Source organism: Parasteatoda tepidariorum, chromosome 6 (genome assembly GCF_982258835.1).
Source record: "Parasteatoda tepidariorum strain Cologne lab strain chromosome 6, Ptep-v5.0, whole genome shotgun sequence".
Lineage (NCBI taxonomy): Eukaryota > Metazoa > Arthropoda > Arachnida > Araneae > Theridiidae > Parasteatoda > Parasteatoda tepidariorum.
In genome coordinates this window covers 96,896,316-96,954,904 of record NC_141760.1, presented here as the reverse complement: position 1 = coordinate 96,954,904, position 58,589 = coordinate 96,896,316, and the positions used below count along the sequence as shown (strand labels likewise).

At 29.3% G+C, this 58,589-nt stretch overlaps 1 protein-coding gene across 1 annotated transcript; it reads right to left on the bottom strand.

The window, feature by feature from the left end:
* Positions 1 to 11,411: 11,411 nt before the first annotated feature.
* LOC107436452 (uncharacterized) lies at positions 11,412 to 54,414 on the bottom strand. The gene is made up of 6 exons (XM_043044472.3): positions 54,095 to 54,414; positions 36,611 to 36,707; positions 34,983 to 35,035; positions 17,224 to 18,093; positions 15,417 to 16,396; positions 11,412 to 14,344 (listed from the first exon to the last, which is right to left on the bottom strand). The coding sequence occupies exons 2-6, from the start codon at positions 36,645 to 36,647 to the stop codon at positions 11,962 to 11,964; spliced, it is 4,323 nt and encodes a 1,440-aa protein (XP_042900406.2). The 5' UTR covers positions 36,648 to 36,707; positions 54,095 to 54,414; the 3' UTR covers positions 11,412 to 11,961.
* Between the last annotated feature and the right edge of the window lie 4,175 nt (positions 54,415 to 58,589).

Here is a 58,589-nt window from a genome sequence, read left to right as displayed (position 1 = left end):
TATTTATGAATTTTGATCTTGATAGAAAATAATTTTATAATTTTGAAAAAAATTTTTTTTTTCTCTTTCAAATTAATGAAAAAAAGCGTATTTACGTAATTAATTTATCTAATTTGTTTTGTAACTCAACATATTTTGTTTTCTTTTTTAATTTGTTTTTGTTTTTAAAAAACAGCTCAAAAGAAAAGCTTAAAATTTATATTGAACTAATTTTAAAGCATTTTCAATGTATATGAAGTAATTTTCTGTGCCTTTTATGAATGCACAAAAAAAGAAACTGTAGTCACTTGAAAAAAAAGATTCTGTTGAAGATAACTGCTATATTTAACACAAATTTTTTTTTAAAGTAAAGGAAAGAGAGCATAGGAGAATGTTAGAAACAATGTTATCGAGATTTAATTATACCTAAAATATTTCCAAAATTATGGTGGAAATATTAAAAATAAATTAAATCCATACGCGATTTAAAATGAAATTAATTATACGAATCAAGCTTTTGCACATTTACATGAAACGTTGTTTCCACATTGAGTAATTAAATAAAAGCATTATTAACATCTCTAAAGATAATTGTTGGTTAGCGTTAATGTTGTTTTTTAAAATAGATCTTAATTTGTCCTTAAAATATGCATCATTTCAAAATGTATATTTATAAAAAATTATTGCTGTACTCATTGTAAATGGGTTGACATAGTTGTAGGAAAAAAGCAACTTAGTTTGTTTTTCCTATAGTTATGTAGATGGCAGCACTAAGAAATAATGAAATTAAATTTAAACAGATCGTCGGTCGGTAATTTTTGTATGCCAAGAGACTTCTTTAGATTGAAAAGAAAATTAAGAAATGCCCTAAACAAGTAACGGCTGAGTCATTTTTATTAAACAAAACTAAAAATATTGTAAACGGGCAAATAATACGCTAAATAAAAATCAATTCGATTTGTTGAAAGCAGGTTAAAAATTTGATTAATCATTGTTGGGTCCTTTTCAAGCATTCAAATTAATTTACAACATATTTTTGTAGATACGTAATAAATTAATATTCTAAAAATATGCCTGTGCCAATCAGTTGCAACTAAAGTGCTATGTTCTATCTTTATTTGCCTTTTACTTAATTGCAAATTGGGTTCTTGCAACTCTAGAAGATGGTCACTGATAAACAAACACGTGACCTATACCTATAGTTTAATATTACCTCAGCGCCAGCTTATTGTTTATAAACAATTTGGCGTGTTAAAGACGAGTGAAGTTTCTCGAGCTAGCTCTCTCCTAAGTTAGAATGTAATTAGCGTGAAGTTAATTAAATACCACACAGTATCGCACAATGAATTTGTTATTTGCGTTGCACTAGAGTTGCACAATACGTTATTGGTTACGGTCTGAGAAACATCCCTAAGGATGATCCGGAGACAGTATACATTCCGTTTCACAGGAAGGACACATTGACAGATCATCCATCTATCCGTAGAACGTGATTTTGACCAGAACTAGAGCACTATCTATCACCGATCCAGTACCCCCAGAGGTATTGATTTGCAATGAAAACTTTGAGGAATTTGTGATCATGATAAATTTTGCTTGCACCAATCACCATTTCGTACACGGGGAGTGTTCGACAGATGGAGATCGAACTTACGACCTCTCGGACATGGGCTCAACGCCTTTCAGTCAGGCTATCCTGGCTTCTTCTTGTTTATGAGTCCCGCAGTGAACTGATCGTTAAAACTCGGTTCCCAGCAGATCATCGAAGTCAAGCATCACTGGCTGCGGTCAGTGTGCGAGTGGGTGACCACTTGGATCAGTCTGTGTAGGGACCGAGGGTGTGCAGTATTGGTCCTCGTTAAACTGTTCTACCGTAAAGTACTCGACTTCGCGTGCAGGTCGTCGGGCTACCGAAGCGGGGGTGCCATCCCCTCTGCAGAGGAGCAAAATTGTGATGGCATGTCTTCGGATCATCCTCAGGGATATTTCCCAGACCGTCGCCAATAGCCCATTGTGCAGCTCTGGTGCGACGTAAATGAACAAATCAAATAATCTTGTTTACGAATTTCATTGCAACCGAGCTATATTTTTGTTTTGTGAACCAGGCAACTTCAATGCATAGTTAGTTTGTTTATGTTCTGCATGACTTCGTGTCTGTCTTTGTGATAAGTAAGAAATATATAATGAAATAATTCAAATCTTTGTCAACGTATATAGAATGTGTCACTTGAGAGAATTGATATTTGACGCACTCGTTTTACTCGAAATAAAATGGAAATAAACAGTTGATAAAGTAAACAAATGCCACGTTTTAACAACCGAACTTGATCGAGACATCCACACAACGTCACTTGCAGGTATTCCTCTGAAATTTTAATTTATTTGGTTATTAAAATTGTGTTAGATGTAAGATCCAGCGTAGCTAATTTAATTCAGTTGTTTTCTAAAAATATTTGTTTTGCGAAAACTCAATAATTTGCAATGCTAGAACTTTTAAAATTTTGCTGTATTTCCTGTGTTTCCTCTCTGTTACCGACCATTAATTAAGCTTTATTTCAAAATATAATCTAATAAAAAGAAATTTTAGTGATTTACAGAGTAAATTTGATTACTGTATGTAATATTTGCTATGTAACATTTTTTAAATTATTTACTTGAAATTTAAAATAGTAGATTTAATAAAAACTTTCAACTTTTCTATAAATATTAACATTATGTTATATAATATATTGTTATATTATATAATATATAAATACATTTTATCTTTTATAGTAGTAAAAATAATGATGAAGAAAAATATTTGATATTACATTTTAGTAACAATAATGTAAGTGCTAAAACTGAGATGTTTAATGTTTTATTTGAATATTTGTAAAGATCAAAAACAGATCGGAAGATAATGCAGATTCAAGTTAATGATTTATTTTTGTATTTTGTGTTTCAAACCAAGAAATGCATCGTTATTTTAAGTTTTATGGACAAGAAACATTTTAACTCCGCTGCTGAAATTTTCATAGGTAGTAAATATACTATTTAAATTTGGAATTTTTTTTTATGAATTCCAATAGATTTTGAAAATTATCCTGCTGCAGTTGTATAAGTCATATTATTTCCTGTGGGTATATTAATTTAAAAATGAACATTGCACTAAATCCATTTTAAAAATAAAAATATTTATTTTTTAAGTATATCTTAAGCTAATTAGGTATTTTTTCTACTTCCTGGCACATTAGTTCTAAGAAATTTTTAGTTGCGTGATAACATATCCAAATATGCGTTTGAATCAGGGTTCGCCAAGTGGGCCTACTTTGAAAAAATCAGACCGGGTTCAATAAAACCCAGGCGGGGTGGGTTTTCTCTAAAATACCCGGGTTTTTCAAGCCCTGGTTTAAATTTGATTATGTACTTTGTGATGGATAAATATCATTAAGTAAATATTTTTCTACCATTGTTACATTTTAACTGTTGCATTTTTTTGTGCAAAACTGGTATAATATTAAAAAATTCGTCCTGGTCTTAAAAGATTGATGAGTTAAACCCGTTGATACAAAATTTTTAGTTCATTCATTTTTCTTACTTTTTCAATATTTTGTATTAATTTATATCAAAATAAGCGATAAATATCATATTTATCATTTTAATAATTTCTGGTAATGAAATACAGCAAGCAACATCGGTGTATTTGTCTACGCTAAAGGTGAAATCTTCCAAAGACGGCTCACCTCTGTCAGTCGTAACCTTTTACAAAAGAAATAACGCAAAATTCTACAAAACTAATTCACCATTTTTTTATTCTTTTTCATCCATCGTTTTTAAAAAACCAAAACAAAAAATGATCATATCTCTAATATCAAGCTTTTAGCTCGCAACATCAGAAAATGCGTGTTATTACATCACGTGACCATGACACCTTCCCCCCAGAGTCATATTAGATCCAAAGATCGAATATGGCAAATAATTTAAGGGTCACACTTTACACATAAACAAACTATGTTTCACATTCACCCAAATATTCACTGAATCTTAGGTTTAACTTAACACTAGGTATTTACTTTAATCACCTAATAATAATAATAGGAAAAAATGTTCAGAGTCTTATTTTAGTTTATATTTACAGTCTGGACAATGCATCTGCATTACTAAGTTTCGATCCTTTGATGTGACTTGCCTCAATATCATGGCGTTGAATGGCTAACGCCCATCTCTGCAACCTCGGGCTTTGGGGTGTCGCACTCGTCAGAAATACTAGGGGATTATGATCAGTTAATAAAATAATCTTAGCACCACAGAGTAAGGTTTCAAATCTCTGCAAAGCCCAAATAATAGCATAAGCTTCCCTTTCAATTGTAGACCATTTCTGTTGAGTTGAATTCAGCTTCTGGCTACCGAAAGCTATGGGACGAATATTTCCTTCTTCATCTAACTGACCTAAACAACATCCGACCGCATTTTGAGATGCATCCGTATGCAAGTAGTATGGTTTCTCTATGTCTGGGACTTGTAACTCTGCGATCTTACATAGCGACGTCTTCAATTCCTTGAATGCCTTCTCAGCTTCTTCGCTCCAAGGAATCTCATTAGGAACTTTCTTTTTAGTAAGCTCTGTTAGTGGAAGAGCAATCTTTGCGAAGTTTGGAATATACTGCCTGTAAAAGTTGCATAATCCCAAAGCACTTCTCAGTTGTTTTTTGGTTTTGGGTGCCTCTAATTTCTGTATTACTCTTATTCGTTCTTTGTCAGGAGCATGTTTACCTGAACCAATAATATGTCCTAAGTATTTAACCTTTTGTCTAGCAAATTCGCACTTTCTCAAGTTCACGGAGAAATTAAAATATTCCAATCTCTTAAAAACTTCTTCAAGATGAATCAAATGTTCCTCCCACGTATCAGAAAATACTGCTAAATCATCGATATAAGCACAAGTGAAATCAGACATGGACTGAACCACTTTAGACATAGCTCTTTGGTAGGTTGCAGCAGCATTTCTTAATCCAAAGGGTAATACATTCCATTGGTACTGGCCTCGGTGAGTTCGGAATGCTGTGAGGTGTTTGCTGCCGTTCTCCATCGGTATAGCCCAATATCCCTTCAACATATCTAGCACAGTAATGAATTTCTTCTTTCCTACTAAGAAATTCAACTCCATCATATTTTGCATTGGATATGCATCCGGAACGGTAAGAGCATTCAAACTTCTGAAATCAATGCATAACCTGATTGTTCCGTCTTTCTTATGAACACATACTACCGGGTGTGCTATCTCACTTACCACCGGTTCAATCAGTCCTAACGCTAGCAATTCATTGATCTGTGCATCCACTTTCCCCTTTAAGTTTTCTGGTATCTTATACGTTTTTGGTTTCATCGTATCCTCCTCAGCTTTCAGCTTTATCGCATGTTTCCCAACTTTAGCTATCCTTATCTTCCCCGAAAACAACGTTTTGCGTCTATGTAAAAGATCTTTCAATTGATTTTGTTGCATTTTGGGTAAGTAATCCAAATTTAATCCTTTCAATGCTTCATAGCTTTCCACATCTGTAGGAAGAGTTGGTGTTTCGTATATTTCACCAAATTCATCATCAATATCATAGACAACTCCAACTGTTTGAATTCTCGCTTTGTATTCTCTCATTTTGTTAACATGCAATAATCTTAAATTTCCTTCAGGCATTTGCAAATAATACGAATTCGGTTTCACTCTTCTAATTACCTTTACTGGACCTATCCATCTGGCATATAATGAATTGGATGAATCATGCATTAGCACAAGTACTTGATCTCCTGGCGCAAATTCCCGGTATTTTTTCCTTCTATTGTAATATTTGGCATAATTACTTTGTTGCACATCACTTGTTAACCTTGCCTTTTCGGTTGCTATTTCTAATTTTCCTTTTAACTCTTTTAAATATTCCTCCGCTGATCCTTTCATATTCAAAGGTAAAAACATATCTCCGGCCCAAATTGACTTCAATATAGATAACGGGCCTTTCGGTTCTCTCCCGTACATTAGCAGAAAAGGTGGTACTCCTGTAGTTGCATTTGGAACTTCTCGATAAGCCCATAGTACAAATGGTATGTGTCGATGCCAATTTCTTCCTACTTCTCTAATAATGTGATGTAGCATATTTTTGAAAGTTTGGTTCCATCTTTCAATCAATCCGTTCCCTTCCGGATGGTATGGCGTTGGAAATCGCGGACAAGCTCCTAAAACCTTCAAAAACTCTTGCGTTAAACTTGCCGTAAAATTTGTCGCATTATCCACCACGATTACTTCTGGAATTCCTGTCCTACAGAATATTTCGAGCAGTGCTTCACATGTATTCCTTGCCGTTAACGATTTGAGCGGGACTGCTTCAGGCCATCTTGAATGTTGGTCCATCAAACAAAGGATATATTTATGTCCTTGTGCTGATACTGGATCTAGAGGACCAATTAGATCTACGTTCACCACTTGGAATGGAAGTTCAGGACGTGACACAGGTGTTATCGGAATTTTGTCTACTGAACGAACAACTCTTCTACCTTGGCACCCATGACATGAGCTACAATAAGCTTTAATTTCCTTGACCATCCCTGGCCAATAAAAGGAAAATTTAATTCTTTGAATTGTTTTACGAGCTCCTAGATGTGCTCCGAATACTGACTCGTGGGCAATTTCTAGTATTTTACCTTTTCTAATTTCGGGAATTACTAATTGTTGTATTCTATTCCCGTCCAACAGCTCTTCATGGCATAGTATATTATTTTGTATCACATACCCTCCTTTATTTTGCTTCCCCAATTTCCATGCTTCTTGGAGAGTATCGCAACTTTGTTGTTGTATCTTGAATCGTTCGGTTTCATTTCCATTCTTTTTATCACCGCATTCACCTACTGATGGCTCCTGCTGCTCTTCTCCGTCACTTGCACTCATATATAACTGCTCCTTTCGGGAATCTGATCTTAGCTTCATAGCAGCAGTAAAACTGGGATTGTATACTCTTTTTTGTTCTAATAATGCCTCATAAGTTTCAGCATCCAACAAAATGTCAGCATTTAACCCATTGACGGCTGCTATCATCGTTTTAATTATAGGCGTAATATATCCTTCCGTTACCAAAGCGATTTCCACTTCTTTTAATTCAGCTTTTAGACTTTCGCCAAACGCAGGTTGTAATATTATATGCCCTTTGTAATCCACTTCCTTACCCACTATATCGTTTTTAAATACACTTATTTGTGCACCAGAATCTACTACAGCTTCGTATTCATTTCCATTATATGAAATTCTAACTTTCTTAAGGGCAGCTATTTTTGGTTGAACGCCTTTACATTTTTTGTTTCCTATCATGACTTCACCGTTAAATCTTGCAGTGACTACTTTGCTTTCGATATTTCCATTTCTGAGTACCTTAACTTCGGATACTTGCCCTTCCGATACTTGAACCTCGGCCACTTTGCCTTCAATGTTTCTTCTCCTCTCTTTATTATCTCGACAAAATCGTGCCAAGTGTCCTACTCGTCCACAATTAAAACATGTGACTGGATTTTGGGAAGAACTCCGCTTATCAATTCTGCCATGGTTGTTATGCTCATGTTTATATCCTTCACCAAATGTATGATATCTTCTACTAACCATGTTTGGTTTTTCCCGGTATAAGTTCCTATATGGTTGAGAAGCAATGAATTTAGTAGTTTGGTTATATTTCCTTGCATTCTCGTACTCATCTAGCTTCTCAGCAAGTGTGTCAACTGAGCAAATTCTACTCCACTCATCAATAAAATGATTTTGTATGTCTCCAGGTACTCGTTCTTTTATCTGTTCGACAATGACAAGTTGTTTCAGGCTGTCGAAATCATTAATTTTTAGTCCCGAAACCCATTCGTTAAAATAGTTCGCCAATTCAAATCCAAAATCTCGCCAAGTGCTCTCAGCCGCTTTACAATGTCTCTTAAACTTTATTTTAAATGCTTCTGGGCTCAATTTAAACCTTTTCAATAACATACATTTTACATGTTTATAATCATTTGCTTTTTCTTCAGGCTCCCTTGCAATTAAATTCGCCATTTCTAGAGGCAATAATCCAACAAGATGCGTTACCCAATCTTCTTCTTTTATATGGACTCTTCGTGCTTGTCTTTCAAACAATATTAGATAAAAACTTATATCACCTTCTTTTGGATCAAAAGTACGCATTAATTTTTGCAATCCACCAGGTACATGTTCTCTTGTTTCTTCATTTCGAGAGCTGCTCGTCTCTCCTATAGTACCAGTATGTACCAATGAAGCTTCTATCTTCAACCTCTCCAATTCATATTCCTTTTCTTGCCGCTTTAATTCATCTTCCCTTTCCTGTTCTCGCCGCTTTAATTCACCTTCCCTTTCCTGTTCTCGCCTCTTTAATTCATCTTCCCTTTCCTGTTCTCGCCGCTTTAATTCGTCTTCCCTTTCCTGTTGCTTAATTTCATATTCTTGTCGCCTAATTTCATCTTCTTTTTGTTGGCGCTTTATTTCTTCTCTTCCACTAACTATTCTTTTTAATAATTCCTTCACAAACTCCTCTTCGTACTCCGTACTTGCCAATATAATCTTCTTTAATTCGGTAACTCTCATGTCTTCCGTTGCCGTTTCTCCTAACTCTTCCGCCAAACACTTCAAATCTACTTTTAAAGCTCTTCCTAAAAATGCCATTTTTCACCTACTACTTTCTAAACTGCACCTTCTTACAAAAAAAAAATGCCACTTCCTAAACCAATTTCAAGACAATCTAAATAACTCACTATCTTCCATCAAACAACTTGAAATTCATAGAACAAACAACTACCAATCTTTTATTCGAAATCCATTGGGATCTTCCCGCACATTTGTCAGTCGTAACCTTTTACAAAAGAAATAACGCAAAATTCTACAAAACTAATTCACCATTTTTTTATTCTTTTTCATCCATCGTTTTTAAAAAACCAAAACAAAAAATGATCATATCTCTAATATCAAGCTTTTAGCTCGCAACATCAGAAAATGCGTGTTATTACATCACGTGACCCTGACAACCTCCAAACATTTATTTTTCATATTTTCACTTATTTACTATTATTAATTAGATATTTATATAAGAAATAATTATTCACCATTGAAATTTCTTTAATTTACAAAATCAATTATTGATAAATATTTGAGTATGAATGAACAAAAAATGTCGCGAAATACTTTTTCCGAATTTTATATTTTAGTGCAAACATAATTCGATAATCCAGCAGATTTTTTTTGTAACTGTTTTTATATAATTGAAAAATGCCGAAATATATTTTTCTTGTAGTTAGAGAGTCAGAAAAAATACATAAAAGGACACCGGTATACCATCTGTCCCAAAATGTTATCTATTGTACTAGTTTATAGTTATCTATTCCGGTATACCATCTGTCTAAAATGTTATCTATTGTACTAGTATCTAGTTTAACATCCTTTTCTAAATTCAGAAGAAAGATAAGAGGGAAAAATGTCTATACATTTCTTATAATTTTTTTTCATAACATGCGAATTTTTGTAAATCAGGTTTATTGATTTATTTTGCCAGTGTTACATAAAAAAAATTTAGTCTTACCCTTTTTTATTTTAATTCCGACACATCACTGATATTACATTTACTCAACTTAAAAAACATGCATACGACTTATTTATATTCTTGTTAGTGATTCGAAAAATTTCAAGCAGTAAATAAATTTACTTTCTCTCTTAAATTATTTTCATCATGTAACAAAAAGATAAAAAAAGTTATGCCTTAGTATTCAATTTGTATGAAAAATCACGAGACGAAAAATATTGAGCAGAGAGTTGTTCATTGTTACCTTTGCCAATATAAAATTTTTTTTGACATGCAATGATAAAAAAAATACATCAATAAAAAAAATACATCAACTGCAGAAAAAATCCCAAACAGTTATTTTTTAAATATTTGCTTATTTAACTCTTTGTTAAGTGAATTATTTTTGATATGGTAAAAAAGATATATTTTTTTTCACTTTTACTACTTTATTTGCATCAAAAAACAAAGGCAGAATTCATTATTTGAAAAAAATGTTTGAACTTCCACTTTCTTTGTTAAATTAACTCAATTTTGAATAATTTTCTCCCTTTTGCCGTATATATATATATAGATATATAAAAAACGAAAAAAAAAAAACCTTCGAACGAAAACAAGGGAATTTTTTCTTATCGCAACTGGAGAAATACTAGTACTAATAGTTAGTTCGCAAGAAAAAGTTTAAAATGAAAAAAGTGAGAAGCTCTGGTAGAACAATTTTTTATTTCTGTTTTTGGTCCCTTTTTAATATGCACCGAGGAAGTAAGAATTGCTTATATTAAAATTACTTGTTATATAGTCATGAAGTTAAAATTACATTTGGAGTTTCATAAAAAAAAAATTTAATTTTTTGTTGTTGAATTCTCTCTACCCTTTGTACTAAAAGCTTTATGGAATTTCTAAAAGTAAATTTGAACACCAGTTTATTTTAAATATTTTAAACTCAAAAATTACTATTTTATTATTAAATTTCGGTACAAATTATATCACCATAAGTATTCTTAAAAACCTAATTCATGATCTGGTCTCTATCTCCTTCTATTACTCACAAACGGTGAAACTTGTGTTTTGTTTACAATTTTTCTTGCATAGCAAACACACCTTTCCCATGTTGTTAGATGGTGAAATCGCTTATAGTAGAATTGATAGATTTTTCATGAAAGACTGCTGAAGAGTTAATAGGTATTTGAAACAAATACACCAAATTTTAAGTAAAGTGATCGGAAAAAATATCTAAGTGAGAAAATTTCTTAAAAGCTACAAGAAAAGTTAATTTTTTCGGAAACAATATTTTTTAAATTGGCTCTAAAATGTTGGGATTGCAAAATTCTGCTTTAGAAAAAGCTAATTTATTCTCACAAAATCTCAAATTAGTTACAATGTTCTTCAAAAAATGCTTCTTGTTAAACCATTCCAAATAATTCATTTGTGCCCACTTCCGTTAAATACTTCTTTATATTGCAGGGCGTTGTTATTGAAAATAGTGGTTGTTTTGAAAATATTGTTTTACTGTTTTTTATCTAATAGAGTTATATGCTAGCAAACTTAATAACTAGTTTTGAAACGAGGTAAGAATAAATTCCTTGTTTCTTTAGTAGAACGCAATAAACTGGACATTTCTATTTCTTTCTTTCCTTCTGTGATTTTTCACATCTTAATTTTTTTTCTCTGGCAATTTTGGTAAAAGGGGTGTAGTTATGTTCATTCATGCTCAAGTTTAAAAATGTTTCTAATCCGATTTTCGAAAAATGTAATTATTATTATTTTTTTAAATATCGTTTTTTCCATATGAGGAATTTTAGCAATTTTCAATTGTACTAAAATTGAAGAAACGAAATCTTACGGTTTAACTTAAAATCAAGACAGATTACATTTCTCAGAAAAAAATTTTTATTTTAAAAATGATAAACATATAAATAGTTAGTTTTTGATTCCACTTGCATACATAACAGTAACATATAACACCATTTTAAATCTAACACTCGATTTTTTTCCTTAAAAAAATATGCAGTTCGAGTAATTAGATAGCTTGGCACTTGCAACAGTTTCATATTAAACCGAATAGGATTTCTACAAAATCCAATCAAAGGACAAAGTTCATCGAGAACGCTGCTCTTTTTTGGATTTAACACAAAGTAAAATAGATCTTTAATCACTTATTTTCAAAAGTATGATAGTTGAACGCGCACGGAAGTAACACTTATTATCATAGGTGTGTTTGGCAAATAACATGATTACGTTTTTCGGAGGATGCTAAGGAATCTAGGCGATGTGTTTGCTTAAGATTCAAAATAAATAACGTTTCTAAAAGTGTTCTTTTATTACTTCTGATCTGAATACTTTTCAAAGATAATCAATGCCCGAAAATTGAAGTCATCAATTCGTCTTAAAAACAATTTCCCATCTTCTATAATCCATAATTTTAAGCAGTTCGACTATCTGCTTCATTCAGCTCTATAGGGGAAATCGTCGTTCTTAACTTAGGTTTTCCAAACTTCAGAATTCGTGGTCGATTTTGGAATTTTTTATTAACTGATCGCCTACTTTCGAAGTCAGACATCTTGCTTTCTCCTTCCAAATTCGTCTCTGTTACACCATCTTCTCCTTCCAAAAATGATGGATATTCTGTGGTCTGGACTAGATCGTTATAAGATTCCGTTTCTGCTTGAGTTTCGGTTATGATTTCTACCGGCGCTAAAGTAGTTGTTTCACTTTGGGGCGATTCTTTAGAGTTAACGGTTGTTTCTTCTCGCTGGTAATTAAGCATGCCCTCATTTTCATCACTTCTATTTATGCTTTCGACAGTGTCTGGATTTTCAGTGCTTGTTGTAGTGGTTGTCTTTACACGAACCCGCTTTGCGTATGGTTTCCTTGATCTTAGTACTGTAGGAGTCTTGGTCACTCGCTGAGATTCTTCTCTCAATAATGGCTGCGATTGAGTCGTTGGGGAACTTCTTGCCTGTAAAACAGTTGGTCTCCTACTCCTATTGCGTCCAAAGAGATTTATTCGACTTCCATACTCTTCAGATTTTGTGGAAACTGTGGTTGTATCTGTTTCAGGGTATGATGTGGTGGTGCGCCTGCGTGGTTGATTTGTAGAGTTCTGGCGCCATTTGTTGTTTGAACGGCTTGAAGCTGATCGAGTTGAGATTTCAGTTTCTATTGTAGGTTCTGTAATGGTTTCTCGAATGTAAAGACCGTCTTCAGTTAAAGCTTCGGATGGTTTTGGCTTCCTAGGACGAGGTCTTCGTTTTCTAGTTCGTCTTCTTGTAGTAACTTCAGGTGTTTCAGTTGAATAAAAGTTAGCTTCGACATTATCTTGACTCCTTGATCTTTCCGATTCAGTGTATGCTTCTGATGGATGAGTATCGCCAAAAGATGATAAAACTGACTTTTCAGAGTCTTCAGTAGGGTCACCAGCTTCCTTATAGAGTGGCTCTTCTGGAGTTTCGGCTCGAGGGGTGGTTATTGGTCTTCTGGGAGGGGGAGGGAACGTTGGGAATGCTGGGAATGTAGGCTTTGGTGGAGGTGGCCTTCGTTTCGGAGCACGGGTAGTAGTTACCTGTTTAGTGGTATGGTATTCATCATCAAGGTATTGATAGCGATTGCTTTCAATATTTTCTGGGTGTCTATAAACTTCAACAACCTCGATGTTTGGCAATCGTGTGTTTGAATGGGTCTCTCTTGGTGGTTTATCTGTGTATGGGTTGAATTCTACGATAGACTCAGGAGTGTAACTAATGACTGGGTTTCCTTGGTTGTGATGTTCTCTGTGATTATAAGGGTGATTTATTTGTGATTCCGGTTGTCTTTGCCTATTTTGTGTCTCGCCATTGTAAGATATAATATCAACAACATCATTACTTGGTGGGGGATTTATGTAGTCACGAGGTGGTTCAAAAGTGTCAGGAAGGCTGTTGGCCGGTACATAATTTTGCGGAGGTCTTTCAATTTGATCTCTGGTACTTCCACGTGTTCTTGGAACAGACATTTCCTGGTATCGCGTGACTTGAGAAGTTGAAGGTCTACGTGCATTTTCGGAATCATTTGGAAATCGATTCCTCGGAGAATGCTGATCTCTATGTCTTCTTGAATCTGGTATATTTTGTATAGGTGTTCTCGTTCGAGTATACTCAACAGGCGAAGATGGAATATGTTGGTGTCGTTCTGCACGTTGGTCTTCAACAACTATATCATGCTCTATATCCTCTTTAACGGGATATGGTCTTCTATTGTCTTCATTAGATGGTTTTCTTGTTTGACTCCTAATTCTCGAAGAAGGTGGTGGTGGTGTAGGTGAGCGATAAAAAGGAGTTTGTATATTTACAGGTGGTGGTGTATTGCGTTGTGATTCGGGACGTCTAGAATGCTCGTGATTACTTCGTACTGGTAGAGATTCTTCTCTATGCCCGTAAGCGTTTCTGTTTGCTCCATCAATATTTTGGGGTTGTAAAAAGTTGGGATTTCGGTTTCGTACTGAAATTGTGTTTGGATCAGGAACTGGTTCCCTATTTCTTAATGGTTTTGGAGGAATAGGCTCTGGTCTTTCCAAAATGATGTCTGGATGGTATGATTGATGATGACTAACAGGTGGTGTCGGTCTTCTTAAATTTCTTTCAGGCGCATCTCTATTATGTGTTGGTTGTCTTGGAGATTGGTTATAGGGTATTTCTCTGTTTAGATTAGGCTGATATATAGGTGGAGGTGGTGGAGGCGGTTGTTCTGGCATGTACTGCCTTGGTCTGTATGGTCTCTGAATCGGTTGTGGAGATATCACTTGGTCAGGTATGAATCCATTTGGTTGTCTGCGAAAAAAATATTTAAATTAATTAATTTTATGTAAATATGGCTTATAGCATTTTGCAAATAATTTTTTTATAAAAAAATATTAATTGTTAATATATCGTTTTTCATTTCAAAGGAAAAATGTTTTAATCATGCAATAAGATGCACGTTGCTTCATAAAGAAAAAGCCCTGAATCCTCAAAATTGTAAAGATTTGTCTTATTTCTCTCACAAAAAGTGGTCATTCAACTTTGAAAGGCTATGAGGCATTTATTTATAAGGCATTTGATGCATTTACTTATTTATAATTAAATGCAATTTATTAGAAATTCTTGTAATATATGCTTTAAAAATAACTATACGACTTTAAATGACAGTTATCTTGTTGAAAAAAAATTGATTTATTCAATTATTAATATTCAGTCGCTAATGCTTAGAATTTTCATTTGGTAGAAAATATTTTAATTTAAATGGATTTTAATGGAAAAGTTTTATTTTCTTTCTCAGTTCCAAGCTCATGTCTGTTTTTTTTTCTAGCACCTTTTTTAAACTTTGGAATTTAAAACTTTAAAATATCGATTTAAAATATTTAAAATATTATATTAAAATATTTTTATGCCTGCATCCGCTTGTGAGAATATTAATTGTTCTCATCATGCATTTCCGTTTTGATGTTTAATTTTTAATCTAGTATAGTTATAGATGTTCAACAATTAAGTTTCGCCTCAAAAGATATTAACGATTTAGGACATTACATAAATAAAAATTGAAAATATTTTAAATCATTATGGTTTGAAAATAGTATGGTGAGAAAATTAATTTGAATTTGATGCACAAGTGTACTTTTTTGAAAGATATGGGTGGTTTAATTTGATCATTAGCCGTCCTAAAATGTTCAATGATTATTATTATAAATTTTTTTTGCCTTGAATAATCTGGAAAATTCTTATATAAAATTGTATTCACCTTATGAATTTAAATAAATAACATTATAGGCTCTTCCATTTTACATAATTAGTTTCATGATATTGTGAACTTACTACTAAATGAACTAGTTGCTACTATTGAGGACTAAAACTTAAAATAACCAACCTTTCTGGATTTCTTAGTTCTTGACTTTGAAAATTAGGTTTTCTTGTAGGGTTTTGACCTCCAGATTCACCATTATTTGGTCTAATATGAACTTGAGGTCTCTCCGTGATTGGCTGCCGCGGTCTTTCTGGAACACTATGTTGAGGGGGCTCTCTTGGTACCAGCTGTTGTGGTGGAAACTGGGGTGGAAGAACTTGCCCATGTGGTGGTGAAAAACCACCATGTGGTGCAACATCTGGTTGAGAATAAAGTCCATTGTAATGCACATAGCCAGGAAAATTACTGAAAAATGGGTTTTGAAATCCTTGGAAATTTTGCATTGGCCCTTCGATTTGAGGTAAAGCACTTCTTTCGGAAGTCTGTTGTTCTTCGTGTCCTCCATGTGGTCTAGGTTGTCTAGCTTCTGGTGTTGGAATCGGTCTTCTATTTTCCAGTGGTGGCGATTCGGGAGACTGTGGCTGCCGCAGGTATTGGCTTGGTCTATTTATCTGTGGTCCAAATGAAGGCACTGACTCTTCTTGCACTCCAGGGGAAGGGTAAAAGAATGATGTTTGTCTGATATCATTTAAAAATGGTTGAGGCTGGAATGGGAAATTCGGCAAATTCAGTGGATTAGATACTTGGGGAGCGTATAAGAGCATTCTATCTTGGCCTGGAGAGTTTTGTCGAGTGTTGCTTTGGGAATTCGTCAACCTTTCTCCTTGTCGATGCTCTATTTCACCTGGTCTTAGAGACTGTGGTCGAGCAGAACCTCTAGGGTTGACATTACGGTTGTCTTCAACATGAGATTCGTCAGGACTATAATAGTACACATTTCGTTGTTCTGCAGCAATTTGTCCACGGGTTCGAGGTTCTTTTAGCTGTTGTTGGTAATTATTTTGGGTTCTATCTTTTTTTCTTTGGCGAACTTCTAAGGTCACGGGTACGACAGGAACATCAGATGGTACAAGGGCTGGAGCAAATGGAATAGCATTTTCTTTCTGAAATGTTTTAAAATACTAAAATGGCTTATGACTAGAAAGTTTTTGAACAATTAGTAAAATTATCAAATGTTTAATTAGATATATAAGAAATATTCGCGTGCACAGTTTTATATTTTCAAAATTCAAGTTAATAATTTATCTTTTCAATTTTTTTGAACAATTAATAGAACTTATAAGTTGTTTAGAAATTTAGAGAATAAGAAAATAAGAATACAAGAATTTAGAAAATAAGAAAATAGTTTTATGAAATTTGACCGTGATTAAAAATGACTTTTAATAAGCTTGTTGAGCCTACAAGCCTTATTGATCCGTTTGTTGTGGAAAGTATTATTAGTAATTTTCGTAGTAATATTAAATTTAATAAATAGAGCATTGCAGAACTATAAATTAAAAATTAAACCTAACTGCTATTTTTTCGTACACTTACAATGTATATTTAACATAAAACTGTTTTCATTCCACATTATTTAGCTATACATTATCTAGAAAATAGTATTTTTTGTGAAGAACATTTCCTATGTAAGTATATTCTTTTATGTAATTTTATTTCATTGTGGAAGTTTATATTTTGTGTGTTGAACAGGAATAAAACTACTCCAATAAAATATAATTTTTTAAAATGCACTGAATTTAAATTATATTAATTTTTATTTGCTAAAAAAGCAGAAAGATTGCATTTAATAGTGATTCTTAAAAAAATCTATACGGCTCCAAGAAAATCTATAACGCTAAGTTTAATGATAAATAACTAAATAAAGGTTAAAGGGAACTATACATAAAGGAAATAATTTGAATTTAGAAAATTTCTAAATATAGCTAATTACCTGATGACGGTTTTGTGCATTTCTTTGGAAAATGTCAGAAGAACTTGCTAAAGTAGTATCCGGAACTTTGGCATAGACAATAGCGTACGGTTGAGTTGCCTTAAATTGTGATGGAACTGATCGTTTTCTTCGAGGAAGTTTAAAAGAAGACTTCTTTGAATCAGAAAATTGAAACTTTTTAGCTTTTCTTTGATATGGGCGATAATCCGATCCATCGCCATAATCCCTGTCGTTATAAACTTCGACCAAAACAGCACCGTTGGCATCCGATCGTCTGTTCTCATTGGTCAAAGGATCCAATTCCAAAGAATAAGGCACGTGAGATCTCCTGCTGAAAGTTGATGGCTTCAGCCTGAAAGAGGCATTTTCAGTCTTCGTCTTGTCATCTGGCAGATTTGAGGCTTCGATCTCTTTCAAAAAGCTGTTGAACACTTCATAAACGCCTCCGACTTCTTTAACTTTTGAGGGTTTTCCGATTTCAGTCGGCAGAGGGGTCGTCTTGCTTTCCGACGAGAGCGTCGGCTCTGCTAAAATGTGAGGTAGTTTGAATTCGGTCGCTGAGTTCAGAGCTGAGGCTGTGGTGTCCTTGGAGGATTTGAAGGTCAAATCCTCTGGAAGAGATATGAAAAGTTCGGAGCCGTCACAAGCTCTTTTAACTATGTCTTTCAGAAGACATATTCTGTGTTTTTGGTTTTCTAGGAAACATGGGATGGATACTCTGGTTCCATCTGAGTGACAAAAATGGAAAAGTTCGCAGCTGAACCTTGGGTCAGCATAATAACCTGGAGCTCTGTTATTGCAAGAAAATAGAAGCTCTGACACTGAAATGTCTTGATTGGAGCTCGATGCTAGGAGCACATTTTTCTCAACCTACGATAAAAGAAATATATTAATTGTTTTTATTCTGAATGAGTTCAAATAATGATTGATCGATTCACACTTTTTATTCCACCAACAATAAATTAATGTCCTATCTATGTTATTTTAATTATCAAACTAGTTTTAAACTCATATTTAGTGAGATTAGGTGATAATTCGTTTGATATAATTTCCCCATAAGAATTCGAGTGTTTAAGAATAGAAATGCTTTAGTTCGATACAGTTTTAACTACCCAGAACGAAATTCAAAAAAAATGTTTTCATCTCCATGTAGCATAAATGCGGGTTAGTTCCATCAGAAAAGTCTTCCACGAAGGTAAGCTATTTTATTATATATACAGCGGCCTAGGCCAATAGGCCCATGCGCCAAATACAATGGATCATTTAAAAGGTCAACAGACCCTTATATAAATAAAATACAAAAATTATATGTATATATAAAACACAAAACTTATTAACCCTTATATAAATAAAATACAAAAATTATATGTACATAAAATACAAAAATTATGAACCCTGAGACAACCAGTAAAAACTGAGTGAGCTGTGAGCCAGAGCTGGTGGACCCCTCAATACAAGACAAAAAATCTAACAATTCACCAAAAACAGCCGTAAATACAACTCATAAAACCGTCAAAAGGTGAAAGGATAAAATGACATAAATGAATATAGTGCTAAAATTGAAAAGTTAAAACTGAGACAAAATCACAGATGTATACACTTGCCAAGTACAATTTACACGAAGTACAATTAATTCCACGAACGTAAATTTCTCCCAATACTTGATCGAGGTTCCCTTGTCCTCTGGATTTTGTTGAAAATTACAAGGAAACGAAGTTGAACACTGAGAGTCGTAATTCAAAAAATTGGGTCTGCTGTCCAATGATGGTTATAAAATATAATAGTTTATTTATTATACTTGCCCACTGAATTTTGAACCATATTAAATTCGAATTTTTTAATATGTACTCTGTTTACCACCGTAGTTACATAAAAAGTTTTAAATAAAAAAGTAAAATTTGGTTCAGTTAAACTCGAGAACATAATCTGTTTTAGTTTAGAGAAATTCGCCTTTATAAATGTATTTCAATACCCGCCAAATGATGCAGAGGTTTGTCCGGTCATTGGGAGAGGTTTTTATGGACTCTCCTAAAGGTTTTCTTCAACACAAAGTCTATGGAAAAAATTCCGTGCCTCCCAAAAGTGGCCGTAAATAGAGGAGGTCGCTATACAGAGGTGGTTTTTCCTGGAGGTTTCACTGTAGTAGAAAAATATTACACCACCATTTTATATTACATCGAATAAAGAGATAGTTTGAATTCAAACGCTTAGGAGCATTTTTTTAACGATCCTTTTTTCTGATTATGCAATTAAAAAATTTTTTATTATTGTTTTTTTTTTTTTTTTTGACCCGGAAAAAATTTTAAGTTCTTGTGAGAATTAACCAACTTAAAACAAACTGTACTTAATCTTTTGCCAATATCTGGTAATTCTTTTTCTTATTGCATCATTTACTTACACAACTCGGGACATACAAAACATGCCTGTACAAAAAATCCCCAAAAAATAAAACTTTTTTTGTGCACTTTGGTTCCAGATTCCTAATTGGATATGAGAGACCCATATTGATTAAAAAGATTAATTGATGCACGAGGAACGGATTGAAAGAGAAATCTAGCTCAACGAAACGTTAAAGGAGGCCAACGAATTCGCCAACGCCTCTTAGGCAAAGATGCTCATTAACTCTCATTCCAGGTATGTTGTTTTTTTCTTAGGAAACATACCAGAAAAAAATCAGAACAGGGTCACTTTTGATTTGTTAAGATAAATCTGGATTGTAAGGTTCTTCGAAGTTCTTACAACGGACTGCCTACAAGGAACATTCCACGCTACGAGCAGTGTCCTTGAACTTGAAGAGTTAAAATCTTCTCTAGTTCGTGTATTGGGTCACTTTTGCTACCGGCGAAACGTGTTGTGAAGATAAAGATGCATTGATAATACATCTTTTTGTTATCAATTTATTGGCATTTAATCTTTTAAATGTTTCCCAATTTCACTTACGCTGCGATAATGGTATGTTAGATAACATGTTAATGACACGATCGATTAATAAGTTAACGACTTATAAGAACGTGGCATCATCCCGTGTTCGCGAAAGAAAGCACAAAATAGGTTGATGCATTATTTCTATTGATTTAATTTGTTTGGACAGAAATACACTACCGTGTATTTTACTAATTTTTAATTGTTTTAAAAACCTTATAAAATGCACTGAATTTTAATAATTGTTGCTTATTTTTAAAATTTTTCATTAATACGTTTTGCTAGCTGATTGTAGAGAAAACGTAAAAAAAGAATGCTTCTTGATTTCATTAAAAACATATTAAATATAATGATAAATATTATATTCTAACACTAAATTTTAAGTATTTTGAGAAAAACCTCAGTGGCTGACTACACTCTGTTGGATCATCTTCTTCTTGGAATATTACGTAAATAAATCATTTATGAAGTTTCACGAATTTGGTGATCCGTCGCTGATTCGAATTATAAACAGATTAAAGTATGTACTACATATATGTACACAGATATTGATTAAAAGAATCTTAATCAATGTATATCGATTAAGATTCTTTTTGATCTTATGTGGATTTTAGACATGAATTTTCGATACTTTTATATGAATTTATTAGTGTCATACTTTTTTTTTTATTGAAATTCAAAAGCCTTTTTTACGAATTTATGCAAAGATGAAAAGCGTGTTGTATCCTTGCCATTAGTAGGAATGTCTGCATGCGTTTTTTTAAAAGTGTCAACTCTTCGGGATGAAGAGCTAATTTTTGATGTATGTGACCTAGGTTCGAATCTTCGTCTTACACGCACCAACCGCAGTGTTGACTTAATAAAATCCGTATTATTTTGAATAAAAGAGAAATGAGGAATGTTATGTTTCCAAGGGCGCTTCCCTATTATGACCTGTTATATAGCATTCAAAGAAACAGTCTTTAATAGGGAAGAGCCCCTAGCGGTCTATTACAACATTTCTAAGAATGGGTTCCAATGCAGTTTTAATCTTGATGATGTGCCCTAATTTCTCTAGAAGTTTGTCTCAACATGTATCTGACCGACTGTTACATATAACGTTTCTATACTTGCATATTACGACGAAAAATTGTCAAAATATGTCAATAAGAAACCGTAGCTTGGAAAGAGAATTCGATTGTACATCGGAAAATACTGACGATTCGTTAAAAAATCTCATTAATAGAAAAAAATTGCTCCCTAGTGTAATGAGTGTCTAAACAAAAACTAACATTCAAGTAATATCTGTTTTATATTTAGTATTATTATATTTATTTTAAAATATATTACAAGTGATTTTGGTTAAATTAAATAATATCAAAGTGTTTTCGTTTGGCAAGATTTAGATAAATAGACTTAGTGTCTTTTTTTCCCAATTGGCTACAAATAAAACAGTTGAATTCCTAATTGAAAAACAAATATGCATTTGTTATTTTTTGGGTCATCAAACTGATAAAATTAAACTGCAATATAAAAACAATGATGCTTTTTACTTTCCAGTCCGTTAAAACACTTAGACTTGTAGTATAAAAACAGATAAATATATAAAACCTTTGTGGGTTAATTTGGTTGAGTTAAATTTCGTATATTATTATGTATTGGCTACATTAAATTTGTAGGACAAATAAACGAAAGCAGTTCACTTGGTTTAATTTTCATAGAGCTCGGGAAGTTGAAAAAGTGCATCTCACTGGTTGCATTGTTCAAAACAAGAAAATATGTTTTAAAATAACTCACGTTTGAACTATTACAAGTCTAATTTAGCAACGCACATGCTCGAAAAACTGTTAAATGCTTCGTCATATAGATCACTATCGAAAACAAAAAAAAGCGTTTTGTTTTTAGCACATAAATATGCAGAATCAAATTCCTCAATGCAACTATTATCTACGAACTTCATTTTGAGACATTTCTAATCGAACCATTGTTTCTTAACACCTTTGTTCGAAACTGCTCTAAATGTTTAATATAGGCCAATTATGGTTCTTTTTTTTTCCCTGTTGGTATGTTTGAAATCTAAATAAATTGCATTAGGATGTGAGTGAAAGTTCGCTTGTTCATTGGTTTTATTGGTATGTATTCGTAGACGCAGTAACTGAAATAATTGAAATTTATGAAATAGGGCTAATCAGTTCAATACATTTCGCTCAAACAAAGACAGGAAATCAGGTTACCCAGGTGATAAGTTGTATTTATGTTTACAATTCGAATGGCGTTAACTATTTTGCTCTAGTAAATAAAAATAATTGACAAACTTAAGGTTCTACATTGGCGTTCTTAAGAAAGAACTCAATAAATGAATTGGGATAAATGATAAAGTTTAACTGAGCTATAGAGAGCAAGCTGTATTATGAAATAATTATAGTTTTCTGCAAAATAATAATTATCCAAATGTTCAGCTGCTTGCATTCTTAAAAATTTTTTAGATATTACTTCATATATAAATCAAAATGACAATCAATCCTGTGAGCATTTACGTAAATAACGTGAGAAAACCTGTATCAAGCTCCACATACCCCATGTACTGTAAAAAATGTGGAATCAATTACGGTGAAAAATACTGGCACTCCTGATGCATTATAAATAAAATGATTTTCACTGTAAAATCCTTTTTACCGTAAAACTTTATATTATAATTTTTACTGTAATATTACTTTCATTCAGGAATTTTACAGTAAACACTATAAAAAGGTTAACTTTCACTGTAAAAATTACGGCATATCAGATGTTTTGTTCCGTGAATAGGTGTGGTAAAAATGAATATTACGGTACTTTTCACCGTAATTTGATTCGAGATATTTGCAGTGTACTTGTCACCAGCTATTTTTCCATGCTGAAACTTGTTGATAATTTTCTGTAGCTTGTTGCTGTAAGTTGCTGCAATTACGCATCTTCTAACTGCGTTCTGCGCAAAAATTGAATATATTGTTTTACGACTTGCCAAACATCATATTAGTATATAGATATGTACTAATGTAATGTTTATATTATATTACTAGTTAGATATGTACTAAAATAATGCTTCAAATATATTAGTACATAGATTAGTACACCTCCGGAAGAGCTACACTAGTATCGCTCATTACACGCCAATTGCACGCCAATTACAATAATTAAGTGTTATTGTAATTAATCATAGAGGACATCAATTAATTGCCATCAATTAATCACGATCGCAAGTAATTACAAACGGTTATTGTTACTTGCAATCACAACAAGAAACGATTACAGGTAATCACGATTGTCAGTAATCATAATTAACGATTGATTACGAGTAGTTATAATTTACGATTACAGCCCAATTAAATGTAATCAAGATTTCAAGTGATCAACCGTGATGACTTGATTTCAAGTGATCAGTGCAATTAGGATTTCAAGCAATAATTACTTTTTATCACAGTGCATAAATTGTGTTTCTAAATTGCAAATCTCTACAATGTCATTACATGTAATTATGATTACTTGTTACCATAGATTTTGATCACTTGTAACCATGATTGCAAATAATCGATCATATTTTTGCTCTACTCTAATATCGCTGATGCAACTATGTGGAAATGAGTGCAAAGGAATGTTCGCTTTTAAAATGATTGCTGCAGCTTTGTTGCTCAGCCGCTATTGTTGCTCAGGTAGCTAATTTCTGGGAAAAGTAAAGAAAATTAATAAAAAACAAATGAATTAGAACAAAAATGGCAACAAAAAAAAACTTTGAAGAAGAAGTATTTTTGTTTTTCTAGTACTTATACGCTTCGATTCACAAAGTTATCTGTTCGAATCTTAAAACGAGTAACTAATCTAGCAACTGAAAAACTAATTCACACATGTTTTAAAACCTTAGTTACGCGATGCATAAATGAGTGTAAAAAAATTATCGATAGTCAGCTATAGAGTGCAAAAGATTAGTAAAATAGAGAGGAAAAAAAAATGTTCTTAATCACCGTTGTTGGCGGTAATTGGTTTCATGAAAGAAACCCAAAAGACGCTTTGTACCATGGTGCTGAAAACCCATTAGTGGCAACTTGTCGCTTTAATGCGCGCTTCGTTACATGCACGCTCTATTTAATACTATTGTTTTGAGTTAATAAGACAGATAGTTTCTTTTCACTATCATCGCGTGTTCTCATACCAATTGTCATTGCATCATGTCCGTTTAGAATTGCAAACTGATGGAGATGGAAAAATGAGATTGCTGTAATCTAGCAATCCCACGACTCAATTCTTCATTAGAGCTTCGATTCCTTTTAAAATTATTTCATAATTATAATGGTATTCAAACAATGTATATTTTCTCCATTTATTATTTCACTTTGTTTTATTTACGCAAAAAATAACAAGAATTTTTTAAAAAAAGAAATTTTTTAGATTTTTTTTTAAAAATTCCATTCTCCTTCTTATTTTTTCATTCCATTCTATTTTTATCGTATGAAGAAATTCGATACGATTCCCTTGTATTTTAAATGAACAGAAAAAAATAACAAAAAAATAAGACAATAGTAATCTAACAGTCCCATGATTCAATTTATCCTTCGATTCCTTTTTAAATTATTTCATAATTAAAAAGTGTATGGTATCTTCAAAATTTATATTTTTTAACTTATTATTTTAATTTCTTGTTTTATTTAGGTAAAAAATAACAAAAAAAATTTAATGAAATATAATTAATAAATATAATATAATTTAATAAATATAATATAATTTAATAAAATAAGTTTAAAAAAAAATCTTTCTGATTACAATTTTAGTATTATTTTTTTTAAATTCCGCTCTCCTTCTAATTTTTTCATTCCATTCTATTTTTATCAAATAAAGAAATTCGATACGATTCTCTTGTATTTTTAAATGAATAGAAAAAAAAAACCAAAACAAAAACAAAAACATAAGCAAAAACATTTAATTTCAATAACTAATCGTCCTCTAAACCAGGGATTCCCATCCCCCGGTCTGCCCAAGAAAAATTAAATTATTTTTATTTTATTTGTTGTGGAAAATTTCTCTCGGGTTTTTCATTTTTCCATGGATAAGAGGTTAACCGGGAGCTGAGAGACTTCATTCAAAGCCGCCCTAATGCAATGCATGCAGATGTATTTTATTTTGAAGGCAGGTTTAAATACAATAAATTTTAAATTATTGAATTAAAACAATCTAAAATTCCAAACAATCAAGTTCTATCCTTCCTTCTCAGCTGGCCGGGGTAAAAATATTAAACGTTGACCGGTCTGCGGCGATAGAAAAGTTGGAAAGCATAGCTCTAAAATGATCATTTTTTTGATAATAAAAGATTTGGTTATTTGCAAATGAGAGTAAAAAAAATGAGAAATGTAGTTAACAGTTAGTGATGCTAAGTTGATAACCCTTAATATACCAACGGGACTTTTAAGTCTCACTAATTACTTCCTTTAAGCATTGAAACGGAACAAAATATCCAATCGGAACTTGTCTGTCACTGTAATATGATTATCCGTTTTATTTTATTTTATTTTATTTTATTTTAAACTTGACTGACTAAACCTATATAAAAACCTATATACTTATACAAAAAATACATATAAATATCTAAATATATAATAAATATATATTATATATATAAACATATATAAAAACCTATCTAAGAGCTACTAAAAAATCTTAGATAATCGGAATCACATTTGTACTAAAAAATATAAATTCTAAAAAAAGTCATTTGAAAGATATTTATTCCTATTTTATTTTATTTTATAACCGTCGTTGAACTGCCGACCAATTTTAGGGGTTTACGTATACTAATGCTCAACTCCGTAGCCTTGTAATTTTGAATCCAATCCAGAAGACAAGGGAACCCCTGGATCGAGTATTGGGAGAAATTCTCCTACGTGAAGGACTTTTTGATGGAGCTAAATCGCATTTGATGGAGTGGAAGTTTTTATTCATATTCAAAAATTTATCAATAATTGATTCTGCAAATTAAAAAAAATTGTAGAATCAATAAATAACTGTTTTTCTGAAATCATTTTTTAATGCCCATGTAATTGGAACTTGTCATTCAGGCATCAGTAGGGTACACCTCTTGCATCTAAATAACAGCAGATTTAAAAAAAAATTTTGTTTGAAAGTGAGCCGTCTTTCAATGTTATTGTTTGGAAGTGAGGCGCGTTTTATTGTTATTGTTTGGAAGTGAAGATTGTATCTTTAATACCAAAAAAGATGCCAGTGTTTCATATGCATAAATTATTAAAACGCTAAATATAATATTTTTCATTTATATTGAATCAATTAATACAAAATAATGGAAAAATTATGTAAATATGTTTAAGAAAAATTCTGCATATAAGTGTTAAGCGATATATTAAAATATTTTCTACAGTATTAGTGCAATAACTTTTTTTAAAATGTACCTTTGCAGTATAATGGGAATTTGATAATAAAACCAAACAATTGTAAAATGTGAATATGTGTTTCTTTTTAAAAGAAATCAGCGCTCCGTAATTTAGTTAAAGTCTTCAAAGCTTCTTTTAGGTAAAACTTTAATTTTTTATGAAAAAAGGAAACTACAATTTAATATATTGAAGTAAAATAAAATCAAAATTAATCGGAAGATAAAATTTAATTAAAATTTATTTTGAAGCATTGCGAAAAATTGTATTGAATAACTGCAACAAAACTTATTGTTCCTTTTCGACTAAGTTATCAGATGAAGCTTACTATATTAATTTAGCTATTGCAGCAAATAAAATAATTAAAAATTTTATTGAATGAAATATAAAATATTTATTTATAAAATTCAATGACTTTGCTATCAACACTCACCAATTTATTAATATGCTTAGTTTTTTAAAAAATGAGTTGCGTTCACATTTGTTTTTAAAATTAAATTTTTGGGTAAGACGAAAAAGTACGTTGATACAAATAAAAGTAACTAATTTTAGTATCTGGGATGTTTGTGAAAAAAGCTATTTTAAGAAGAATGATATGAATTTAATACGTCGTATCACTTCCAAAAGGGAAGTATCAAAATCATTAGGCTATTGTAATCTTATAAGAACTGGATTTATGACAACACTAATCCGATTATTTGATATTGGCGATTAGTTTTCCTTTATCCGCCAAATATAAACAACATATAAAGTTAGCTGTTTTGTTTAAGGAAATAACATATGCTTAGAAATAATGTATTGTTGGTCAACTGCAGAAGTTGTGTTAGGCGGAAGAGTTGTGTAATTAACGAAATTATTTTAAGAATAAAAGTAGTTTATTTTATCAAAATACATTGTTACAGTGGATATACGTCAAATTAGAAAGAAGTAAACTCAAATTGATACATTTATTGTTGAGTTTAAAAGTTTTTTAAAACTGATTTCACATTTATATATTACACGCTCGCTTTCATATCATTTATCGTTGAGTTCAAAAGACTTCCTATAAATAATCAACTCTCTGAGAGTGCAGCGAGCAGGGGATTGAACTCTTTAGTTGTACTTTTAATTCTTGTACAATGCAAAAAAATATAAAAATAGTCAAATGAAAATCTAAAAATTTCTTTTATTTTTCTTATCTAGTAATTTTATATTTTTTTCTTTCTAAACTACTAAATTTTCTAGTTCTTTTTTAATAATTTTTTTTGGTATTGATAGATACTTAGTATGGAACATTTTTGGATACAGATTAAACGGAACAAAGTTATAAATATACATATATACATACGAGGACTCTTAAATGGAAAAAAGAAACATTGTTTTCGTATTGTCTATTAAAAATTGAACATTAAACATTATCTATTACAAATTGAAAGAAATCCTTTTTCTTAAAAATAAAATGTATTAAAAATATTTTTTAAAATATAATAAAAATAAAATATAATAAAAATGAAATATAATAAAAATAAAATATAATAAAAATAAAATATAATAAAAATAAAATATAATAAAAATAAAATATAGTAAAAATATTTACATTAAATAAAACTGAAAATAAAATAAACCTATTACTTAAATTTATAATTAAATATATTACATATTCAGGAAGATTTTTAATATGCTACAAAGAAAAACATTATGTCATAGTAAGCATAGATTTCTATTTATAAAATAAACCTGCTTTCTGACTGACCTAGTTATTAGGAAATGTTTTGTACTAAATAAGCGAACGTAATTTCCTACTTTATTGCATACAAACTTATCACAATAAATACGATTCATTAAAACAAAATCAAAAACATAATTATAGTTTTTGAAATGTTATTAAAGTTAATTATCTTACTGTTAAGCAACTATTAGATATTTATTTAATTGTCTACTCAACTAACAATTTTTAGTATGTAATTATTCTCGTTAAATTAAGTATATCGTCACTGTTACTACCATTAGTTTAACGTTTATATTCTGTTTGATTGTTCAATATAAATAGGCACCTTTCGATTAATTTATGAAAGCGTGACTTTTAATTGTCTAGTGATGATCGCTGATAGTTTGTTCATAATTTTCTTTTTATCTTTATTCTTTTATGTATTTTATTATACTTAAATCACGCAAGTATAAGGAAATGGCAAAAGCTAAACCTATACTCAATAAATCAAATCTATTTGAATATTATTTTTGTAACTCACTGAGATAATTTGCAATAGCGTTAAAAATTGTTTAAATTTAGTGATAAGTGTCTTAAACATTTTTTTAAATAAAATTAATAATGCAAAGACAACTGAGAAGAAAGGTAGAAAGGTTCGGTCATTATTTATCACCGAAAGAAAAATAATAAAGTCTGGAACTAAATGAGAATTAAGAGGAATAATTTGTAGCACTGAAAAAAGAGGCATCTGTTAATTATAAAATTAAAAATGTAAAGCCACCAGGAAAACAAATAATGAAAAATTGAAATAACAACAATTGAAAACAAAATACGACAATTAATAATTTATGTACTAAGTGTCATATCAACGGCATAATTGTGGCAGGGTTAAAAACAACAATGAAAAGTTTTTGTTGTAATTGTCCCTCTAAACTGTATTTTTATAAACCTAGTAGTAAGTAAGCGACAAAAGGAATAGTTATTAGATAGAACAAAAGAGAGAAAATGAAGTAAACTTGTTATGTACTAGAAGCTTATATTGAGGGCAGAGTTAAAAAACAGTTTCTGAGAACCGTATTTCTCACACATTCCACTTAATGATGCATATATATAAATAAAAAAAAATTGTGCTTGTTACGAAACAAAAAATATGATATACCGTAAATTTTACAGTAATATATATATTTTTTTAATAACGGCAGGCACTGAACTTTCGTTCTTCGCCTTAGAAGATGCCGGAAGTGTTGCTCATTTATCGTTACCCAGTGGACACCTGTGAACCAAAGTTACGGAGGCGAGAAACATTACCCACTCCACACTGCCACAAATATCTGTTCATAGGGTGGGCCACATTCATACATTCACACATCAGAAGACAACAGAGAGAGAGAGAGAGAGAGAGAGAGAGAGAGAGAGAGAGAGAGAGAGAGAGACATCCATGCCCAGAGCGGGATTCGAACCCGCAGCCATTGACTTCGCAGTCAGGCAAGCTAACCACTCGGCCACCTGAGTAATATTTACTGAAAAATTACTGAATACTGTGATTAAATAAATTTTACTCTAAAAATTGTGATATAAAATTTCATGGCAGAAAAGGATATTATGGACACTGCACTCAGGAATACAGTACTTTTTTAAAGTGATTTGAATCAGAAATTTTTACAGTAAATTATTATAAATGAACAAAGCAAAGAACACAAAAAAAACCTATTAAGTATAACTGTAGAAGAAAATTAATACAATAAACAATAAAAATAAAAACTTATTGAACTATAAATCTAAACATTGGTTCTGAATTAAATATGGACACTTAATATGTAACGTTTTAAAATGTAACTGTTCCATTTCAAAACGCATAAATTTTTTTTTATGTGTTTTCTAGTGAATATTTTCCATTTTTTTTGAATGAATGCAATTTTGTTTTTCATTGTTTCTTTTATTTAAAAACGGTGGTTAGAGGTTAGTTTTTCACTTTCCAAAATTTTCTCTTAGTAAGTTATAAATCATCCACAAATGATTCTCGGCAAGACAAGAAATAGGTTATAATGTCGCATTGAGTACAAACAATTAAGAGATTATTACTCTAGACAAAAAGATATAAAATTAACTATAATAACTATTTAAACTGCAAAATAAAAAAAAGTTAAAAACAGAATATAAAAACGAATACTTAACTAAGAACATAAATATTAATTTGCAGAAATATGAACACAGATTATCTAACGTAATAAAATCTAACTTTTCCAATTAAATCCATTTCTACGTTTTCTCAGAAGGTACTTTTTTTCTGAAACGATGATTACTTTTTCACTTTCTAAAATTATCTTTCCCATAAAAGTTGTAAATCATCAACAAACGATTTTTAGCAAGGCAAGAAATAGGGCAATTATGTCATCGTCTCATTCTTAAGTACCTTTCATAAAGAAGACTTGTCTCATCAAAAGAAACAACTTGTAACCAGGTAATTATTTTGGTATTAGTGGCACTCTGTTATTGTTCAAGCCTAACATGATAGCGAATCAAGACTTCCATTTTTAAATTCTTTGCACATTCTTCCAGTTTTTTTAGTTCTTGTTTTTATTGAAGTAAATAACGGTTTGCAGACTTTATGAACTGATTTTGAAGTTCGTTGCCTTACTTCTTGCTCGGAAGATAATACCCGGTGTTGTAATAAGTATTTTCGTGACTCAGTTTTAGCGCACGCGTGATACAGATTTTCCTTCAATATAATTTCCTCCTACGCTAGAAAATGATAAGTTCTACTGGCTTATATCTTTTAATGTTAATATCTTTATAGCTCAAGATAATATGAGCTTGCTTTAAAAATTAAGGTGCACGTGCATTTTTTAAATGTGTTAGTTTGTTTTTTACTTGTGTTAGACATCAAACTTATTAATTTAAAAAAAAAAATTCAATTTTTTTTAAAATTTTAGTTTTTTAAAACGTGTTTTTTTTATAAAAGATGTTAAAGGCTAGTTTATAAATAAAACAGTTCGCGTAAGTAGTTAAATATCCTTATTTTTTTAAAATTCGTATAAGACTAAAATACAATTAAGGCTAGAATATTTAGTATAGAATGCAATCCGAAGATAAAATTCACTATTATACCAAACAAAGTCAATCTTTAGCAAACTATTCAATTTTTAAGTCAAATTACTGTATTTTTTCCGAGACAAGTGGAATTTTTCTACACTGTAAGAAATTCCGGATCAAATGCCGCTAAAAGTTTTTATCGGAACATATTGCAGAATAAAAAATCTAATATACCTTCATTTCTGCAGTTATAATTACTGTAAAAATACTGAATCATTCTAATTATATAAATATTACTGTAATAATTAAGGTATAATATTTTTCAATAAAACTTGATTTTACGGTAAAATGGACTTAACGAATGATGCACTTAAAGTGTCTGTACTTTATGACGTATTTTGATTCGTAATTATTTTCAGTATACTTCCATTAAACACTCATTTAAGTACTTGTTAGTATTCTACTTGTTTGCTACTTTACAAGTAACAAAAATTAATTTTTGAAACAAATTCAAGTTTTTTTTAGTTTTAGTTTTTTATGAATACATTTATTTAAAATCTAGTTCGTTTAACTATTATATTATGTATTAATAGGAAAAATATATTCTAATAATTCTTTAAAAAATATTTAAATTATTTTTAAAATTCTCCTAATTATTTTTGAAAAATATTCTCCTTTTTATTAATTAAATTACGAATTTGTACTATTTAATTCATTTGTAGAGCAATTACGTTTAACTAACTTCACGTTTGAATTAAAGGATTTTGCATACAATATGGTCGGAAAATTTATTAGATTTTTTTTTCTCTATTTATTTGTAAGAAAAACGCTAGAACTTGAGAATATAGAATTATTATGGTTTTTAACACATATTTATAAGTGTTTAATTATAAGGTATACTATAAAGTAAATATAGATGAATTACTATAAAGTAAATATAGATGAATTTCGATTTCTATTTGTGCATTTACTCAATCATTTCATGTCACAGAATTTTCATGTTCACTTATTTCATGTCACAAAAGAAATCACAAGGTATAATTTCGCTAAAGTCTTTTTGATTATGTACAAAAAATTTAGATTTATTCTCGCTTGGTACTGAGATAACTCCTTCATATTTACAAAATATTTTTTAAAAAATATGTTAATTAATTTCATGCTACAATGCAGGACAAAACCGTAAAATTACCGTGAACTGCGTTATTAAATTTGAAATTTCATAATAAAAGTTTTTTTTTCTTTAATTTTAAGGTATTTATTTGAAATAAATTTATTTTAAATATAAGTTCAATAAATGTAAAAGTAGTAATAGAATTGAAACTTTACTAGTGATCATAAAAGTTAAGAAATATTTTTAAGTCCAACACAGATGTGAAATATTTTCTTTAATTTCTTTTAGGTCGAAACTTAAATAATTTATAAATTTTACCTTGTTAGCGCATTTGTTCGAATTATGAATTTATTTTCCATTTTGTTCGAATTGTTGCGCATTTATTCGAATTATAAATTGTTGGTAAATCTAAACGCAGTAACAGATTCAAAAATTCTCACGTGATTGACAAAAAAAAAAAAAAAAAAAAAAAAAAAACATTTGAATCCAATGCATTTACACTGAAAGTATTTTCATTGAATTGATTTTAGTCAAAATTTAATTGATAGAGTTGCGCTAGATATGTAACTTTAAAATTGCTGTATTCATTCAGTTTGAATGCTGTGATTGGTTCCGGGTTCACTGTTCTAAAATCACATCAATCACGGTGTGCAGAGTAAACGATGTAATAATAAGATCTAATAAAATAACCGAAAGGACAGACAATTGGTAGACAATCATGACAAGAAATTCATCTCATTTTCTATATCAATTGTTTGTGTATTCATTTCGGATACTTACCTGAGCTTCAGGTGTTAATGATCCTTAGTATTGCCATAACCGATTGTATTAAAAGAAAATACTTCCTTGAATAAGATATGCATAATTTATTCCTATTATCTACTGTGTGCATATGATTACAGTGAGAATAGAGCTTAAAATATTTGAACGATATTTTAGATATAAGCTCAGTCAAGTCAACTCAATTCCATCTCATCAATAAAACTAGATCAATTATTTTACAGAAGTTTAATGGGAGGGAAAGAATAACATGTTTTTCCTTATTGCGTTTTGCCTTGGATGATTGTTTTGTTTTTTCTTTTAATACAAAAATTAATGTTTCCGATTATTTTAATATAGTATATATGTTTAAAATCATTATATAAGATTATCTTAATTGAATATTATGAATATTCAATTAAAATATCTAAATTGAATATTTGGTAATAAAAAGTGTTACTTTTTTAATTAAAGTAAATTACAAAATGCATCGCTTAACTTATTTCAGTTAAACCCAATCCCATGCATGAATGACTATGATTTCATCTTTCTTTATGAAAACACAAGTAGATTGTTATAAACATTCAAATTATGCAATCATATGTTACTGTTCATTATCCGATAGCTATACAGATTATTAAATTTGATTATTGATATTAATGACTGATGATTTTTAAACTCATTCACCATTTTGCTGCACATATTATGAGTACTTCATAATCAGTTTATTGGCATCTCGTTTAAAATTTCTTTTTGCCATAATTAATTTAAATACTTTGATGTAGATATTTATGTAAATGATCTAATGACTACATTTAATGCTATTGTGTAATGGTTGATATGATTGTGCTTAATTGTTGAAATACATTTTTGACCCAATAACAGATTAAGTTTGACTCAGTAAAAATTGTACTAAAGTATCATCAATCATAGTATCATGTCCAACTTGACGATGTTAAAATACTTTCAATCATGAAAAACCGCTAATTAAATAATCTACGGAAATGTTAAAAGATACATTCATATGTTGCATTTTTTAAAATAATAAACATATTATTATTTTGAAAACTCTCTTTGTTTCTATCAAAAAATTTAAATAGTCTTTCATCATTTCTTAATTTGTTTAAATTATGTAAAACAACAAATATGTCAACGAGATAATCAATAAACTAATAAATCAATGATAATCAATTTTTAACATAATCAACGGATTGTTTACGTTTGGTCGTTTTCTCATTTCCTACGCTTTCCTACTTTAATATTGAAGGAAAACACTTTATTCTGAATGCTTAATTTTTCTGAATGTTATCATTGTAATAAGTGCTGAATGTTATCATTGTATAAAGGGATCTATCGTATGATATTCCGAATGTTATCATTGTATAAAGTGATCTATCGTATGATCTTCTGAATGTTATCATTGTATGAAGTGATCAAGTGAATGAATCTTTGAGCTACTTTTCACAGTTTCTGTTAAAATTTATTAAATACAGATATAATTAACTATTTTATAGTTACTTCTTATATATAAATTTTCTAAAACCTTAAAATGCAAGATGAAAATGAAAATTGCAGTTAGTTTTTAAATTATTAATTAAGAACAAATTAATAGTTCCCATGAGCGTATTGCTTAGGTTAAACAATTGCAATAATATCGTAAAAATAAATAAATTGAATGTGGTTTTAGAAACCTTAAGAAATAAACTTAATTTATTAATTTATATAATAATTATAATATAATAATTATAAAATTGAATAATTATGCATCAATGAAGGCATTTGCCTCATTTTTGAACAGAAATTGTTTTCATACAGTTTAGTCAATAGTTAGTTTAGGAATCATAAAATATAACGCTACCTGTACATGGTTTCTTTTTGTCAAAGACGCTGTTACTTCAGATTTCGTCGCACCTATTGGAAATATTTATTGAGTTTAGAGAAAAATGAAAATTTCAATATTTATAATATTTTAATATTAAAATATTTAAATAATACAGTAATAATAATTTTATTATTATATTATTATATGAAATATTAATATGTTTTAAATATAAAAAAATATTTAGAAACTCAAAGGAAGTTTATAAGTCAAAACTTTCTAACCCGTAAAAAAGCGAGATTTAAGCTGTTTGCCCACCGTGTCAATAATTAAATTGGTTTTAAGTTAGTTAAGGACAAACAAATCAAGGAAAAATAAATAAATTTTTAAAATGTAGAAAACATTTAAAAAATAATGCGAAATATAATTTAATTTGTCTAAATCACTAAAAAAAAAACGTTTTTGTTAAAGTTGATTTTAACAGTAAGCATAAAAAATTTTAGAAATACTTGCAATAAAAATGCTTTGTTTTCCTGCTGTCGTGCTAAAATTAAAATTAATCTTTTAAAATTATATTTCTGCTGTATTTGATTTATAAGAATAATATTTCGTAGCTGAATAATTTTCGTATAAATTTTTTACTAGTTCCTTATTGGTTTTATATGGTATTTTTTACATAAAGTTTAAATAAGAACTGAATTAAATTAATAGTTTTAAACTAAAAAAATTAACATTGATAAATTGCGATTTTTAATTTCATCAACAAAATTGTTTTCGAATTAAAAATACGTGAATCAAAGTCAATGATGAATAACACAGGGGGAAAATATTGTTTCGACAAATGGTAAGGTATACAACAAATGGTCTTCCAAATAAATAAGAGATTTATCTTCTTCGATGCCTTTTTCAAAATATTAATGAAATGATTTGTTTATATCACATAGATTTTTTCAAGATATTAGTTTCATTTTTGCTAAATGTGAATGAATAGATAATAAGCATGGTTGGTTAAATTAAGTGTAAACTAAAGGAAAAAAACCCAAATAAAATGCATGTTTTTAAATTATAAATTATTTTATAATTTAAATTAAAAAAGTATTTTGTTTAAAGAGGCTTATAACAAATTAAATACTAAGCGTAATATAAGAAGAGAAAATATTCAAAATTTATCAATATAATTTTGTTTAGGCCTAAATATTAAAAAAAAGTAGATTTTTAACACTAATATGGAAGATGTTGCACAATAATATTATTCAAATTTGTGACAAACTTAATGTGGTGCTAAGTTGAATCAGATTATTTTGAACTAGATGATGACATCTAATCTTACACTTATAACTCATGGATTGGTTCAACTCGAGAGGAAATTAAAATTCAATTTAGTACCTTATTTAAATTGCAGTTCCTTTGCACCGTTTAAGGAACCATATAATTCACTTATAAAACAATTTCTTTAAAAACATTTTATATATTTTTTTTAAAAATTGATTTAATAAATATTGAGTTTTTTTATATTTATAAAATGTGTGAATAGAATATAAATTTGAATAATTAGAATTTTGACGAAAATTTTCTGTGCTGGATTTTTACATTACATTTAAATACATTATAATTAAATACATTAATTAATAAATGTTTGCATTATAATTAAATTATAATCTACATACCTAAGTAAAATACAGCGTATAAGACTAGTTTCCACATTTTAATAATGTTTCGTTGAAGGATACTTCACATATCTATTCACATACTTCTGCTGTATATCTGTAAATACAATAAAATTTAATGCACACATTTATCACATAATATAAGACAATGTTTTACTGTTAATTTTACCAAAATCATTACCATAGCGCTTCAGTAAAAATTACAGAGCTTTTTGGTGTTCCCACAGAGCTGGAAATACCATTTTGCCGTATTCTGGTAGTTTTTACCATATTTTTTTGTTGTCAGTTCTGAAGGTTGATTGAGAGTTGATCATAAACTTCATATAGGAAAAATGTTGTCTAATTAGACTCATTACGTTTGCAATAAATTTTGGTTATTTCTCTTAATTAGTTTCTGCATCTTTTTATAGTAATTTTCCAAATAATACTTTTGAAGTTCTAAACACAGAAAAAATAGGTCGCTCCAGTGTTTTGACTAATTTTATTCTCCTTATATTCAAACAATATCTAAAAATAGCCCAATGCAATTCAAAAACAATTTTAAAATGCATTTGTAAGAAAAAATGCCAGTTTCCTTTACGGTAGATATACATTAGAATTTCATGGAGCTTCCATTACTATTCACCTTCAAACACAAAACAGTCACCCATGAAAAATAGTTTTGACGGATCGCACTTAGATATTTAAATGATACCAAAAAACCATTTTTGAAACGAAGTCGAAGTAACAATTCAATTGCAAATTTCTTTCAATTTCTGTTTGGTTTCTAGACCAGCCATTGTATTTGACCTATCTTATTCGGTGGAATATCCCTTACAGACCTTCAACCTGTGACAGTATTTGGAAAAAAGAAGATTGCCACGCTCGGATGAGTTATGGCCAAACGAAACGTGCCAATTGCGGCAAATTGAACGTGAGGTAGCCATTCGCAAACTATTCAGTGCCGCGGAAAATAAATCATTTCATTTAAATAATTTCGGGTAATTTATTTTATTTGTTTCCATTAAAAAATTTTTATCCCGATGCATCCACTGGAAAAACTTCCACATGAAATTGCGGTAAAAAGTGCCATTTTCCGGATATGCCCATTTTTATTGGATCACGTTACGGAATAAAATATTTGATATACAGTAATTTTTACAGTAATAATAATCGCAAAATCACTGAATCACTGTAATTAAATTATTATTGTAAAAATTACGGTATAATATTTTACGGTAAAAATGGATTTTATGGAGGATGCATCCTTAGTGCTGGTAGTTTAAACCGTAATTTGATCCGGAATTGACCCGGAAAAATCTGATACACAGTAATTTTTACAGTAATAATTACCGTAAAATCACTGAATCACTGTAATTAAATTGATATCACTGTAAAAATAATTGCATGATATTTTACGGTAAAAATGGATTTTATGGATGATGCACCCTTACTGCTAGTAGTTTAAACCGTAGTTTGATTCGAAATTTTTTACAATGTACCTGTGCTTTCTTGGTAATTTTTTTCTAAAAATTGTATATTTCAACACAAACGGAATATTCTTTTTCAATAAATGCATAATTTTGCTGCTTATGGTCTTTATATTATTCAGATGAATTTAATGAGAGATTTTACTTATTATTGATTAAAAAATTATTAATGAAATCAAGATAATTTTCTATTGTTTTTTTTCCATAAAACATTGTATCATTCCAAACAAATAATTTATTTTTAAATAATTTAAAACTTTTAAAAAACTTCTCAGTATAAAAATAACAGGAATAAAAAATCTGATATACAGTAATTTTTATAGTAATGATAGTAAAACCTCTGATAAAATAGACATTACAGTAAAAACTGCGGTATAATATTTTATAGTAAAAATGGATTTTGCTGTAAAAATATGTTTTACAGTAAAATGGAATTTACGGATATGCACCCAAAGTACCAGTACTGTATACCGTAATTTAATCTAGAATTTTTTACAGTTTGGCTGTAGTGTGCCTCGTCACCTAAAATATTATTTTCGTAAAAACTAAATTTAGATTGCTAAAAATTTTTTTAAGCTATTAAATTTTACGCATCGAGGTTTAAAGGAATAATATGAATTACAATTTTAATTTTTTGACTCAAATGGGTCAACGTTGTCCATTTTCTGTATTTTGTTTTTTGACGCTCTAATTACAAGTTTTAACACAAATTTTGGTATTTTTCTAATACTAAAAAATCTAATAGCTTATCAGAATTACATTTGGACTAAAATATAAAATCCCCTAAAAAGTAGTTTTATTTTTTTTTACTTTCACATTTAAAAAATTATTGATTGGTGATTTTCTAACTTAAAGAATTTTTAATGATAAATAACTGTTTCTCTTAGAAAATTTTAAAAATTATTGTTTTGAAAAGACGTGAGCTGTGTTAGGAAGATTTTACTTTTAACGCAGTAAAAGGCACCGGCGATCATGTTGTATTTCATAACCATAACTTATTAAAATGCTAAATATATTATTTTTCACTTACTTCGACTTAACACTAAACATAACATACTAGCACTTTACAATACAATCCAATAAAACATACACTAACTGGTCTTTTGACAGGTTATGGTATGTATGTATGTTTTGTTTAGTGTTAAAATCAAAACAAAATAATAAAAATATATGAAAAATATGTTTAATAAAATTTTGCGTTAAGAGTTAAAAATATAGCTTGAAAACAGGTAAACGTATTTATATATTTTCAGAATTTTAAAAAAAATTTAATAAAGGATATTTTTATTAAATACCAAGAGTTATTCTTAATATTCAAATGAATTATCTAATAAAGTGTTAATATAATAAATGGTAAGATTTCATTTTAAATGGAAATATTTAATTTTAAGTGGGAAGATTTAATTTTAAATGGAAAGAATTAATTTTAAAATTCAAATTCAAGCTGAATGAATTGGCGCGTGTTTTTCTTTTATTCGTAACGCATTATCTCATGTTTGAAATTCCTTGATTTTCCCTATTTCCATTGAAAACAAACATTGCCTGTAATCAGAAAAGTTTAGACCGAAAACTTTTTTAAATGTAAGAAATTTTCTTTTCAAGTAACATTGTTTTAAAAGGAATAATACTTTTTTTTAAAATAAGCAAAGAATTTTTTTACGTCTAGGGAAATGTTGTTGGAAAAAATTGAGAGAAAAGCAAGATTTCGTGAAAGAAATAATATCTCCAAGCTGCCATTGAGGATCTTTGTTTTTATAATTTAAATTTATACAAGCAGAATTTTCAAATATTGTCATCATTTAAGATAAAATCTTCAGTTTTTATACATGTTTACACATCATATATGTATGAGAGCTAGGAAACAAAATTATATAATAACAGTTTATAAAGTGTTTATTGTTAAATTCGATGCACATTAAATTAAATGCAAAAATGACACACTACCACGCATAATATTTTAAAGTGATAGGGCTTAATACAATATAAAAAATGTGAATATAGGTAATTTTAGTAAAAGTTAAAAAAATTTTTTTCTTAATGGTTATTTTTAAAAAAGTATTTAATTTCAACTTCGAAGTGACAAAGATAGACATAATTAATTTAATTAAATATTCAAATTCATTAAACTAAAATTACTGTAATTTTTTTTAAAAATTGTTTCTTTCCGAAGAAAAAAAAACAATTTCATATTCTAATGGATAGTTTTTTTTTAATCAAGTACAGAAAATTAATGACAAAAAAGGAGATAATTAATGCAGTGAAAAACACCAACTTCCAACTGATAAAACTTGTAACAATTTTTATGTTATTTTAATAAATAAAAAGAAATATAGAAACAAATAAAAAGAAATATAAAAAGAAAAAAAATATTTCAATAATGAGTTCAAGTATCATAATGGCGTGACAAAATATCATTAGTTTAGAATTATTAATGAATTTATACTTAACGATCGAATAAAGTCAAGCCATAAAATAAATGTTTTAAAAAATACGACATCATAATAGCTCCAGTATGATAATTTTGTGAAATAAGTAGGTTTTCAATGAATGGAAAAGGAAATAGGTGTGTGAGAAAAAAAATAATAGACAGGTAAAAATATTTTTGAATCAAAAATTTCCCACCCTCATTTATTTTAAAAAATATTCTTTTCTCTCAATAAAAACAATAAATTTAAACTGCGAGTTTGTCTGTCACTATTATGCCGTCACAGCAATCAAATCGCTGTACCGACTATCAAAACATTATGTTCGGAGATAACGTGGTTACTATTCAGCTGTCTCGAGAACCCCTCCAGACTTGCATGCTTGGGTTACTATGGTTACGAAGAGAAGAAATAGTGGTGTGAAGTTAAGCGTTTCGCAGTGGTCTAATGCTGAGAAAGCCATATTATTTCTTCAATTCTACCCTCATATAAGTGGTTTTACTATTCATTGCATAATAGATAACCTGAGACTTTTAGTCTAGAGGAGTTCTTGTTATATCTAGCCAGTACAACACAGGTATAAATAAGTACATGGGGGAGCTATCGAAGCGTTGAATTCTATAATGTTGTATAACGCATATAAACGGTATCTTTTACCTTCTGTTCGAATATAACATGATTACTGTCCGGCTGTCACAAGAACTCTTGACATCAGACTCCCATGCTGGTGGTTACTGCAGTTGTAAAAAGTTAAGTCCCTTTAAATAGAGGCGTAGAGTTAACCTTTTCGTAGTAGTTTAGGTTGGAAGAGTAATATTCTTTTTTCCTTATTGGAAATGATTTTACAGTTAGACAAACAGACAAGCTCAGCTTTAGAAGAGTTCTCGTAGTTGATAGACAGTAAAAAACAGGTCTAAATTGCGTAGTGAAAGTTTCAAATGGTAGAGTTCCAGAATGTTGTTCATTTGCGTTAAGTGCGCCTTTTTTTAAAAATTGTTATAAGACCTGATTCTTATTTTTAAAGTTGAAAAAAATATTATTGTGGCTAAGAAAATCACAAAAATGCACTATGATAAATCCTACCTGCGGGAACTGAAATCCCTTATTACAAAAAACAGAACTGATGATACAGTATTGTGAGTGTAGAGCTTAAGAATAACATTATCAGTATTTCATTATTGAAGGTAACGACATTTTACACCTTTTGAAAATAATTAAAGAAATCTTTCGAACAGTTATCGAGAATAATTAGTAAAAAATAGCAAATTTTGTTTTTTTTATAAAGTTTAAAAGCGATGCATGAACTGAAGCATTTTTATATTTATTTCAATGTCATTTTTAATTAATATGCACACTGTTTAAAAATAAAACAAATATTATGATTTACATTCTTAACTAATTAGCACGATTTAAAAATAAAGCGGTTTGTAAGATTTTATCACCCAAAATATATGATTAACCTTGCAGTAAAACAAGTAATATATGTTTAAGGTTGATGTAACATATAATTAATTCTAAAATACCAGTATCACGTTGATACCATATTTTGCCAGAACCGTAATTAATCAAATTTCACAAGGCATAAAGTTTTCAAAATAAGTACCATATTGTTGTAACTAATATGCAATAAAAAATTATGTATTTTTTCAAAATTTTAAAGCCGGTAATTGATATCTTTTATTTCATTAGCGCTCATAATTTATTCTATTATTTAACTGTGATAAAAACATATTATTTATGACATAAGTAGAGCATTTTTAGTATGTAGTTATCATTGCCATATAAAAAATGCTAGACTTAAAGTTAGCAAAATTAAAGTTTGAAATACTTTTCAAGGCGAAACAATATTAAAAAACTGCAAAAATAATAAAATTACTCACAGAATAGTAAAAAGTTTTGAATTATAACGGAAAAGGAAAGTAACAGAAACAGTTTTATTTGCATGAATAAAAAAATATAATATAAAATAATTCATATCCTTAAATATAATATTTTCATCATAAAATATAATAATTTATAAAAAACAACACTGTAACCAATAACAAGCAATAGTCGGCAATAAAGTGTAAATTTTTTTTGCTCTGTAATAAAAGTAGAATAACCTATAGGATACCTAATAGAGATATTTTGAAACAAATTTAAAAAGAAAAGTCACAGATACGGCTAACTGGTACGTAAATTAAAATTTACGTAATTTTCTTTCGGCAGATTTAATCTGCATAAGCTATTTTTAGTGTCAACGATCTCTTCCGAATGTGATTATAACCTAGATTTTAAACACTGAATATAAACACTAAAAAGAAATAAAGTGAATAGAAAGTTGACCCTGAATTGTTGATCATGGAGTGAAAAGAGGACGACGCTAAATGCTCTCTTATTTACTTCTTTCTAATTTACGAACGAAACTGAAATTGGCGCATATTTCGCTTACATCCGTATGCGCTCATGAAGTGTGTTAAAAAGAAAAAGAGCTATTATGCTTAATGATTTTATCATACTTGCTCCCGTTACACGCTTTGTTTTGAGAAGATGTTTTAATTAAGCGTGTATTTAAAAAAGAAATTAAATTTTTTTTTAGAAAATTAAATATCATTTACAGAGAGAGAGGAAAGAGCTTGCCTATATTTTTTTTCTTTTTTATAGTTTTAATTCAATTTTAAAACTAGAACACACTTAAAACATAACATAAAATGCAATCTTCATAGAGCAAAGTAGAGCAAATCTTATTTTAGATAACTGTTCAAATATACGCGGCATATTATGCTAGTTTAAATTATGTATGAGTCTGTTGTTCTACAAAAACTAATTTTAATGTGTATAAAAAAGTACTAGCTTCGCTTTGAGGTATAATCAGGAAATTAAATTAATATTTTAATCAAAAACGTTAAGAATGATTATCCCTTTTATCACTGCAATGTCAGAAATTTTGACCATCCTTGATCCTTAATATTGTTAAAATATGCTGCAACCTCATTAAAGTGGTAAGTTGCAATGTATTGGGGTTAAAATTAATCTTGATTACACCAAATGGGGGTTCAAATTGCGGAAATACGGTAAATTTTACCATATTCTTGCTACTTTGACCATATCTTTTTTTCACCGTGCACCTATCGTGGTTAAACTTGAATGGTTCTGAGAAAGTAAAATGTGGGTCTTTTACGCCATTTAAGTCAAAATGAAGTAAAGTGCAGTTTTTGATGCTATAGATAGTGTTTAATGTTAAAAAATGTTTTAAATAGCTTATTTGTTTCAAAATTTTCGAAAATTAGTTGAAGTTTAGTTTCTTAAAGATATTTTAGGTTTGCTGAAAAGAACATTATTTTGACATGAAAAATTTAATTTAATTTAACAAACTGTAGTATATAGGAGGTATGCTACCGTTTGTTTACAAAATTATTTACAAATTATTTACTTTATTGATACGTATGAGAAACGCATAATCTAAACACCTATAAATTTAGAAAGCAATTCTCCAACTTTTTGGGGGAGAGATGAAAAAATGTGTTAGTATAGAAGTGTTTCTAATATTTTCTCCAATCCTGTATAGATGAAAAGATGATGATATTTAGTAATAAGTGATTGATATGTTAAATTGTTTTATTTATAAAATTCAATTTCTAAAATTTTATTAAATACGTTTGTGTGTTAAAAAAAGAAACTATTGTTGACGAATGATTTTCAGTCATCTAAAAATTTTCTGAGATTAGAATATTAGCATTAATTGAACATTTAATAACATTTTTAATTAGCATTTCGTTTAAAAGTTTAAGCTAGTTATTTTGTCCATCGATTATAATTTTGTCTTCAAATACGTTTTTTTTAATAAAGGGAAAGTTTTCACAGAAATTTTTAAAGAAAATTGTTTTGTCTCCTTTTATTATAAATATTGCGTGAAAGAACGAATTGTTGTTAGTAATATTAAAAACGCAAAATATTTTAAACTAAAAAAGTTTTTAAAAATTGTACAAAAATAAATACTTATAAACTAGTACCCTCTTGTGAAACATAGAAAACAAACTTTAAGTAGTAAATTGACCTTTTTGTTTATTATTAGGTCTTAATTTAGACTTTGGAACTGATACCTTTGATTTTCAAGTTTTCAATCTATGAATGTAATCATAATACTTTTTATTTTCATTTTCGCACTCTAAAAACTTTAAATAAAAATTAAAATATTTTGTCTTTTATAAAAATGAACATTTATAAAATAATATGGAAGAATTTACCCCCACCCGCCCTTAATTAGGGCATACGGGTATGTATAATGACTGGTATATGTATAATGACTGTATATATAAAATAATATATGTATAATGACTAGTATAGTGAACAATGAACTAAAATAAACATTTTTGTATAGTTTTATTTTATTTAATTGCTGATCATACGAATATATGCTAGTATAATAATTCTTCATATAAATTACATAGGAAGGTAAGACTGTTAGTTATGCCGAAAGTTTTGAAACATTTTCAGTTATAATAACAAAACACCTTTGAAATCAGTCTCTAAACCGATCGAATGATGAAATTTGATATTTTTTCTTTAAATTCTTATTTCTTCAATTTCTCAATTCTCTTTTTTTTTTTTTAAATTTTTTGTTATGAATATGTTCAAAGTCGTGAGCTATAATAATCTTAGTTTTTAAAGCAGTTCCCAATATTTTAGATTATTTTGTCGCTTTCATTGAATTAATCAACAATAAAACTTTATCGCTTTATGTTAAATACGATATTTCTATTAAATATTTTCGACAAAAAAAGAAAAGTTTCTATAAATTAATCGATTTTTTCCTCTTACATAGGTATTTATAGGGGCCATCAATACCTTTAAAGGAAAGTAATAAAATTATTATTATAGTTTGATTTATTTATGATTCTAACACTTTCACAGCGTCAAAAATAAAACAGTTACAGCTCCACTGACCTACAGAGCAAAACGAAAACTACTTTCTTTGATGAATGTCAAAGACTAAGATAGTAAATAAATAAAAAAAAGAAGAAACTGAGTTAAAAGCTAACGATCTAGTTCTCGGTCGTAGAAAACTTTTTTTCTCTCAACTTGATCTAGTTTCTCTACCAAAGGAGAGTGATTCTCTATTAAACAGGTGCAATTCACAGCTTGACCCGAAGCAAAATTTGCTCCTCTTTTTGGTAATTGAATTTGTCACCCAGGGGAAGAAGTGAAATTAAGAAAAAAGGAAAGGAACTTTCAATTTTAGAAGAACATTCGAAAGTTAAGAATTAAATCAATGTCTCAATTAAGAATCAGTTTTATAGGTTACTTCCTTATTAGATAGTTATTTATTTTTTAGAGTTTAAATGGATAAAACTGATAAATATAAAAAAAATATCCAAGTTTATTTTAGACAAATAGAAGCATTTTGGAGCATTGAGACAAATTGACAAATAGGGGTATTGAGAGTTTAAATCAAGATCTTTAAACCTTATTTTTAAACAGGCCATTAAATAACCAGTCAGGTCAGCTTTGCTACCCTAGAATTAAGTTTTGAAATTAAAAATGACTATTAAAAATATTTGTTACGCCAATTTTGCAGTGAAAAAATTCGTGGATAAATAAAGAGAGTTGCTACTAAAAGGAAGCCACGTGAATAATAAAAGAACTTTTATGCAAAATTGAATTGATGAAATTCATATTTATAGAATTGATAAAATAAATATTAAATGGTTGACAGTATTAGTATGATTCATGATCTAATTAGTAATAGGATTTACAAATTAAATGAAAATAGGAATAATAAATAGAATAAAAATTAATTTATTTCGATTATTAAATAATAATAAAACTAATAAACTGAAAAATATTAGGATTAACAAATTGAATAATTAGAAAATTCGGTAAAATAAATAATAACAGGATCAAATAACAGTGTAATAATGAAATTTTTGAATTAAATAATAGGATTTTTAAATTAAATAATAACTGAATTACTAACTTAAATTGCTATAGAATTAATAAATTAAATAAAAACATATAAATTTTTTAAATTAGTTATTAGCTTGATTGATAAATTGAAAATAAGGATTTTTAAGTTAAATAATAGTTGGATTGACAAATTAAATAATAATGGATTCAATAAATCCTATTACTATTCAATTATTCAACTACTATTTAAACTAGTAATACTTGGGTAAATAACTTATGGGATCTCTTGATCCAAGCCAGGCTATGACTTATAATATTGGTTACATCTAATTAAAATAAACTAACTAGTTATAACATTTGAAGCGTCATATTTTCCTGAAATTAAAATTGTATTATTTTATGAAATGAAATAGAAATATTGATGTTTATTTTAATCACCCTAAATATTCGTACACTGTGAATAGAATAACTGTGTAATTCAGCGACTCATTTTGGAATTTAATTTAATAATAAATTTGAATAAGTCTTTTTTATGTTGAACTTCAATTTTTAGCAATCGAATTTGCTACTGCTCGAGGACAGAAGAAAACAAATTACATCGAAATTACTATTCCAGAAGAAAATTTGATTACTATTTTGATTGAAGTCTTTGAGATTAGTTGCTGAATAACATGCATTGTCCTTACTTATTGGAATAGCCTGCCTACCTTGTTTCGACGAAATCAAATTTAGATTTCAAATAATTGAACAGTTCGAGAAAAATAATTATTGTTAAAAATGATTTGTCAAAGTAAAACAATAAATAAGGATGATTTATTTACATTATGAAAAAAAAACTTTTTGCTTGATAATTTCGTTGACATCGACAGTATTTACTTTTTTGGCAATTGATTTTTGATGACAGTTAAAAAGATAAACTAAAGTTATACGGAAAACTAAAAATTATGTTGCCAAAAAGAATTCAAATCTAATAATAACTATATCATTACAACAGATGGTATAAACATTTTAAAAGCATAATAGTTATTTTTATAAAATATTTTAAAATCAGATTTACTCAATTTTTATTCATTTTAAATTTTTATATAATATATTCTAATCATAAACTATAGTATATTATATTATATAGTATCTAGTAGCAGTTATATAGTATAGTATCTATAGTATATTCTAATTTCATTTGCTAATTTTTTTAAGCTTAATTTTCACTATTTAATAATTCAATACTGCAAAAATAGTATCGTTCTTTTTTATTTCCTCAGGCATGTTTTTTAAATTAAACATGAATAAATTTATTAGCATAGTTTCCTGAAGAAAAAAAAACACTTGTCAGCACTTTTAATCACATCTTGTACTTTTATTATGCATTGTTAGTAATTTTAGATCCTCTTATATTGTTAGTTCTCTTAGATTCTTAGTGCTTTTTGACACATTATTATCATACTTTCAACATAACTTAATATTTTGCCATGCATAATTTTTTAAGATTTTGAACAGGTTCTTCCGTTTTGATTCGCTTTGTTGCAATACTATTACTCATGAACTGTTTATAAAAAAATTTATAGTAATTTTTAAAATGGTAAATCGAATATGCTATAGCTCAACATGGTTTATTAACGCTTTCAATTTTACACTGTTACAGATTATAGTCAAGTGATATAAGAATTGAAAGATTTAGTACCTATTAATACACTTTACAGCATTTTCAATGTCTTCTAGCATTTTAAAACAGTATATAAAGTTAGAAAAAGTATTATCAAAACTACCGGAATATGGTAATATTTACCGTGTTTCTCGCTCTATGGGAGCACCAATATCTCAGAAGTTATAACCGAAGCTTTTTGATAAAATTAGCAACAAAATATGGTTTTACAGTAAGTGATAAAAATTTAGAAAATGTGGTAAAATTTAGTAATTTTATATAATACTTAAGAACATGGCATAAAAACTATTTATTCGGTTAAGTTTACTTTTTAGTTTTCTAATTTTTACTAAGTGCGTCGATTATTTAATGAATGTGTTTTACTGAAAATTAATAAGAACAATAATTTTAAAGACCAAAATTTCAGATAAACGGTTTCCATAAAAACGAAAAAATTATCGAATGAGTGATTTAAGTAGTGTATATGTTGGTTTTATTTACCAGAATTACATATTTTTGTCTACGTATTTATAGGTTATGTAATTTCTCATACTTATCATTAAAGTTCAAGCCCCTTTCAAAGTTTGAGGCACCGACAATAAATTACTAATTGAAAATAGTGTTTTTGAACACCATATTTCAAGAAATGTAGCAATGAATTTGTAACTGAAAACTATCATTTCGTTTATTATATATTCAGAAATCTCATTTCCATGTAAATTTCTCTGATATTTTTTCTCTGTCAAGAGCTAATAAATATTTTTTTGTCTAATTATAGACTTTGAAAATAGTACAAAAGTCATGCGATGCTTCTTAGAACTAACCAGGATGTAGAAAATAGAATTATGCAAATATCAGGCCTTTTGTGACACCTATTTAATCTTAATGGGTTACACTTTCCTTGCAACACCTTTACCCTGAATACACGACAGTTTCTATTTTCGTAGGTTTTACATCTATTGATAGTCATCACTTTCAAAACGTATGTTTTTGTTTTATTTACATGAGTAAATTGAAATTGGATGATTAACTATTAGATATTATAATTAATTACCCCAAAATTTGGTGTTCAACAAATGCCAAAATAATAACTACTCACATTTTAACTAATAAAAAATTCTAAAAATCAATTTCCCATTATAATTTTTACCATCACGCTCTGAGAAATAAAACTCTCAACTTAAAATTAAAAATTCTTGTTATTTGGTCAATTTTTTACTATCATTTCGCCTGAGTCGTGGTTGCTCAGGGAGTAGAGCTCGCCTCCCGATGAGGTGTTCGAATCCCAGAATTCGAATCCATACGAATTCTGCACCCGGCTTGTACTGACGACAGTATTGACGTCAAATATTCTCAGTGGTAGACGGATCATGGATTAGAGCTTCCTTGAGGTCAGACTAACCGTGGGTAGTTTTCATCTCCATGTAACGCAAATACGGGTTATGTCCATCAAAATGTCTTCCACGAGGGCAAATTTCTTCAAATACTTGATCCAGGAGTTCCCTTGTCTTCTTTATTGGGTTAAAAATTACAAGGCTACAGAGTTGGACATTGGTAGCCATTAATTCAAAATTGAGTCGGCTGTTCAATGACGGGTATAATATTAAAACTAAATCATTCCGTCACGAAATTTTGTGATTTTTGACGAAACGCGAATACTCAATTATTTAACGAAACTGACTTCTCAATTGTGTGTTATTTCAGTACACTCAGGGAATGATAAATCATATTTTTTAAACATTCAGTTTTAAAACTGTTTGCATCGTATGACAGGATGGTGCAGAGGTTAGTGCGTTTGCTTGACTAGCAAGTTCACCAAGTTCAATTCGTGTCTATAATTGAGTACTCATTATTTTTTCTATATTTTAATACTTTGTCAATTGAGATAATTCAGATTTAACATTAAGCCTAATTCTTCATACGAAATTTGTATTCTTTAAAAATTGAAGATAGTAATTTTCTTAATTCAATTAAATTTTTACTTATTGTATTACGTAAGTATATAGTCAATTTCGTTAATTTCGACTATTTATTCTTCAAAGTGCACATAAAAGCATCGGTATATGTACTTAAATTTTTAGGATTAGATATATACTAGTAGTCTCTAAAAATATGTATTCGTTAACCAGTATAATTGTTTCAAACACGAATAATTAAAAAAGTCAAGAGTGTTTTTAATAAAATCATATCCATTTCTAAAATTCTATAGTTTCTTAGTATTTCTTTTCATCGTTTTATTTCATTTCAACATAACTGCTATTAGTATTGTAAAAAATTCTCTGTAATTTTCATTTTCAAGAATCCTTCTGTTTTTCAAACAAGAATCCGCCTACAATGTTTCAAAGGTGGATTAAAAATTGTATGACCCTTGGGCGGAAAAATGGTAGTTTAAGAAAAGAAACCATTTTGACTCATAATAGTTCTTTGAAAAAGTCCCTGACACGCCAGCTTTGATTCAAATTTTCTCAACTGTAAAAGTATCACAAAAGATAAGTGCGAAATTCTTTAACCTTTGTTTTGACTAATAGTTGCTTCCTGTTTCAAAGAAAAACAGTCGGAAACATTTTAAACGTTTACGTTTGTAAGTTTATTCAAAATACTACGCTATTCGAGGTTTAGAATAAATCCTAGTAGCTTAGAAAGAAAGAAAAAACTAATTTTATCTTTGAGTTAGATTTAATTCTCTTCATCTTTCATACTATCTTATGGAAATTTAAATGAATACCAATTCCGTAGGAATTAAGTTAATAGTCAATATTTGTTCAATATTCAGTTAATATTTAGCTCATCAACGTATACTTTGTAGAATACAATTGCAAAATTTTTATTTGTTAGTTTTAAATATTCATGAATGAGGTGACTATAATTTTAATGAATAAAATGAAAATACTTTTAAAGTTTTTAAGCATTTTCTAAACTTCATTAAACTGTATCAAAGTTCTTTGAAGAAAAAGTAAAAGTTATTAAAATTAGTTTTTGGTAACTAGCTTACATAAAATAAGTTTAAATGAATCAAATAAATTGGTGATATAATCGAGTATTAATTTGTGACATAATTTGGAATTCATGTAATATTTCTTAGAATAATGGGAAAAACTGGGGAAGAAAGATTTTATTATAAAACCTACATTGAACAGCTGACAATTTTTTTGGTTTAAGCCATAAATGTTGAGAGTAGTCTTTTTAAATTTTTTTGTTACCGACGTTGAATAGCAGATCCAATTTTGAGTTTACGACTACTATTGTTCAACTCCGTAGCCTTGTAATTTTGAACTCAATCCAGAAGGCAAAGGAACTTCTGGATCAGTAACCCAAGAGGTATTGATTTGCTATGGGAACTTGGAAGAGTTTGTGACCACGACAGATTTAACGTGCACCAGTCACCATTTAACACACGGGGATTCTTCAACGGTTAGATTGAAACTTCCATTCTCACAAACAAGAGTCCAACGCCCTACCAATCTGCCAATCCCTGCCCTAACGCCGTAGTCTTGTAATTTTGAACCCAACACAGAAGACAAGGTATCAAATATTAGGACGAATTAACCTTAGAGGAAGAATTTTTGATAGAACTATCTGTACATGCGGTACAAGGAGAGATACACCACGAAAACTTCCCAAGGAATCCCAGAAGGCAAGAGGATTCTAACCCATGATCCTTATACCACAGAGGATACTTTTACGCGAGCACTGTGGTCTGCGCGAGACGGGAGCAAAGTTCATATGAATCAGCCATCGCTGAGATTCGAACCTAGGCCACATTATTGAAAGGAGAACGTTCTGTCCCCTGATCCACCAAATTAACAATGTAAAAAAACAACATGGAAAGTGATATTTGATGCTCTATAGTTATAAAGATAAATCGGATTGTTAAAAGAAATTATATTTCAGCATTAATTAAAATTAGATTTCATACCATACAATGACACGTTTTTTTAGCACAGAATGGGCAGACGTTATATTAAAAGTTAAGAATATTTCAATAATATGTAAAACTCATTAATTAAAAATTCTACTCGTCTGAATAATGTTTAACTAAAGTCCCTTTCCCTCTACTGATTCTGTTTAAATTTTCTGTCCAATGAATAAAGAACCTACAAAATGTATCAAGCAAAAACTATATTTGTATAAACTTATATTTCATCATCATTTCATATGCTCATTCTATGTCAAAGGACTCAAACTATTTCAGGTTGAAAAAATATCGAATTACTTCTAACAACACAAAACAAAAATGTTAGAAACATACGTCTTAAGTGTTTAAATTATTATTACTAAAAACAATTTTCGAAAACAGATTTCGGTAGAAATAGAGTTCAACAAATAAGTGAAAAAATGACGGAATTTGGGCATGTATGGCATTTTCAATAAAAATCTCATGTTATTGCCTTTGTAGAATTTGTAAGTATTTGGCAAAGCAAAGTGAAAAAGAAAGAAAAGACAATTGTGTTGAATTATAAATATATAAAATTTAAAGTAGGTTAATAATTGTATTTAAATTAACATGAATAAAATGAAATAAAGTCTGTATAAAAATATTTGTAAATTCATGAATAAATTTTTTTTTCCTTCATATAATTCTCCACAGATTGAAATGGAAGTTAAATCCTTTTTTTATTTTAAGAAGATTCTTTAGGTATTTTAAAACGCCTCTATTTTTTTAAATAAATAATTAAAAAGATATTGTACAAAATGGAAACTGCGCCTACTCTAATTTACTGTTCGTAAAAGTAAATTAGAGTTAAGTTGAACATGTTATTAAACTTGTTATAAATAATTTCTACAGATAGGGGTCTTAGAATAGGTCGTAAGTCATTAAAGAATTTAAAAATAACCAAACGTTTAATTTGTATAGAATTTTAACTTTTATTTCTAGATTTGAAGCTGGAATATGTAAGCAAATCCTTAAATCTAAAGACATTTAATTAAATATGAGTTGATGAATTACAATTGATGTGAAGAACTACATATGCATACAACGAATTCATAAATACTTAAAACATACTTGCTGTGTTACGTAACTTATAAAAGCAAACCTAACGCAAATTAAAAACGCAATAATAGCGAATCTGTATTAAATCTAAAAATAATTTCAATTGAAGAGATGAAATTTCAGTCTACATGTAAGAGGTAAATTCTGGTAGTAGTACAGAAATACTTAAATTATTTATATTAAAAATTCCAAATTATTTTAAATTATGACATAATATAATAATAAGATTATGAACAAAATAAAAAAAATTATGAAATTTTATATAATTATCTATGCAAATACATTTTGATAAGAAGGAATTATAGAGGACAACGGATTTTTATATATAAAGATACAGTACGATTCAATTTTTGTTACTAAGTTGTTTATCTGTAAAGATACAAATTAAATATAATATAATATTATAAGGTGACAATTCATTCTGATAATTTTTTATGGCCATTAATATTATTTAATATTATCAAATTTTAAACATTAACGAATTTTTGTTCAACGGATAATATTTTTATTATAATTATTAAATTATAAATATAATGATAAACACAATTTAGTCACAATTATTTTAAAACTAACTTTTATATCTTAATAAGCATAGATTCGTTATATCATCGACATTTAAAACATTTATGTAAAACAAATTTTATTGCTATACTTTATCTTATAAGAATATACTTAAATATTATTATCAAATTTTTTAACATTTTTGCCTTTTTATAAAACATTATAATGAGAATCTGATTTGATTATTGCATTTTATATAATCACATATAATATTATAAAAGTTATCATAACTCCATTAGCAGTTTTTTTTTAAAATATTATCATCTTTATATCATAACGAATTTATAATATGAATGTCATTGTTTTTCTACGCGTTTTTTTTAAACAGAAAGCTTTAAATTTCATAGTTAAAATTTTTATCATAAATATTCTCAAAAAATGTCTCAGGATTTAAAACTATCAGAAATACACTAAAAAATGTTCACCCCCCTACAATATAAATTGATTTTTATACTATGGGAATAAACGTTAATTTGAATGGAAGGTGAGGAGAAAGCGAAAATCGCCTACCTTAAACAATCCTTAATGTCTGAAATGAGAAATCAGATCAGAAGTGAAACTGAAGAGACAAGTTTACGGAGGAATGAATGAATGATCATAAGGTAGTGAAGAAGGGTAAACTGAACAGGTTGAAGGATAGTATTTTCATTTTATAGCTTCACACTCGATGGCCTAGTTGCCTGTTCAGTTGGAACGGCCGGCTCAAACGAAAAGATGCCCACTGGCACGTGCAAATACATTGTTGGAGAGAGTGATGATATTGTTTCATGGATAATGTTGATTGAATATTGTTTCTAGAAAATTTTGTTGGAAAGGGATATGTCTCTAACTTAAAATATTTTAATTTAACTTCATGTCCTCCAATACTTGTCTGTATTAGAAATTACCGAGAGTTTAGAAACAATTTGCTTTCGAATCGAAAACTGTATTTCAGTAAGAATTAAAATAATGGTCAATCTGCCTTGTTTTAGTTGTTTTGTTGGAAATTTACAAGATTTCAATAGTAAGTTGCTTTTAACTTGAAAATTGTGTTACAGTAAGCATAAAAAAAACTATACTATGACAACACATAAGCAAATTTTTTATATCGTAGGATGCAAATTTTTTATATCGTATGATGTAGGATTTTTTTTATATCGTTTTGTTGTAGGATTGTCCAATGCAATTTCTTTGAAATAAAAAAAGCATGTGAATTGGAAAAATATGCTCGACCACTCGTCAGTCTGTCTTATTTTAACTTAGAAATTTACAAGATTTCAAAAGTAAGTTGCTTTAATTTACTAATTTAGTTAAAATAAGAATTCAAAAAAAAAAAAAAAACTATGCTATGATAATACACGAGCGAATTTTCTATCCCTATGCTGTAGGATTGCCTAATGAAACTTCTTTAAAAAAAAGAAAAAAGGAAGTAAAACTAAAAAAAGATGCCCTACCACTGGTCAGTCTGTCTTGTTTTAACTTAGAAATTTACGAGGACATAAAAACTGGCCATAAAACATTTTACTTTCATATTTTTTTGATAGAAATATATTTTCGTAACTTATCAACATATATATTTTCTAATAAAAAATTTCTTAAACAATTATGCTTTTTATAACAGATAATCACAGATAGTTTATTTTCTCTATAGAATAGATAAAAATAAAATATTCCTTTGACAAGTTTTTTTAAAAATCTTATCAAGGTAAGTTTTAGACCTGTGACAGTAACACGCTGCAGTATTACTGCAGATTATTGATTGTGATAAAGGTTTGATTATATCGAGACATGAGGCATAAAAACAAAGCTCATGAAAATATGCTTTTTGCCTTCCTTGCTTCACTTCTGAAATGTCTTGCAACCTCAACTTTGAAGTTTGCTAGAAAGTCAAATTCAAAAACTATTATTTCAGGGCTTTAAATTTTCAAATTTTCTTTTATGTAGAACAGTTTTTAAGAACATTTTTCCGAAAAACAATAAGATTTCTATTTAGACAATAAGATATTTCTGCATAATGAGTTGCTATTGTAAACCTTATTAAGTACCTACCTGGAAACTCTACTAAGTTTTATTTGGTTTCAAAATTTCATGTTTGAGAAAATGTGTGGTATGACCTTTTTGCTCCAACTCATTAAAAAATATCAAAAATATTAATGACACAGAAGTTTACAATAGCAGACGGAATTGTCGCTGTAATGAACTGGTCTCATAAGAAAATACAATTGTTTAATGCTGAAACAACAATAAATTTACTGACATATGAAATGGACACCTTAACCTTGTTTGGCTTGCAAGAAGAGAACTGAAATGAAGTACTGTAGTTTTAGATGTCATCGACAATATTGTACATTTATTACATTAGAAGCTACCAAGAAGATAAATAAAAGGCCATTTTAATTATATGATCAACAAAAGGCTCATTGTATGAATATATGACAAGTTTCTTAAAAATATCAGCACAATTTTGTTGTTTTGAGGAGACAGATAACTTGGCCTGTGGTCACCCACACATAATTCTACGAGGGTTGTAAATAAAATAGTGGCAACTTAACCTTAAAACTCAAAGAAGGGCGGGCCTGCGCAAATAGGATATGGGAGCGGTGAGGTGGTGCTGTTGTCGATGTGTAGAGTGCAAAAAACATTCGATCTGCTTGAAAGGGTAGTTGTTGTGTGGCGTTAAAGTGAGGAGTTTCGTTTCCATCGCTCTAAAGCATGCTTTCAAAAGGCTTAATGACGAAAAAAGACGAGATGTTTGAACACATCTTGCTACTGTCCTATACGGTAAAGTATTCGCGCCACAGGCTTCCACTAATCCTCGATAGCATTCTGTTGCATTTTTGCCACGGGCAACCTCGATTTTAAGCCACGATCGCTGATCACTATTTGAAAGCATGCTTTAGAGCGATGGAAACGAAACTCCTCACTTTAACGCCACACAACAACTACCCTTCTAAGCAGATGCACTGTTTTTTGCACTCTACACATCGACAACAGTGCCACCTCACCGCTCCCATATCTTATTTGCGCATGCTCACCCTTCTGTGAGTTTCATGGTTAAGTTGCCACTATTTAATTTACAACCCTCGTATAAACATAAGGGCAGAATCCAACTATAGTTCATTCTATACTTTTCTGTATTGAAATCAAAAACGAATAAAAATGCTTACATTTTCCACTTTTCGTATAATTTTGTTCATTTCATCAAAAAAAATGTTATTTCCGTAAAAAAAACTGTTGCAATAGCGAAAGTTTAGTAATTTTAAATTCACTATAAGTTATGAAAGTTATGAAAACACGCTGTAATTGCGGACTTCTCGTAATATGATAATATGACATCGAGCTTTTATCGTTTTTGCAATATATGAAAAGATTGGGGGAATATATTGAACAGTTATGTTATTTTCAAAGATGATATTTTTCCATCAAACTAATCCTAATTAACACATAATTCTATAAACATAAGGGCAGAATCCAACTATAGTTCATTCTATACTTTTCTGTATTGAAATCAAAAACGAATAAAAATGCTTACATTTTCCACTTTTCGTATAATTTTGTTCATTTCCGTAAAAAAAAAACTGTTGCAATAGCGAAAGTTTAGTAATTTTAAATTCGCTATAAACATACAGTTATGAAAACACGCCGTAATAACGGACTTCTCGTAATATGACATCGAGCTTTTATCGTTTTTGCAATATATAAAAAGATTGGGGGAATATATTGTACAGTTATGTTATTTTCAAAGATGATATTTTTCCATCAAACTAATCCGAATTACTTTTAAATGAAATATTTAAAATTATAATTATTTAAAATAAATATTTGAAGCACTCGGAGCCATATCGTGTTAAGTCCAGTTTTTACTAATCATATTCTTTACATTCAACTGATTCAAGTTTGTTATTTTTTAAGTTTTCGAAACTTCCAACAGTACAGCAAAGAGATTCTTTTACTGCTTACACTAATGCTTCTTGTAAAACCTCTTGCTTGCACAGACTCAGAAAGAAAGCATGGTTGAAACTACCAGAATTCAATAAAATTTAACCGTGTTTCTGGTTTTTTGGGAACACCAAAAAAGCATGGTAATTTTTATTGAAACACTTTGGTAATGAGTTTGGTAAAATTAAAAATAAAATATTGTTTTAATTATATCTGATAAAATTTAATAAATGCAGCAAAATTTTGTAATTTTATGATGATACCTTAGAAAATGGCATAAAAACTGTTTACTCTGCTTTATTATTTCATTTATTCTGAAATTTACTTTTCAGTTTTGGATGTTTAATAAGTGATTCATAATAAGTACTATAATTTTGAAAACCAAAATTCCTGGTAAACCATTACCATAAAAATGGAAATTGTTATGATATGAATGGTTTCTATACCGTATTTTTCTGGTTTGATTTTTACCACACTGACTGGTAATATTGCTGGAATTTTTTTCTGCTCAATTTAAAAATGTGGGTCATCATTTACATTGCATCAGGCTCTTCGTATATGTTATTACATTGGTTTATAGTTTATATAATTATGGACTAAATTATTAAAAACTTAACTAAACTGCTGTTTGTAGAAAATGCAACACCATGAAAGAATCATCAGAATCAAATGAAATTTAATGCAGAAACGACTTGTACTGATACAAATAAATGATGAAATTTTCAAAACAAAAGAAACAAATTAAGCGTCCGAAATCAGTATTTGGTGCAGCCACCACGCGCTGCAATAAGTGCTGCTATACGACGTGGCATGGAGTCAAACAGATGTTGAATATCTGCTTGAGGAAGAGAATTCCATATCGCTTGTATGCGCAACCAAAGTTCGTCTTTGGAAACTGCAGGACGCGGATCACGAGTGAGACGCCGACCAACCATATCCCACACGTGCTCAATAGGCGACATATCCGGCGAATAAGCAGGCCAAGGAAGAAGTTGCATGCGTTGTGCTGAACAGAAGTCTCTAACAGTCCGCGCAACATGTGGGCGTGCATTATCCTGCTGAAAGATAGCTCCAGGGATGCCTTGAA

Bases quoted from the DNA above. Each gene is read 5' to 3' on its own strand.
- LOC107436452 (XM_043044472.3), bottom strand. From the start codon at position 36,647: ATGTGGAAACTAGTCTTATACGCTGTATTTTACTTAG. The intron at 18,094-34,982 runs GTAGCGTTATAT...CTTTTATCGTAG, and splicing joins CAAAAAGAAACCATGTACAG to GTTGAGAAAAATGTGCTCCT. The intron at 16,397-17,223 runs GTAATTAGCTAT...AAAACATTTCAG, and splicing joins ATGCACAAAACCGTCATCAG to AAAGAAAATGCTATTCCATT.